Source organism: Carassius auratus, unplaced genomic scaffold (assembly GCF_003368295.1).
Source record: "Carassius auratus strain Wakin unplaced genomic scaffold, ASM336829v1 scaf_tig00214183_4049273_7079891, whole genome shotgun sequence".
Classification (NCBI taxonomy): Eukaryota; Metazoa; Chordata; class Actinopteri; order Cypriniformes; family Cyprinidae; genus Carassius; species Carassius auratus.
The window spans coordinates 1,638,543-1,698,548 of NW_020527547.1; the positions used below are offsets into that span (position 1 = coordinate 1,638,543).

Genomic DNA, 60,006 nt, shown 5'->3' on the forward strand with positions numbered 1-60,006 from the left:
ACAGACACACAATCCAAATCTGTCCAAGTCATAAGTATGGAATACAGAAGTAATTCAACATAATTCTGTCATGTACTCGCACACACGATTCTTTCAGACCCTCATTTGCAGGGCAAACAACACACACACAGTGGCGTTTTCACACAGACACGCAGATTAGGTCATTATATGATAGTAGATTGAGATCTGGCAGACAGGTAGATAAGGAGCAAATCACACGCATGCAGACACGCTTTATGACTCATGTTTCAGCGAGTTTTCATTGCTCCGGAAACACACACAGCCCTGCAGAGAAGACCTCCCACAAAGACTACACAACCAGACCCAACAAACAAACTGCACCACAGCGTCAACACAGTACCTAAGCAACACCGGGGACACGCTGGCTGTCATTTCAATACCTTTAAACTACTTGTTGACTTCCCTACTAATCCCCAAGATACTCAACATGCAAAAAAAAATGATTATGTAAAAATAAAAAAAGATAATAAGTTAAAGGCGCTTTAATGATCAGAAGCATACTTTATAACAGAAAAAATATGTCTGAAAATATTCAGTGTATAGCATAAATAAATAGAAATTTCTTAGGACTGAAAAGTGAAATAACAAACATTTCACGAGACATTTGTGACCCTGGTCTTGAGTCGCTAGGGTATATTTGTAGCAGTAGCCAAAAATACATTCTATGGGTCAAGATAATCATTTTTTTATGCCAAAAATCATTAGGATATTAAGTAAAGATCATATTCCATGAAGATATTTTGTACATTTCCTTTTTGACAAGTAAAATGCACTCCTAAAAACTAACTTTAAAGGTGATTTTCTCAGTATTTAGATTTTTTTGCACCCTCAGATTTCAGATGTTCAAATAGTTATATGTCGACCAAATATTGCCCTATCCCAACAAACAATGCATCAAAGGAAAGCTTATTTATTCAGCTTTCAGATGATGTATAAATCTCAATTTTGAAAAATTGATACTTTTTTGTCCAAACTTTAAGAGGTTTTGTGGTCCAGGGTCACATTTAATGATTCACAACCTCTTATCCAGGAGTGCATACACACATTTTGAAGTGTAAACCCAGAAAAGCAAAATTATATCTGAAGAAGTGACAGAAAGAAAGAGAAAAACAGAATCTGCATAAACAGTCAACAGTACGAAATAATATAAAGAGTAAAAAACTACTCTTCTCCCACCTAGTGGTGCTTTATTGCAACCTTCACAAGCTCATTTGAGCTAAATAACTACTGCCACACAGAGGCTGACTTGTGAATTGATGAGATGAAATGACGTGATAATTTAAGAAACAAAAATGTGCAAGATGGTTTGTAGTTAAATTTAATTAAATGAATAAAATATGGAATTGATCAAGCCATTATTTGATTGCCATTACCTCTTTTATTCAGCCTTGTCTTTCTTCTCTTGTCCATCTTTCTCACTGTTTGTCATGCATTTATTCCAGTACATCAGCACCCCACTGCAACAGCAATCCACCACATACACCTGAGTTAAGTGAGAAAGGCCTGTGTCCTACAATAAGAGCGAGAGAGAGAGAGAGAGAGAGAGAGAGAGAGAGATTATGCATGGAAAGAGGAATGTAAAATTAAATTAAATATGTGAATTTTGGTGGTCTTTTTTTTTTATTACGTAGATACAAAACTTTTTTGAATGTTTTAACTAATGACCTGTCATAACATGTCTTACTTTGTAAATTCTAACAAATCTGTCTCTAGTTGGACAGCAAAGAAAGCCTCACCAATAATGAGGCTTCTCAAGAGGGGCTTCTCTGGGTCACTGCAACAGAAGTCTTAAGATGTTTTCACCACTTCCCCATTTTTCTTAGAAGTGTTTTAATTAAGGTAAACGACTTTAAGTCAACGCATTTTCTGTTTACACAAATTAGACGTTTTTGGCATCAGTATGCCTGGCCACAAGGACCAATAGCATCTGTGGGAGCAGTGATACAATTGTGGAAAATGTGTTCCTTCAGGGGGCGCTCGAGGCTCATTCAGCCTATAGCACTCGTCAACGATATTTGTTAAAAAAAAAAATACATATTTATAAAAATACAAATTAATTATATTTTTAAAAACAGTTGGTCTCAAATTTATTTTATACATTCTGTAAAAAAAAAAAAAATACACAACTGGCCCACATGAGGTCATGTTAGCCTACGATGGCTCCTTTACATACGTTTTTTCACAATGCTATAATTACAGCTATATAAGCAAAAGTTTCTATGTATTCCCCTAACACTCATATTTCAGTATGTTTTAATTTATCAAAAGCACACTGTCTTTTGTATTTCACATGTGCACATTTGACTTGTGTTGTCTATCATATAAACTTTATAATGTTGTAAGGGACAAGATTTACAAATACAACATTCATTTTCGGGTGTATACACCAGATATAACCACCAGACACCTAGCAATAGAATATGAAAATCATTCAAGTCCATTTCCAACAACCTTTGCTCTGTAGTTCAACCTGTGCTTGAAATACAGCACTACAATGCTGGACCATATTTCACAACCATGGGGAATCTTAAAGTTATGATAGTTACATCCACCTTATATATTGAAAAATAGGTTATGTTTTCAAAAGAGGCTTTTAGACAATTCTAAGAACTAACAAGCTATTCATGCTTTGCACAGACCCATGATACACTTGACTACAACATGAACACAAGACTATTTTGCTCAACTAGAAAGAAGGCTTTTAGAATTGTTTTTACTTTCTATTAAAGGATAATTTTGAGGGCAAATGGAGGATGTCATTATCATGCTAATCTGATTTTTGTGAATAGTGTTTGTGACCCTAATGGAAGCATTTCATTTGACAAACACATGTTTTTTGTCCAAGGCTTGGCTGATAGGGAGTGTCAGTTGGAATGTTTTAGTATGCTGGGATAAGGGGCTAAAAGCAGACAGGAAAAGCCTTTAAAGGAGTCATGTTCTTGCAGTGTTTCCATTAACCATGACTGCACCTCTTCTCAAACATAAACTCCGGTGAACATCAAGAGCTAACTCATACTGTGTCACAAACATAACCTGTCTACTATCAGTCATTGCAAATTTGTTTAACTCCTTTAATGGAAATCTTAATAAATAAATTATTAGCAACTGTCACTGAATAATTCCTCTTTTATACTGACAAAAGAAATAGCAAATCGTTTTTTAGATAACACTATTTGCTTTGCCGTGTCACCTTCATGGTGTTTTTCTCTCACTACAGAGACAGTCCAAAGTCCCATGGTGCATTTGCTTTATAGCACCCTGTGCAAACATAATTTAGTGAAGTAAATACAACACATCCCACACACACACACACCTCTTCAAAACTGTACTGTTTACGAGTGTTATGGCAACCAGAGTGACAGATCCCTGTGAAAATTAATTAAATGAAATGCATAGAAATATTTGTAGATAGGGGTTATAAGCTGCAGTTTTTAATTTGTGATGACTGTTCTTTTAAAAGTCTTGATTTGTTTAATAAAATAGCCTGTGTGAATAACAGAGATTTCTGGGTTAAAAGGTTTATATGTACAAACAGTTAAAAAAGGTTAACAGTGTACATCACAAACACCTAAGAAACATGTATAAACAAATATAATTTTATATTGTTTGGTTTAGATATAGATTGTCTGAACAGGGTGTGGTTAGAGGAACTGGGTTCTATGGGCTGGTTTTATTTTCACTCAGTCATAAATGACTAGCAGTGCTTATAAAAACCTCTGCACTCAGGCAGGGTGTGTGTGGGGGACTCAGAGACGATAACCAAACTTGTCTAGTTATTTTTATCTTGCAGCTTTTTATATTAAATAGTGTAGAATTTACAGTTGTTCTCTGACTTCAGGATTAATACCCATATTGCAGCATGTGTACGGGAAAATGTGCATTTTGCGTTGGGACAAGTCTGTACCCATTTGCAGTCATCTCCATAATATGTAATATTATACTGTTTTTTCCTGGCTGGGATGTAAAGTACGCACAGAATGGACAAATTACTGAGGAGGTCAAATTCATGGGAGGACTGATTGGAGGGGGGATTCTGGTAAGTCTGATTTTTTTTCATTGCAATGTTGAACTATACGAAAATTCTAATTTTATTTATGCATCATAGTGAATAGCCTATATGATAATATATACTGTAGAAAAATTATTCTAGGTTTAGTTTAGGCTTGTCAGTCACAGGGTGACTACAAATAAGCTGCCTTTGTAAGAATATGTCAAGTCTTAATTTGATTTGGCAATCTACAAAAATATTTTAATTGTAATTTTTTTTGCCTTGTTTTATAAGAAACCATGATATTAAAAACAGTTCTGATGTTTCGTGGGTAACACCTATCTTTTTGAATCAAAGAGTGATTATCCAATAAGGTTTTATAATAATGTCACGCCAAATGGGAATCAAAGTGAATCCAATATGAACAGAGTTACCTTGAAACATAAATGAACATTTATTGTGTGTTAGAGTCAATCCAAATGACAAAGTGCTGAAAATCTAAAAGAATTCTGCTCTCTCTCCTCCAGGTGCTGATTCCAGCGTTTCACATTCACCTGACTGGAAAGCAGGGTTGTTGTGCTAATCGCTGTGGGGTGAGTTTGCTCCAATCCTGACATCAACAGACACTTTATTTGTGGTCTGAAATTTTATAAATATCCTTAAGAAATTCAGTTATTAGTTTTTTGTTTTTTTTTAAAGCCCAGGAAAAGAGATGCATTTGTCACTCTTAAAGAGCTTGAAACATACAAGTAAATCTGTTCAGGGAAAAAATAAAATAAAAAAAGTGTTCATATTCTGACTTTAGAAATGGAAGAGTAAGTGCACAGATTTTACTGAAAAATAAAATAAATAAATAGAAATGTATGTACATGCTCAAAAGTTAATAAATGAATACTAAATCTGTTTGTTTTTTTTGCGGGTGGGATGAATTAATGCACATTCACATTTAGTCTAGAACTACATCAATATTCACACAGTGCACACAACACCTCTGTACTTCTGATTTCTTCCAATATGGGGACAGGAGACTTGTCAGTCAATAAATAAAAAATACTTTTTTTTTTTATATTTTCTTGTAAATTTAAAAGTAATGCATTACTCTACTAGTTACTTGAAAAAAGGAATTACATAACTCGCGTTACTTCCAACACTGTTGGGCCGTGTGTGTGCTATGAGCAGTCTCAGAGTGGCCTGGCCCAGCCATTTCAGTCCCACGTTACCAAAATGTGTTTCTAGATCTGTTGTGATATCAATATTGTGTTGACAAATATTTTGTAACGATGCTGCATAAGGAAGAATTTTTGTTAAGTTGGATAACTGAATCTTCTCTTAACACACTAAGACAAATAAATGTATTTAGAATGTAACCGAGTACATGTGTTGTGAAGAACATATATGTCATGTCCCTGTTAGCGTGAAGCACAGACTTGTTTGAAAATACACAGCCGTTCATCTTTTTTGACTCATGAGTCTGACAAGTGGCTTGAAAAATGTGCAACCTATCAAGGAATCACTGGCTGACAAACACTGAACGGTGAACATTTTTCGGCCATGTTGTTGAGTGATTGGGAAATTGTTCTTAAGATGTCTTCTGCATGAACATGTGGAAAATTTAGACACATTAATTCTGAAAAATTGCATGATTGAATTAATTTCTTGCAAATTTGCATTTACATTTTTTTCAATTAAATCATTCTAATAAAGGATTTTCTATTTCAGATGTTCCTGTCCATTTTATTTGCAGCAGTGGGTGTAGTCGGCGCCCTTTATAGTTTCATAGTGGCGCTGATGGGTCTAATCAATGGGCCATACTGTAAATCTAACCTTATTTGGGGGACTCCCTTCAAAAACCTGTAAGAGACACACCTCAGTACTTTAGAGCATGTAATGGCAATTCTTAGTGTTTAAATATGTTTAAATGTGTTTTGTCTCTCAGAACTGAGAGTTACCTTAAGGACCGTAACACTTGGGAAACTTGCACAGAGCCAAACAATGTGGTGGAGTTTAATGTGGGTCTGTTCTCAACACTGCTGGTGACCAGTGCCCTGCAGCTCATCCTCTGTGCCACACAGATGATCAACGGCCTCTTCGGTTGCCTCTGTGGAACTTGCAAAGAGAAAGGGGTGAGACACTAACGTTAGTTGAGGAATAAGGAGAGTGGTGAATGAGGAATACAAGGAAAGCTCTAATACATCAGTGTTAAATATATATATTTTGAAAAACAGTCCAAAACATGTTTAAAAACAATCTATTAGCCGTGATTTAGCCATAACATTACATCAATTTTACTGAAAAATTAATAGTGAGGCCTTCTGACGTCACACTATACACAAATGAGACTCAGAAAGTGTCTTACGTGTTGTTTCAACACAACAAAAATATGCTAGTTAAGCATTCGATGAGCAAACTTTAAGCCTTGCCACCAGACGACAGTGAATATTGAAGAAATATCAGACTTATGAATATTGAGATTGTCCAATCAGAATTAAAACTGCAGTCCGTGACCATTGTCTCTCCATGGGTTAATAAACAGAACTGCGTGCTTTTCGCGGAAGAACATTGTAAGCCGGAGCTATTTTTGATTCTCTCTGCTTATGTCCATGACGAATCACGCAAGTACCGGGCTACTCCGCAGCGGTTCCACCAGAAACAGTCTAAAATAGTCCGAGTATAAACGCTTACTATATGTGTACCGTAGTGATTCAGGATAAAAAATAAAAATAAATAAAAACACGGTTTGGAAAATGGATTCATTGTGTACACGTTAATTATATAAATTGTATACATTTTGAACACAAAAAAGTCATGGACTGCAGCTTTAAGTATTACAGAGAGATGCCTTTTTAGTATTTTTGCAGCAATGTTTTTACTTTGTTATTCATTTTAATTTCCGTCAATGGCAGAACTCTCATCTGTAATTGAATTCAATAATAGGAGTATTTATTTGAATTTTCACACTTAAACAGAAATATTATTATAGGACAATTGTCTCCTACCGTCTCCATAACATGGCTAGCTTACATTTTGTTTTTGTCATTTTTTTTATTAAGTGTAGGCCTACTGGCAGTAGGTTATATACACCTCAGTAATGAAAAAAAGAGGAAAGAGTAAGAGCAATAGTAGAAATTCTAGGAATTGTCTTTAAAACTGATGAAAGTATTGTTATTTTGTAGCCGCTGTAACCACCTGACTGCTCCGGGTGCCAGAGTTTACATCCCTCTGATCTACCATCCAGCATCCTTAACCAGCGCCCTCTTGTGGAAGATGCTATCTGAACATTTTAATTAAGGTTTATTTGTACTTTCTTTGTGTACGTTTAATCTTCTTGTCTCTTACTGATGTTTATAAGTTACGTTTTGGATTAATACAGTTTTTTTTTTTGTAATGGCTTAAAGTGTGAATAATATTTTAAAGGAAAATGCCTTTAATTAATAGCATAACACTTGTTTTGTATCTGTTTTTTATAGCTTTGAAATTAAATAAAAATACTAAAATATAAATAAAATCCAAACTGTTAGACAGTGTGGTTTATATGTGTTTTGTTGGACTTTAATTCACATTTAATATCACACAATTTAACTCTACACAGAAATCTATGATTTATTATCAAGTTAATTCAAATCACTTTAACAACACTAAAATAAATCATATGCATAGTTAAAAAAATACATTCCTGGTTTTACAGAGTCTTTTTTTTTTATGAATAATTTAATAACATAAAATCCAAACAACAGAATACAAAACTTGCAGTTATATTGATCGAACAAATTTGGTGTATATCTAAAACTAGGTTTAGATAGACAGTTGGCAGTCGGGTCATTCAGGTTTAATCGCAAATGTTCCTTTTGTCTATAAGTGTTCAAGAAAACAGCATTCAAAACGTAATTGCATAGTTATAGTTCATTCCACATTGTTCACTGAAAATATATAGTTCATGGTTACAAATGTAAATTGTAGGCATGAGGGAGTGATGGGACTAGTGTTCATAACAACAATTACGAACAAATGAATTAACAATAGTATATTTGTACACCAACCTATATCAATAAATCCTTTAAGTACCATTGTTCACTGATAGTTAATAATACCTAATGCATTAACTAAAACTGTAAAGTGTTAAAGTGTATAAATAAAACTTAGCATTATTATATAAATGTGCGTTAGTGTGTGCAAACCATGGCATGTTGAATGAAATACTATAGACTGGCCATGGTGAATTCTAAGTAGTTCATTTAAAAATGATTTAAAAAAAACAACTAGAGAAAATAACGCTTGATGTTTAGGGGTTAGCTGTCAAATTGTGCCATCATGATTTTGCGGCTGGCTTCATAACCTAAGAACAGAGCACCGTTGGCCGGAAATGTGCGGATCATTGTGGGAGTCAGACCAGAATATAGAGCCCTCACACCTGAAAATGAGAGAAAAACAGAGCCAAATGTTGGTTTCATGTAACATATTTAAAATGTTCACATTTAAAAAGCTGTGATTTTATACATAGTACTGTTTAGTAGAGAAAAACAGATCCTTCACATATACCTTCTGTTCTGAAGATATGCATGAAAGTCTTGAAGAAGCCTGACTGCTTGCCTGTCATAGACATGACCTGTATCCTGGATTTAACACAGTCCATAGGGTAAACCACAAGCCAGAGACAAGCTCCCCCCAAACCTCCACTGAACACAGTAGAGGCTACACCTACAAAAGACAGACAACACAGACTCATCAGAGCTGACATTAATCAACCTGGACATCACATATCTGAGATTATACAGCAAGCACTTTACAAACATAAGCAAATAAAAATGCAAACAGGAGACTGGAGTGCTACTAGAAAAATACTAACACAAATACAGAATCTACACGACCATTCAAGTTTTTGAAAACATTCTGAAAAATGTTGCCTCTTATGCTGAGCAAGGCTGCATTTATAAGATCAATATGTGAGTAAGAGGTAATACAATGAAATATTATTACAGCTGTTAAATATTCTATGTTTTATATTTTTCTATATTTTAAAATATCATTTATACATGGAAAAGCTGATGAAAACTTTGATGAATAGGAAGTTCAAAAGTAGACCATTTATTGGAAATACATTTGTTGTAACAATATAAAGGCTCTTACTGTCAAATCTGATCAATTTAATGCGTTGTTAGAGAATAAAAGAGCTAAATTAGTATGAAATAAAATTTTCTGATGACCCAAACTTTTGATGGGTAAAATCTTAACTTTTAACCAGAAAGAAGGAACTTTTACAGCCTACAAGAGGTATGTGTCTTTCTCATTATACTATCTCTGTCACTATCAGCGTAAACAGAATGACCAGCTATATTTAAAACAAAGAGTTAATTGATTACTGACTGATTTTAATGTTTAAACTTAATGACTGACTCAGGTACGCCATTTCAATAAAAACACACCAAAAAATACTAGAACAATCAATAAAGGAGAAACAAAGCAGGCTGTTATCATTTAGTCATTTTAAAGTGTTAGAACCATAACTGTTTGCATACCTATGTCATCCTTGCCACAGTGCATGTACTCAGCAAAGAGAGAGCGACAGAGCTCATAAGCTCCAAAGAAACAGAAATATCCAGGCACCTCACGGGCAATTGTAGTGGTTAAACCCTGGAAGAACCCTGCTGGACCATCATTATGCATAATGGACTTTATCACTGACCAAACTGTGCTGAAAAACACAGACATAACTTAAGAAGAAAGGAGACAAATAATATCATGAGTAATCCTGCTCTTAAAAGTAAATCAAAAAAAGTACACAGTGTCCACAGAAAAGATGGCTCAATCTTTACTTCTGACTGTGGGTGATCTTGCCAGAAGTGGTCATCTCATGCATAGCCTGCAATCGGCACTTCACCAGCTCAGTGGGACACAAGACCAGAGAGGAGAAAACTGAGGCCACGGAGCCTGCGCACGCTTTCTGCACGTCACTGAACAGAAATAAACAATCACACACATGCAAAATAAGCCTAAAAAGAAGCAAAAATTTATGAAATGCATATACATTACTGTGCCAAAAGTTTCTGGTAAGATTTTTTTTTTTTTTTTATTAATACAAGGATACAAATTAATACAGATCAAATCAACAAAGATGCATTAAAGCTACCAAAAGTGAAAAGATTGAAAAAATAATTCATCAAAGAACCGTGAAAAATGTACTGGAGTTTCCACAAATATATTACGCTACACAACATTTTCCAACACTGATCATAGAAATGTTTCTTGAACACCAAATCAGCATATTCAAATGATTTCTGAAGGATGATGTGACACTGAAGACTGGAGTAATGGTTTCTGGAAATTCAGCTTTGCCCTCACAGGGATAAATTACACTTTAAAATATATTAAATAGAATTTTAAATTGTAATATTTCACATGATTTCTGGTTTTACTGTAAATCAATCAAATAAAGCATTCTCTGTGATCCGATAAGAGACTCAAAACTCTTAAAAATAAAAATAAAAAAAGTTTTCCCCCAAACAGCGTTGTGTACCACCATGCATTTGTTTTGGAGCCTCCAGTAAATACTAGATACTATTCCAACAGCAGAGCATGGTGGTAGCAAGTCCAAGGTCATGGCTTTGATTTCCAGGGAATGCATGAACGCATTAGGATAAAGCCACCTGCCAAAATGCATAAATGTACTATTCATAATACAAACTGAACTTGCCTGAGCACAGCCCCTTTCTCCTGACCAGAGACGAAGCGGACCACCTCTTGGCAAAAGCCATAGCACATGAAGAGCACTGAGTTCTCTGCAATGTTGGCCATGAGGGCCGGTGTGGTACCTTGATACAACCCTCGAAGGCCCACCTGTCTGTATGTAGACACAAAGCAGTGCACAAAGCCTCTGTATAAACTGGGGAACGTCTGCATTTTCACCTTAGCCGTGTCCAAAGGTTGACCACTAAATACACAAGCTGTGCCCCCTAAAGAGGAAAGAGAAGCATGAGAACAGAAAGAGAGATTACCTCTTGTTAATAAATCAAATGGAACGTAGGAGTGTAGTAATGTGGAATAATTCCCTTTCAATCATCATTATACACATACATTTGTCTGTGTTGCTCTTTCTTTTGTTACATACTTTAATTGGCTTGTATTTTGGTATAATAACTTAGATATGGTTTGAAATAACAATAAAATAAAGTTCCAATAAAGTTTTGTTTTAAGGGTTATGAAGCAACGATCCACAATCAGTATAACACACTACAAACGTCCTCACCTATTTATCATTATGATCTAAACCAGACAGAACAGGTCAGTGTGAGTGTGTGTGTGTGTGTGTGTATGTGTGTGTGTGTGTGAAGGGACTGCTGAAACAATGGTTCCAGACTGTGAAACCACAGGGGTAAGCAAAAACACTGCTCAAAGGTCAGATAAGAACTGACAAAAGAAAGGATTTAATACAGATGGTGCGAACTAAAGTGTGTCCCACTCTATCATCTTTGGGGCCAGGATAATGTTCCCCCAGAATGGCCCTGATGTTAGGTGAAGTTACCTATAGCCCCAGCAGAGAGGTCTATTATTGCCTGAACCACAGGATGTGGTGCCATGGTCAAATATGCCAAGCGCTCCAACAAAATCCTAAATCAAAGATCTGTGCAAAAGATGAAACAGAGAAAAGAAAATCAGTATGGTTAAAACCTTTAGTTTACCACTGTTAGATATATATATATATATATATATATATATATATATATATATATATATATATATATATATATATATTTTTTTTTTTTTTTAGAAAGTAAACCCAAAACAAACAAAAAAATGCTTACTAAAAAACAGACGGTCCTTAAAACTCAGAATTTGAAGTATTGCAGTATAACTATAACGTTTGAAGTATAATACATTGCACATAACTGTGTCAAGTAACACAAGCAGACAGAATGGAGCTGAATTTCAGGTTTCATGTAGTAACAAAGTTCGCCGACTAGAGAAAGTCAAAAGCTACAATAATTACAGTAAATGTGGCTTTGAAAAACTCACACAAAGCCAAGCTCTTCAACCACAGCGATTATTTTCCATAGAAACTCCTTTCTGGCTGTTTCTTTTGCCCTTATGTGGTTGTCTTTTATGTCATGCAAAATAAAGTAGCACCAAAATCTTCTGTTTATCGACAGACGTGCTCTGGCATCACCTGAACTGAACACTATGAACAGCGAGAACATCTAAAAAGAAAGTGTGCCAATGTAGATTTCTCAATAAGCGTCCATCAAGCATGCCTACCTTTTCCCAGGAAAGGGCTTACAGCGAAAATGTGTACGTAAGCGACATTGTTTTGTTCATGCTGGATCCTTACTGAACTGCTAGATTTGCGAACAGATGAACCATGACCTCTCGAAAAAGGATCCGTATGTAAGGAGGGATGTGGCAATGTCTGATTCGGAAACGAATCGTTCAAATGAGTCGGATCTTTTCAATTAATCGCTTGAATAAATCCTAAACGATTCGGTGAGAAAATAACCTGAATCAGTCCGATCCGTTCTCGATGAACCGTGGATGTAACTAATGCTGAAATCGGAACTGCATACTAGTGCTACCCCACTTTTTCTTTGTGCTTAGAACAGGTTTTATTTGGTTTTACTAATATCCCTTCAAATATAACCAAAGAACATTACATTATAATTTAATTTAATTTTTTGATAAATTTCATATTCCACAAGTGTAAGTACAGTAAAACCAATCCCTTGTTTTTGGTTCTTGAAAAGGAAATTCGAATTTATGTTAAGACGATTTTTTTATTCACATAATAAGAAAGTATTTAAGACAGTTTCCATCTGTAGATCCTTTAATATATTATGTAATGTTTAGGCCACCCCTTGGCTATATGTGTATTGTGAATGCATATTTTTCTCTATATTCTGTTTGTGTTTTATGTTTTCATGTGTATTATTGTAGATGTAACTGTACTTTGACTGTGTTTATTGAAGTTTAATAAAAATAAAATAAAAACTAGTCTTTCCATGGCAAACATAGTAACAGTAGTATGCTAGTAATTATAAGGTTACGAATTCAGATTCGTTTTGATTTGACAACTGAGCTAAAGTATATGAATTTGACTGATGGTGCAAAATAAAAGCTGGTTTTAATAAACGCTCACATCCAATTACAGTGAACAGCCTTAAAACAATAAAAAGGCATTATGGAAACGTTGTAAAGCATAATGTCATGATGTCAAGGACCACAGGATGATCTACTTACGTCGTGTAGTATAATATTCAATCAATCATTTTTTTTAAAGAACGAACGAAATTGCTCTAAAGAACCGAGTAAAAGATTCGGATTCCCGTCACTAGCAGGGATCCTGGACCAGTTTATGAACGGTTCCCATTTCCTGTTGCAAACCGATTTAATTATCCTTTAGCAGTGTATGTGATTCAGGCAGATTAAAACGAATAAAATCGCTGAATGTTTAAAAGCTCGTAAAAAAAGTGACGAATGAGACGTAAGTTATCTTTAGTCAATGCAGAAATGCAACCGGAACTGTTATACTTCTCATACGCCAGCCGGACAGTTGATTGTGCTGCGCAGGGAAACGTGCATGGACGACATTGAGGTCCTCTGAGAGGGGCAATCATGTACAGAAGATTGTTAATAAATATTAATCAGGTTCGAAATGGATTCATTCATACGCAAAATACGCGATTACCTTTACCTTCCACAAAATGTAAAGAGAAGGAGAATTTTGCCTCTGTTACCTGGTAAGTTATCTGATGCTGACAGAGTGACAGCTCTAATGAGATTGAATTTTGTTAATGTGTCAATTAAAATTCTCAGTCTGGAATTTAAGTATCTCAAATGGCAGAATAAAGTACCACTTGATCAACCTGCAGATTTTTCTATTTGCGTGTTGATTATTATGTGTTAGAAATGTATATTAAATATCTAAGTAAATATACCTTCCAGCCCGTATATTAATTATTGCTTTATAATTTGATTATAAATTATCCAAAAGTTTTTTTATTATTATTATTATGCGGACTGATTTTATCTGATTTCTTTATTTAAGGGCCCCATGTACAGCAAGGCCATTAGGAACCAGTAGCATCTCTTTTAGTGAAAATAAAGAGAGCTCCACATCCCTGTCAAAAGACAAAGGAAAGACGCCAGAAGAAAATGAGGTGAATGCAGAGGTTAACACTGATGGGCAGAGGAACACAGAAATGAATGAGGGCACTGAAATTTCAAATGCAACATTGACATCACAGTTAGAGACTGAACCAGTGGTTAAACCTGAGGACAGCAAACAGGTTGAAAAGACAAAAAGTGGGAAGGAGAGTCTTTTGGAGCTACTTGGGGCAATGAAGGTGGAGGTCACAACCGTACGTAAAATAAGGCCCTCAAAGACTCAAAGAATGAGTGAGAGGTCCGACCAAGAGCCCATGGAAAGCACACACAGCATGTTCCAGCGTGCCACAGCTGAGGGTTCACAACAGCAGTGAGTTATTCTTGCATACAAGCATAATTCCTTGACAAATTGGTAATGCTGACACTGAAATGCCTATGATAACAGAAATTCCAAATGTTTTTAATGCATAGCACTGCATCCACTCTGAAGAGAAAGTAGCAACCTTTTTGTGTATTTTCTGTACTTTAGTGGGACCTTGAATCCAGCACTGGCTGCTGCAGCCTCTGCCGCCGCATCCACCCTGCCGAACAGACATCAGGCAGAGTCAGAGCTCCTCAAGCAGCTGAGGAAACATGAAGCCATACCTGACGCCCAGAGGAGAGCAGACATAGGGTAGGGCTCATTTCAGATGTTGTGTGTATTAAAGTTGGCATGCAACTGAAATCTATTTCCTAAAATGCTTCTTATTAAACTCATTGCAAACGATACATCTATGTGTAAGTTACATAAAAAAAAATTAACTTGAGCTTGGTATTTTTTTTTTATCAGAATGACAAAGTTAGATTTTCCATTGAAACGGCAGACTTCTGTTGATGTGTGCTGGACTTCTCCATTCATTTAGTCTGCTTAAACCCTGCCTCTTTTATAACAGTCTACTACGACTTAAATTAATATCTGCCACCTTTCAGTCATCAACTGATGGATAAAACCAAGTCCGTTACCTGCTTTTCTTTCTCTTTTGATTGTCTGTTTCATTCTGATGTACAGTAGATCATGATAAGGAAGGAATAACCTGTTGCTACTAACATAAAAATGCATGTTGTGAAAGGGATGTTTTATTAGTGAATAAAAATATGGACCTTCCTGTGTAAATGTGGAAATAAAGTGTAACATTAGTACATGTGTTAAAAGAATTATTTGGTATCATCTAAAAACTTTCAGACACATAATTGCTGATATGAAAGTTGGAAAGAGGCCGAATGGCAGATCAAACGTCAGACCAACCAGTCAGATTCGTTTTGATGATGATGGAAAGGGATATACTCAAGACCGAGGCATTACCAGTGAACTTGATGGAGTCCGTAGAAGGTAAAACAAAAAACATCCCTGAGAAGTCCTTTTTAAATACGATACATTTTTTCGCTAACCTTGTGTCACTAACCTTTAATTTTTTTAAAGGAAGAGTCCTTTCACTAGTAAGAGGTTGAACCTCTTTGCTGCAGGAGCTGAGCAAGATGTATTGTCAGATTTGGGTAAAGGATAAGTTCAGTTTTATGGCATTAACAGTTTGCAGCTGACACTTTTAAATATGTCCGTGTGAAACAGTGTATTTACTTCGCCTGTCCTGTTTTCAGGCCCTACTCTTTGGGACATTGATCTAGCTAATCAAATTGTCCAGGCAACAAATCAGATGCCTCGGAATGGCTTTGAGGAGATGATCCAGTGGACCAAAGGGGGCAAACTTTGGCAATATCCAATCAACAATGAGGCTGGTGAGTTCCACTGTAAAAATAGGTTGCAAACATCTTTCTGTTTTTAATTCTGTACCTTATCCTAATCATGAAACTTTGTCAGGCCTGGAGGAGGAGGCGAGTGTGCCCTTCCACGAGCATGTGTTCCTGGAGAAGCACCTTGATGAATCATTCCCCCAGCAGGGCCCAGTCAGGCACTTCATGGAGCTTGTAATAACAGGCCTCACAAAGAATCACCATCTCACGGTTCAAGAGAAAAGGGAACATATTGACTGGTTCAGAGACTACTTCAAACAGAAAGAAGATGTCTTAAAAGAGGCTGAGGCATAACTTAATTAAGGAGCGGACAAAGATAGATGACTTCAACTGTACGTCATGCCCTAGAACCAGCTAGTTAAGATCCTAGCTACAGTGATAATTAGCAAAGCTTGGTTAAGCAACTGGAAGCAATAAATGCATCCATAGCCAAATTAGAAGACTGAATCATTGTCGTTGCATCTTAATGGTCAGCTGTGTTATAAAACCTCCTGAAAATTGTCTGATTGTGTGTCTGATTGTCTGACTTTTTCAATGGTTAATCATGAGTTTACTTGTGCAGCATTTTTCACAATGCATGTTCTAAAGCAGCATAAAGAATTGTAACTCCAACTTGAAATTATTATAAATATATCTAGCTTTATAAAGTGCTGTATATTACAGCAAATCTCAGCTGTTTGTGTGTTTCATTGCCCTGTTGCTAACTTTAAACAGCAAGGCATTAATGTATTATAAACATTAATATTATATGTGAAGGTGCTTTGAAACTATGTGTATTATAAAAAGCATTTTACAAGTGAAAATTGACTTATTGGGGTTCCCACTCTTTTGAACACCAGATTTCAGAATTTTAGAATATCAAGATCTTGAAAAGACTTGTATGTAGTGAAGGCCTCAACAACAATTAATGTGCAATTATAATTTGTTAAGATGTTCAGGTCAACAGAATGCTATAGATCATCCATGCACCTCCACCTCTAATAAAACACACCTGAACCAAATAAATAAGATCTTTAGAAAAACATCTGGTTTACTATGGGCCTGTTGGAGCAGGGTTGGACCTGAACTCAGCAAGAACTTAGTTCTCAAGGAACATGAATGGCCACCTCTGTATAATAGTGGTTCTCAACTCTGGCCCCTCGAGGTCCACTTTCCTGCAGAGATTTGGTCCAACCCTAATCAAACACTCCTGAACATGCTAATCAAGGTTTTCAGGATGGCTAGAGATTGTCTAATTATTGGGAGATGTACTTACCATTGGAAAAAGATTAATGGCTAACTTGGATCACGTCAGGTACCTCAGCCAATCATACAATGACCTCTGGTCTCCTGCCCTGTGTGTATCAGTGTTTGGATTTTTTTGGCTTAAGCTTACAGGCTTGCCTTCCAGTGGTATTAGCTATAAAGTTACAGCCATGTGAGATTGATTAAGGTCTATTTCAGACTGAGATACCGGAAAAACATAGGTTGGAAAAAATTCAACAGTAAACTGCTACGATTTCACACAACAGAAGACACCTGACAAATACAGTTTTATTCAAAGTGTCTGATTACAAAGAATGTACTTTTTTTATGAGCAACAAACAAAACTTTTCAGGGAAGTCATTTATCAACACATGGAGCTCAACTAATTAGGCTGGTTTGATCAAATGAAAGCTACTCATTATACAGCATTTGACAGGGACCACTTCACATGATATGAGTCTTTTAACAGTCACTTTCAAAAAGCATCTATTCAGACACTGATGTATAAACAAATTTGAAAGAACATTGAAAAAAAATCTAACCAGAGCTAAAAATCATAAGTCAAAAATGAGGTTTTGTGCTGGTTAAAGGTATATACAAAAATGTAATGCTAATCTGTGCTTTTGAAAATCCAAAGAGATAAATGCACAGAATTCAAGACTTTATCCCTAAAGCACATCAAAGGAAAAAAAAAAATGCTATAGAAGAAAAATAATACTTCAGTGATCTTTGCATTTATTTGTACTTTTTACAGAGATTAGTTCAAACTGTTGTACAGCAGGAGATGGGGGTAAGGGAGCTCCATAAAGAGGCTCTACAGTGGATGACTTGCCTCAGTATATGCGATCTACAAAAAAAAAAATATATATATGAAATGGATAATATAACAATTAAACTACTGAATATCCAACAGCAATGAACAAAAAAAAATTGGACTCACAATTTTGGGTTACCACCGGCGATAACTAGTGGCTTGACGCTGATGGGGCACTTTATGTCGCAACGTCTGCAAGTTCTTGTACTTTGACATGATACTTTGACTCTTTTTGAAGACAGGCTTCTGATTGAAGGGTGGTCTTGGAATTAAAGTACCCTAAGATGACAGAAAATATTATGGACATAAATGAACATGTTAAATATAAAGTATTCAGAACAGGTAAGTTGATATATTTGGAGTAAAGTTGAACTGCTGCATCAGTCATATAGCGCTCCGGACCGCACGCCTCATAATGATACAGAAGCACCACCACAGAAACAAGAATGAGATGCATTCTAACATAGTTGTGGCATTAAACTCAGTTAGTGAGGGCTCGTTTAAAATATTGCACATATATAGGCTGTCAGATTACTTATTAAAGTGCAATGAAATGTGGACAGAGACTTTGTAACACCCAAAACTATGTATTGTGCATGCATCACATTATAGTGTGGTGTAGCCCTTCTCTAGAAGACTGATCAGTCTTTAAGAGAAGGACTACGTGAGAATCACTATGCATAAGTTTGCTGTGCCTGGAAATGCTCTCTTAACTCTTTCTTGGCGTTAAGACTTTGTCTTTACTTTATTTGTAATGCAGTTAAGAGAGCATTTCCGTGTACTAGCCATTAAATGTGTGGGACACCAACTCCTCGTTTTCTATCTCTTTCATTTCATGGATTTAACGAGTAATCAGAGTCAAAGCATTACAACTCTTTCAGGGGCTAGGCTCTAAACCTCTTTTGCACGTGCGCTGTGTGTGTGTGTGTGAGAGAGAGAAATGCGGTGCTGAAGTGAAATAGCTGGGCAGCCGATTATAATAGACCGCCTAATAAAAATAATAAGTTATTATTATTATTTAATACATTAATAGGAGAATGAGCATAATATCGTCTTGACTATTGACAGAGAAATCTGCTTATGTCGATATCTCTGACTATCATCGATACTATCGTCTATCGACACAACCCTAATACCAACAAGCATCACTTACCATCAATGGTTTCCTTATAACTCCATCAGGGGCTGATCCCCTCTTCACTCCAGCAGTTGGCCGGAAATTAGGCCTCTATGTACAGAAGAACATATGTTTCACTACAAATCACTATAACAAAAATGTCTAACGCGTGTAAAAGCATAATATAAAATCACAAAAACAAGACAAGCTTTTACTTTTAAAGCACCCTCAATGAGTAAAAGACTTGGACATTTTAAGACTTTACCTGAAATGACTCCGGCTTCCTTTGGGTTTTTTCTGGACTTCCAGAAGACCTATAAAATTGTAAAGTATTGCATTCAGCCAAATTGTTAAGATTTAGCAGGAAGATTTAGGATTTAGCAGACCAAGAATACAGTTCCTCACTTACCGTCTTTCTTTCGGTTCCTGCGAAGAGCTAGTAGGACTTTGAAGCTTGGTGAAGCGTTCATTCAATGTTAAATTCCCATGAGCTTCTGATTCCTCTGTAAGATTGAGAAATTAAAAAAAAAAAAACATGAAAACATATAAACATGAAATCAAGCATATTACTACAGTGAATTATTTGCAAATCATTCAGACTTTTACCAGATTTGCTCTTGGGTGCCTTATTTCTCCAGGGTGCATTATTTTTAGGGCTAGTACTGGGTTTGTGCCCCGCCTCCCAATGGGAAACAACAACAAGATCACGTGAAAGTCGTCTGTCTATTGGTGAAGAGCTGAAAAGAAAGTCAACAAGGCATCTGAACAAGTGATCCACATCATCTGGGCTCTTAAGGAATAAATTCTAAACATGAAAAAGCAGAAGGCATGCACAAATGTTTTCAGAGTGAAATGAACTTGTGCGTTGTGAACTGAGCAGAGAAATGTTGCACTTCAAACTAAATTACTCAAACATTCAGTCCTCAAGAACCCAACTGTACTGTTGCAAATGCAGAAGGACCAATGATGGATAACTACATGGGTACTTACAGCAGAGCAAGCCCATCATCTCCATGCTTCAGTATGAATTGGCAGATAAATTTTCCCTGATTCACCTTGGCCTTTAGCAGCCTTCCTTTCACTAATGTGAATAACCAATATTGGCAGACTGAATGAGCGGACTGAAGAACGCTGTGCAGGAATCATGTAACGCTCCGAAAAAAGTGAACAGCACATCCTTTCTATCCAGACTTGACATGCCAGACACATTCTTCTCAACATATCCTCTCACGCTGGATTAGATGCGTTTGGAGACTGCAAATGCTTCTAGCTGGAACACGGATTTCATGGTATAAACTCTGGTCTGCAGCTCTGGATTCTGCTGTGGCACTGAGGTTTCGCTTAGAGGATCTTCCAAATACAGGATAGATTTCTCGAAATATTGTTGGCCAGTTCTCCTATTACAATCCAGAACCTTCAAACTGCATGGTTTGTGGGAAGACATTCAACATCTTTTCATAAATAGATCCATCTTCACTTAAAGGGTAGGCATTTGGAACTAAAATTGCTCAGAGAGTTCTTCAGTTGCAGAACTTCTATTGAGGGTGACTATAAATTAATGGTTGACAGATTGGCAAAACATGTTTCACAAGGCACAACTGGATCAGGCCTTATCTTCAGCACAGCTCCAACTTCCTGCCATTTCAGTCAATGGGTTGGTTGTAAAATAACATGATCCCTGCTTGCAATGCCCAGGACAAAAGGCATTTAAGAGCCTAAATCTTTCATAAAAACCACCCATGTGATGTCAAAGGCCTGTAGTTACAAAGAAGAGATGTGACAAATGAGAATGTCCATTTTGTTCCCATCCCTTTGATCTGTCGTAGAAGAAAGTGCATGCAAGTCTTCTTTCTCACAGTAGTTCTCACAAGATGAGGCCTCTTGTTGAGTGCAGTTTTGAGGCATTCCTGAGGTAACTGGACATGGAATTCAATTCTTTTAACCACAGTCATCTGGCAAGATTTGCTCACCATCTGATATTCTTCTATTAAGGAATGTTATATGGCGACTCATTCAAGAGAACTCCCTTCTTGCAAACAAATCTGTTTTCCACTGAAAAAGCAGTACAGCCCCAGAGTTGATGTTTCTTCATCCAGTCAATCATTTAAGTTCTTCAAAGGGAAAAATATCAAATTATAGTATCTTAATGTCATAAATGTTGAAATGGAATCTGGCTGTGAAGAAATCTTGTCCATTTTCTATGAAATCCATTCACATTTCCATTTTCTGAGACATCCTATCCTATGTCCTTAAGATGTAGCCACGACAGATTGGATTTTGCTCATGGTTAATGCAGTTAGTTGCATAATGAGGCAGAGTGTCCTTCTGCAAACACTTAAAATTAAGGTAAAAAAAAAAGTTTTCCCTCCCTGGAAGACATTTTAAACCACTTCTGGCTCAAAGTCAATCTGGATGCATCATTGTGGAAAAAAGTGGCATTTGACTTTTGGAACAAATAGGATTGTGAAACTTTTGCAAGACCACTTGCTCAGACTTATCTCTTATCATATTCTCTTGACAGAGGTATTTTGGACAATGACAGGATTAACATCATACTGTTGTCAATAATGAGGAGGAAAACAGGCATGATTTTCTTTTTTCTCTCCTCATCCATCTCATTTGACAAGGTGACACCCCTTTGATGAAAGTTGTGCCATTGAAAAACAGGAAGCTTGACCTTCTAAACATCACGCGCCCATTGCCACAGTGTGAGGGGTGATACCATACCTGTGTGCGCTCACAGAGCGACGGGATTCCACCTTTGATTCGGAGTCCCTCTCAGGCTCTGTAGTCTTGGAGTCTGTGTCTGGGGATGACTCTCTGGATGATGACATCTTTTTAAGTGATAACTTGCGTGGCGGGACTCCTGGGGAATCTTTGTCTTTCTGAGGCTTGGGCTTCTGGACTCTGTCTGAGATTCTTGGCCTTGGTGGAGGCACTTTGAACCGGGCCACTGACTCTGCTCTAAACTTCCGTGCCTTTAGCAGTCGACTCTTATCTTGAAGGGACAATCCACGACCTCGGAAGCCCCTGAGAGGAGCAGGTCTCACAGAAAATTCCCTGTGGAAGCGCTTTGGTGGCCCATGCTCCAAACCACTTAATGGCGGTGGCCGTCTGAAATCTTGACTGTTCCTCTTCATTGGCCGTCCAAAGGGCCTTTCCTGAGGTCGCAAAAGTGGATATGGTCTGAATGATGAGCCAAATGGGGGTGGGCCTGGCCTTCGTGCCGGTGATCTGTAAGGGGGCCGAGTATGTAGATTTCCCCTTCCTCTCTGAGCCCATTCCATGCCGAGGCGCCGGGACTCCCTTCCAACTTCTCCATGCGGTGCACGCTGATCTCTCTCTGCAGACCACCTACATATCCATTACAAACAATACAAACATGTTGGTTATAATGCCAGTTTTGTGCTGCTTGAGAAAGCTCGTGGAAGCTCTTAACTTCTATGAATTTAGATCCAGCCCCAGGCTGCTGAATGCCTTATCACTTCTGTGCCAGTATAACTTTAAGGGGAAAAAGCCTCAAATGGTTTTAAATTTTTTCCTTATAGGCTTTATCATTAGATCCTGTGGTACTTTACACTGACAGAATGCTGAAGGAAGCTGGGATTTACCCTCATCACCCTGCAGTGTACTGGACTTTTGCATTCTAATACATAACTGTATATTTACTTTACCCAGCCTGCACAGCTTTATTCCTGTACCTCTCTGGATATGAACTCCTTCCATGAAACTCTCTGGGTTTTCTATGGGGTGGGCTGGAGAGCCTCGAATCCCCACCGGGGGGGTGAGGGTAACGTCCTGGGCCATTCCAGTGGTGCCCGCCAAGTGTTGGTCGGCCAAAGGGCCTCTCCCGAGGTGTTGGGCACCAGCTCCTGTCATGCTCCTGAGGGCTTGGGCGTCGCTGCGGACCCCTGAAGGAACTATGTGGCGAAGGGACCCGCCTATCTGATGGAGGGCCATGGAAATGGCGAGATGGAGATGTGTGGCTAAGGTGGTTATTGTGGAAAAGTGGTGCTCTGGGGCTAGGCGGTCCATGTATAGGACCATGTAGGGACTGCCTGTGCTGGACTGGGGGAGGGCGGCTTGTGCGGGGTGGAGAAGGCCTCCTGCGGCCACGCTGTGAATCCTGTGAGCTGGAATATGGATGGAAGTTATCCTGGTTCCGCATCCACTGTCCATGTGGTCTCTCTCTGCGTTCACCCATGAGCGAGGGCCTCTTGGGGTATGGCTGGGGTCCACTGCTGTTGTTATCTCTCCAACTTGGTGGGGCTTTTCCAGGAGGTCCTCTGAAACCTCTCTGGCTTCTTGAAGGGGGGCCAAATCGCCCTTCATGATTCATACTGCTGTAGCCGTCCGAGAAAGGCCTGTATAAAAAACCAATGTCAATTTTGAACCACTGTTATATTGATCATTATGTACATACGATACATCAGAATTAAATATTATATCTACAGCATTGTATTACCTGTGTTTGGAACGAGGAGATCCAGAGTGTTGTCTCACCATTTTTCAGCTTTTAAAACTATCTTTAAGTGAAAAAAAAAAATTATAATAAAAATTAAATATTACTCTTCCATGTCAATTACAGTAATGACAGAACAGGACTGACATAAAAACAGCAAAAATAAAGAGATACATTCTGAAAGTGAAAGTAAGATTAGCAGTGCAATGCCAATAGGTTTCAGTATTATTCGGTGCATAACAAATCTAGAAAATACAAAAAAAAAAGGAAGCCAAGTCATCCTTTTCAGCATGTGTAATACATGCCAATGTTAAATAATGATCTAAAAATACATGCTACACTCTGTACCAGAGCCATTTTGAACGCGTTTTGTTAAAATAATCATTTTAAACGCAAAATATAATTTTAAAAAACCTTTTAGCAAATACATGTAAAGCTTGTGTCTTTCTAAACTGATCAACCCGTTTATGTCGATATTATCACACACCACACAACAAGAAATCGATATAAATCCACTGAATGCATTTTAGTCCGATGATACTTTGCCCCCATCAGTCGTGTAATAATCAAAGGAGAATATAAAATTTAATGTTTTAATTGTTTAACATAACATGCTAAAATAAAGCATCGTGCTTTATTTAATTAATTAGAAATTAAGTGAATTAAAACGAGGTCGACGACACCACATTCCTGGCCTAACGTTACATGAACGCGTGTCTCGGGGCCGACAAGGCCCGAGTTTCATATTCAGGGTAATTCGAAACAAACGTAACCACACGTTTCGTTGGCAATACTAACGGTACATTTGTAATATACAACAAAAGAAAAAAATTCAAATTTAAGTTGAATACAAAAAAACAAAGTAAACGGCGTCTTCCGCTTTCAACGTCAACGCGAAACTACGACGAAGAGAAAAGAATATCAGCTAACGTTACAGTTTAAATAACATCATGCAACAGTATTGGTTAGCGCATTTTCACATTTTAAATGTCTAACGTAGATTTTTGTTTTTACATACCCAAGGTTGTCCGACACGAAAACAGATACCCAAATCTAGTTCATCAGCAAACGCTTAGCCGTGATAGCTAACAAACGTCTCCCTTTAAAAGACGCTCCACATCCGATCGAAGATTAATCGTGTATGCTTTTAAATTAACAAAAATACGTCGCTTTCGTAGTTACATCGAAGTCGTTCCGTCGAAAAAAACGAGTTGACTGTTCAGACGAGCCGAGCAGCTGCGCCGTGACGTCAGCAGAGGGGGGCGCGTTCACGACGGGACAGAAACTGACTGGATTAATCCTTGACTGAGCCCATGTTGTTGCTTTCCTTCGTTAGTGTTTTTTTTAATCATTTTGTAAACCTAATATGTCTTATATTCATTCATTATCATGAAAATTTGTGGTTTCGCGGGTAAAATGATAAAACTAACTTATTAGAGTTGAAACAGTAAAGACATGGAGATCATGAGGCATGAGACAGTTGTCTCAGTGTTATGATCACTCATTGTTCAAGCCTGAAACCTCTTGTGTTTGTCAATGACATATAAGAGAGAGCCATTTGCCAAGTGAGTTTAATTCAAGTTTTGTGAAGAGATCAGTTATACCATGAATAAAATGAATAATTATGCAAGGAACTAAACAAGTGGTGTATAGCTGTGAAATACTATGTTGTCATCATATCCAGTGATCTTCTGCAACTGTTCGTTCTGGACAAAAATATCTCAATGTTGTTTTTATGTTTATTAATGTTTGTTCATACAGTGCAGGGATTCCCAAATGATTTTGTCAGCCAATGCACTTAAAATAAAATATTTACTTTATCTATAAGGAAGTTAATATTTCAAATAATTAAAAAATTAGCTTGTTTACAATTCTCTGATGTCGGTCATTGATCACATTGACTTGCAGGTAAACAATTTTTTTTAGTTTTAATTGTATTTTTTTGTGTTTTAAGTTTTTTTTTATATATATATATATATATATATATATATATATATATATATATATATATATATATATATATATATATATATGATTTAATTAATTATTAGCTTTTATTAAACTTACAAACCCACTACACAGTTTATAAATTAAAGCCAGTTTGTAAACCCCTGGTGTAATGTAATGTGTAATGCATTTTATGAAGTTAATATCAAAATGTTGTATTTTCTTTCTCTTTTTTTTTTTTTTTTTTTTTTTACATTTTTTAAATCAATATTTTACATTTAATGGTTACCAAAAAAAATTCATCCTAAAATTCTAAAAAGTATTTATACTAACTACAGTTTTCCTCATGTAATCTGTAATCAGTAACAGAGTGAGCAGACAAACTAGTTTGACCAACTAGCAGTTAGCCAAGGGGTAATCAGTCTTATTTTTTGAATTCACATTAGACCAATCTTAAAGGAAATAAATAAGATGACTAAGGTTTTAAGACTAGTCTAACAGGTTTATGCAACCTGCCCCAGGTCCTGTTCATCAAACATGTCTTACTTACTGTAGGTAACTGAATTACATTCAGGATAATTTTTCTTTTTTTTCTGTGGATCTAGAACCCAGGTCCAGATAATTGCAGATTACCATAGAGAAATAAATCCTAAACTAGTGATCTCTGGTGGTTCGTTGGGTTGCAACCTTCTTTCACTGAGTGGTCTCTTACGCACCTTCTTTCTCACAGTAAATGCCATACAACAGTATTATTTTTGCTATAGGCAGGTAAAAATAGATCTGCCAAAACTCTCGCTACAAGACCCATCCAACAAACAACAATGAATAACGTTGTAAACTACCCCCATATAAATGAGAATTCAGACTTTCATCCTCACTTGGCATTGCCACATGTTATGCTGATAGATCTCAGATATGAATCCTAAGCCTTTGATCTTTAGTACATAACAGCTCACATGGCATTTGTGGATGAAGTGAACTATAAAAATACTGAAGTTCTTGATAAAAATACAAATAAGCTTCAGTTCATTGGGTTACATTTTCAGACGCTGGTCTTTTGACTTTGTCTTTCGACTTTTCACCTTTTATCTCTCAATCTTTCCATAACTGACACAAGAACAGCATCTGTTAAAGGATGTGTTGCTTGTGTAGTCAAAAAGACTAGAAAGAGGTTTTCATGCAGTGTGTTTGCAACAGATGTGAAATGCTGATGATCAGACTCCCTGCGGCAAATCATTTGATTAACAAGCTTTTGTCTTCTAACCAAGAGCTCCATACAGTCAATGCCTCAATAAATTTGCCTGGCCTTTGTAAGTTATGAGGGGAGATGGCAGGAAGTCATGAAGTCAGTCAGTCAACTGTACATGCTGTAGAGACGATTGTTCAGGCAACTTTTAAAATTAAGAACTGTCTGGAGCTTTACTGACATCAACAAAGTCTATCGAATTAAGGTAGGAAATTGACAGATAATACTATTTTATGCTGTCGTTCATTAAAACATAACTTCAAAATTATACTATATATATATATAGAGAGAGAGAGAGAGTTATATTTATATATTATTATTATATACTTATGTATTAATATAAATAATATTCAATATTTGTTTTATTACTTTTACAAAAAAAAGAAGAGATTACACTGTTTCTTTTAGTGCTTGAATTCTTTTTAAAACTTGTCTTCAGTACCTATATGATCATTTTAAACTTATTTTATAATTATTAGATTATTTATTCTCAAATCTCGATTCTGTGTTGTTGTTGTTTTTTAATAAATTAAGGAAATTAACTGATTTAAAAAAAATGGCACTAGTGAAGTTTAAAAAAAGTCATTTTGGTTGCAATTTCATAGAATTCTGTTTTATAAATTATTCTATGTTTGAAAGTTATAGGGAAATAAAAAAAGGACTAGTCAGAAGAAAGTGAGTGTGCAAACGCTTCACCATCTGCTCCGACATCACACAAGCTCAAATTTACAATCATAATCATGCAAGAGGAAACATAAATTGTCATCTTATTCTCAAGATGGTTGATGAGGAGATGGTGATTGTGTAAACATTCAGATATTTTAACATTGATCATGTGCGACCAGTCACTGGACAACATGTCATTCTCATGTAGTTTCTGATGCAACATCTGATCGCTTAATGCAATTAAGTAATCACTGTAAACGCAGTGACTAGGGGAGAACTTGTTCTGTTGATCTGTCTATCTGTCTTTGGTGAGCGTGGCTGGGTGTATGTAAGCCGTGTGTCTTGTATGGCTGTGCAACAGTTGGCCTTATGAATTATTTGTGTGGCACAATTGCATCTCATTTTACCGCTCTATTATATGTGATCTCTCTGCTCTCACCTCCCAGCAGCCTTCCCATTGTGCATCTCTAATGGAGCATGCAATCCTGTGCTCTGCTTCCATATCTAACCCCTGACCTTCAGAGTCCCCACCTCTAAGGTCTAGATCAGGCTAACTCCATCAAACCTGCTCGATCTCACTATCTGCTGCTCTTTCTCTCCCATCACTTCCCATATTTCCACTTTCTGTTTCCTTCATTCCCATTTCCTCCTTCCCTAAACAATTCATCTTGCTTTCCATGTCTCACATTTCCTCCGTCCTGTATTTAAATATGCCATAATTCTCTGTTCAAATTGCATTGCTTCTACAATATCCATAATACTTCACTGTAATACTTGATTTTCCCTTTTTTTTCTGCTTGCTCTCCCTGTTTTTCTCTTTCTTTGTACATACACACTGTTCTTTCTCTCTCTCTCTCTCTCTCTCTCTCTCTCTCTCTCTCTCTCCTCGCTTCATTCCCCCTTTTCTTATCTCACCTCCTCCTCTCTTCACTTGTAGACTTTCTCATAACGCAGCCCCCAACCTCTACGTGCACACACACACACACATTCCTTACTCTTTCTCTCCACCTTAGCAGGATGCTTAATCTGCGGGCAGCGCAGAGCCAGTTTACCCATGAAGTGCGAGAGCCCGGGCTGTGGGTCTGGAGGGTTGAGAAGATGAGGGCTGTGCTCCTTGACCCATCACAGAGGGGAATCTTCTACAATGGAGATGCATATATTGTGCTCAGCAACCGTGGAAAGAATGGAAGTGACCTGCACATGTGGATGGGTGTGTAGTGTGTTTTTGTATGTATGTATATGTAATTAAGGATGGGAAAAAATCTTAAAAATCAGTTCCTGTAGATTTTGCATTATTGGCTTTCTTCCCTGATAAAGGTGAGGAGTCGTCCCGGGATGAGCAGGGTGCCTGTGCCATGCTTGCCACTCAACTGGACAGCTTCTTGGGAGGAGACCCAGTACAACATCGAGAGGTGCAAGGATACGAGTCACCTGAGTTCATGGGTCTCTTCCCTAAAGGAGTCAGTTACAAGGTGAGAGGAAGGGGCCAGCAAAAGAACAAAAACAACAAATCAGAAAGATTTTTTTTTAAATTATTGAACAGTATTGAACTATTCAGCAAGGAACCCTGAAAAAAATGCTTCCACAAAAATATTAAGCAGCACAAATGATTTCAAAATTGATGATGATACAAAATGTTTCTTGGAGGATCATGTGACCTGGAGTAATAATGCTGAAAATTCAGCTTTGCCATCACAGGAATAAATTATATTTTAGTTTGTGTATGGCAAAAAAAAATGCACTACTCGTTTCTCGTCTCAGGAAGGCGGGGTGGAGTCTGGATTCAAGAGTGCCAGGTCCAGGACTGGCCCAGTTACACATCTGTACCAAGTCAAAGGAAAGAAAAACATCCGTGCAAGAGAGGTGGAGCTCGGCTGGGGGAGCTTCAACAAGGGTGATTGTTTTATACTGGACCTTGGAGAGGTGTGTATGTTTTATTTAAAAGTTACTTTTTTTGTCTGTCATTTTGCTGCTGTGGTATTTTAGTTGGATAAACATGGCCAGTCATTTAGTTGGTGTTATCATGCAAATGCATGTGTGTTTATGTTCAGACTATAGTCGCATGGAGCGGATCCAAAGCCAATATGTTTGAGAGACAGAAGGTGCGTGAGATAGCAATGCTGATCAGAGACACTGAAAGGAATGGGAAAGCTCGCATCATCGATGTGTCAGAGGGAGAGGAAACACTGGAGATGGTTCAGGTTACAAACACTTTTGAATATTTGAATCATGCTGGATAACGTGATCATCAGATTCAAGTTCATGCAGCTGACGTGAAAAAAAAATTCACTTTAACAAGAAATCCTAAAATTCACTTGAATGTATTGTCACTGGTGAATGTATATATACATAGTTAGCACTATCTCTATTTTTATTTAAAAGGCACTTGGTCCAATCCCAGCTCTGAAGGAGAGTTCAGCAGAGGCAGACGCTGAAGCAGACATCACTAATTCTGCTTCCCTTTACAAGGTCAGCTCTTTTTACGGTGTAATGTTCTTTATCTCACCTTTTTTTTTTTGTCAAACAAATGGTTTGTCTGTTGCAAAACCTGTTGCTGTTTGAAGGCTAATAATGTTAGGAAAAAAATTATTCACATTAGGGATAAATCTCTGAATATTTCTCTCTCTCAGGTGTCTAATGCAACAGGCCAAATGACCTTGACAAAACTGTGTGACAAAGGCCTTTTCAGTCAAGAGATGCTGGAGAAAGATGACTGCTTCATATTGGACAATGGATCTAATGGGAAGATCTATGTTTGGAAAGGTGTTTGTCTATATTTGTTCATGTTTGTGTGAATAGTAAATCATACTTTATTCACTCATTATTGACTTTCTTCACTGATGCACAGGTAATGGAGCCAATGCAGAGGAGAAGAGAGTCGCCCTGAAGGTGGCAGATGAGTTTATTACAAAAATGAACTATCCCAGGATGAGAACACAGGTATAATATCTGGCAGCTCACTGTTTCAATTTTTTCTGTGCAGAACTGTGACTTTTTCTTTGTGTCCTTAGGTGGAAATTCTCCCCCAGGGCCGTGAGTCTGTCCTCTTTAAACAGTTCTTCGAGTGTTGGAGATAAACACACACCAATATATAAGATCTGTGTAGAAACTGATGCTCATTTTGTATAATCACACAGCATACTAGCGAAGCTTACCTGTTGCAACTTTTTGCTGTTAGCCAAAACATTGCTTGTTTGATCCCAGGTATGGTAGTACAGAGTCCAGGATGGCTGTCATTTTTAAGCAGGAACTGCCTATTAAAATAAAAAAAATAAAAAAATGCATATACTGTATATTATGCATGACAGAAAATGTATTAACAATCCACATGGATATATATATATCAATCCATATGGATTGTTAATAAATTTTCTGTCATGGATAATCTTTTGCATTAATCTAAAATACTTGTTGTGTTCAAATACTCATGCAATGACATGATGTCTGTTAACCTTTGTTATATTGTATGTTGAGCCTCAAATTGTACTGATATCAAATATGGGCACAAACAGATACCACATAAAGTCTCAATGCTTATGCAACCACCACCGCACATGACACAGCCACTGCCTTCAATGTGATCATCTTTTATCTTGGATATATGCACCAAGATAGAGGATGAACCTGTACATTAATCTAAAACTAAAGCTCCACAACCAACCAAAATCAATGTGAAGGACAGATGGATGAGTTCTCACCTGTGAATATGGAGCAAAAAACACATTGAATACATAAACAATTAGGACTTAATAATAAAAGTAGCATAATTAAGGCCTATTGACATTCTTAATGAGTCATTCTTCCATCATAACTCTTAAATTAAGTTTAAAAACAGGTCTACTGAAAGGAGCATTATGGACTCCCTAAAGAATCAATGAGCAAATTAATCTATTCCTTAACTGTTCTTACTGTAAAACTTTTATTTTACAGACATGTTTTACTGTAAATGATTTTGGCAATAGATCTACTGTAGGACAAGCTGATCATATCATTTTACTGCCTAAATCTTAAATTAAGAATTACAAGATATACCCTTTGAGTCATTTAATAACTTACCATATAATGAGGGTGGTTTCATTTCTTGCAGATGATACATGCAGTTATCTTGAAATGACAATCATTTGGGTGTGGTGAGAAAGGTGAACAATACATATTTCATTATGTCTGTTGCTGTCCCAGTTGTTTAATTGTGTTTTAGTTTTGTTAAATATAGAAATGCATATTCAGCATGTATTTATTTATCAGTTTACTTCATTATTTATTATTTCAAGTAAAATTGCACTTGCTTACAGGAAGTGAACAGTTTCACATGATTCATTTCTGGTCTTGGCCTTTGAATAAACTTCACAGTACATTTAAATATATTGACAGAGATATTGAATTTATTTTTATTTATTTCATTTTTAGTAGATAAAAAACTCAATAAAGAAGCTGAAAAAAAATTGTGTGCCTTTATTTCTTTTAAGTCAGTTTGCTAAACACACAGCAATGCTTGTATGTTTCCTCTTTATTATTATTTATTTATTATAAGTAACTTTGACTTTGAAATTAAATGGGTCATATAATGTTGCTAATATGAATTATTTGATGTATTTTGTGCAATGAAATCTGTTTATGCAGTTTAAGATTGAAAAAACACATTATTTTCCACATAATGTACATTATTGTTTCTCCTATGCCCTGTGCAACTTCTGTCTCTTTGAATGGTGAAACATCAAATTCTCCAAAACTCTTCACTAATCTTAGGATTCAATTTCAGATTTGAACTCACCAAAGAAATCAGACAGCAAGTGTGTCATAAATGTTGTTACTTTTGCTCAAATAGCATTATAAAAAGCTTATTTCTCAGGCTAGATCAGCCAGTGGACATGTGCAGTCCTAAGTGCGATTGGCTCTTTCATTCAGAAGACGGGGCTTCCTGCGTTGCATTTTTCCCCATTCAAAACTATACAAGGGACATATTCTATAGTCTTTGGTTACGCCTTCTTTCTTTGCATGAAGATTTTGCCGGTGTTATATAAATCTTCCCACACAATGACCTAGACATGTGGGGGCGTGTTAAAACAAGCCATTTTAGATAGAAGTGGTTGACTCTTAACTTTTATAAAGAATATCTCTTTGGATTTGAGACTTAGTCTTTGCAACTTTACAGATCTTCTTTATGCACCAAGAGCTTGTAACACTCCAAAGAGAAAGGAAAACTTGAAATCGCAACATTTGACTTTTAAAGATTAGACCTTGTCATAGCACTACAATACTTTTCAGCCCATGATTACATAAGCTCATAATGGCATAGCCCTCCTCTCTGCTTTTCCTTTAGTTAACAGAAGTTCACATGATTTAATAGGTGAGATACCACGTGTCAATGACTAGGGTGGTTTGAGGAGACAAAGTTCATTGTGTAGACAATTCAGATGACATAATACTACAGGAGAGTAACTGGGTCCTTGTGCTCTGATTCTGCCAGCGTGCAACTTAAAGCTCTGAGCTGGTCTGCTCCTGCAGTACTGAAGGTGAGGGTTGTAAACTTTATTCTATTTGATTTAAATATAATGTTTTAATATTTAAAAAAGGCGGAAAGAGATCCCCCCATCCCTCAGTTCAGTTAACCTTTAAATCAGTAAGTAAAAGCTTATATGTACTTTACCTTCATTTGGGATATATTTGTGTTGACTTTTAAATCCTTAATCTTCCCAGTCATTTGTAGCAGTAAGTAGAATTTTAGATATATGAAATCTTTTTAATTTAATTAATATATGTAAGCTATAATTTTATATTTATTTCAACAAGTGTATTTATAGTATAATAATAATATAATATTAAATTATATAATAAATTACATTTATTAAATGTATAATTATTACTTAGTACTGGGAATTTTTTAAGCTTTTGATGAGCTAATAGTTTGTGTTCTGCTTAAGATCAAGGTAATCAAAACAAAAAGGGATAAACCAGCCAACATGAAGAGTATCTTGAAGGGCAAAAGTAAGTTTATAGACTATGATTTTAGCAATAATGCACATTTTAAAATGTCGAAATTAAAGATGTTTGTGTGTGTGTCACAGAAGACGAAGCGCCTGAAGCTGATCTGAGTGTAACTACCGGAGCTGTACGCTGGAATATTCCTGATGAAGATCTTCAGGTTCACAAGTCAGTTCCCAGCAAGATCAGTCAGAGTCCTAGACAAGAGGTAAACCGACAGATGGGTTAGTTTAATAATTAAATAATCAATGACAGACATAAAAAAAAGATGAATCTAAAAAGGTAAAATGATTCAATGACTTCTATAGAGAAATTTGATTATTTACATGTTTAATGGCCTATATTTTAATGGACAATGTGTCATAATAGCAATACTATGAATCCATATTTAATGATTTCAAATAAGTAGGCTGTAATGAAAGCAAAGATGTCTGAATTGAACATCTAATCCATGGAAATTTTAAATACTAACCTTATTAATTACAATTAGTATTACATTTTAAAATAATAAGTAACAAAATGCCACTTGGGTTCTTTTGTGCCATTTCTAAGGGGGGCACCTTACCTTATTTGATCTTTTTACTTAATAAAATACATAACTTTTCCATCACAAAAAAAAAAAAAAAAAAACCTTGATGTGTCCACAAACCCCTCGTTAATAAATAAACACAAAAAAAAGTTTATACATATTTTTTAACCATTCAACATAATATTATGATATATCACCTAACCTCGACACTGTTGATATTCAGATTAATAATAGCATAGCCTTTCATCAAAGGCGGTGAGGTGAGATTTTGAGCCATTTGCTTAAGAAGAAAAAAATCAAGGCAGGGGGATTTTGCCCCATCTCTACTATTTACAGAGGTTTGTTTTCTTTTCTGGTTTTGAAGTTCAATTTTTCCTAATTACAAATAAATTACACCTCACCTTTCTATTGTTATACAGGACTTGAAGGATCTCCGCAGCCTGCAGGAAAGCATTAAGTTTATCACACAGTGGAAACAGCAGGTGGAACATGTCTGCAGGGTAATATGTGATGCTTTTTATAGCTTAAAAATTATAGATTTTTCACTCAAAAGGAGTCATTTGTTGCCACCTACTGAGCAACAATAAAACCCATGAAGCTAGTCACAGAAAAACCCCACCAAAAATGAGCCATGCAGACTTTGAACAACTTTTTCTCAATGTTCTGTCAAAGTTATGAAGGAGCGTTCTTCCAATAATATAAAATGATCTGTAATCATTTTCTTAAAACATCAGCACAATTTCTAAAATTGTATTTCTAAAACGTTTTGGTTGGAGAATATTCTAAAGTTCGGTAAAACAAAATTATAAAATGTTACCTTTACAATTTTAGAAAATAATCTTTTTAAAAATGAATGTTACATTCAATGCTTTCATTACTTAATGAGAACACTTTTAAAACATAAGAGCATTTTTTATCAGTTGGGAAGGCTTTTCATTTTAATGTTATAAAGGTTGCTTGGTAATGGTTATCACTTTTATAGAAGCCTCATATTCATGTATCATAAAGCTACTGATAAGACAGAATTATCCCCATCTCACCCTGTCATTACGGTTGCATTGTCCTGTTGCTGAAATTTACCATGGAAGGGTTAGGTAGGGTTTCAGTGTCAATAAATTAAATGCACACACTTTAACACCCTTTGGGGGTCTGAAGAGTGGGAATAAGGACTGTGGGATGCTGATGCAGACAGTAATGGGTGTGTTTTTGTCTACACTTAATGTCTAAATATTAAGTGTGTGTGTGTGTGTGTGTGTGTGTGTTTTAGCCTGGCTCCAGTTCAGATGAAGGCCCAATTATCAGTGTGCATGCAGAGCCGCATAGTATGGAGCAATGCCGCAAACTCATTCTTGAGTGGGCAAAGGAGCTCAAGAAAGTTGACGATGTGAGTTCATAGATAAAAGATACATTTATAAACATCATACATTATTTTCTTTAAGATCATTGCTAAGATTTTATCTGTTTATATTCTCCTAACAGTTGTTCAGTGAGGCCACATGGCGAAAAGAAAGACATGCACTGTTGGAGCAGGAAGAGAACAAGGTGGATTCTGCCAAGCAGATGGAGCAGATGATCATGGAATGGGCTAAAGAGCTGCAGACTGTGTGGGAGGTTTGACCCCATCAGACAGATGTAGTAATGTGCCAAATCTATATACAGTATATTATGAGCACATGTAATTGTTTCTTTTTTTTACTTATGTACAGCGGTTAGGTGTGATGAGACAAGAATTAGCCCAGTTTCTCAAGCAGCTGGAACTGAAGAAGAAGAAAATCTTGACTCTGTTGCCTTTTTTGGAGTTCATAACTTGGTCTCTACTGAAACAGGACAGCCAGGTACAAGATTAAGATAAGAGATCAATAAACAGGAAAAATGTAACTAGAGTCCATAGTGTACACCCATAAACTAGACAAACATTCATGATCAAGAGATACTGCTTATGTAAACAGTTTGAAACATTTTAGAGACAGGTACGATCAGCCCCAATGTATTTTGAAGATCTAGACAGAAATTTAGTTTCAGCATTATTACAAATGCAGATGTTTATTATTATGTTGATAATTTATTTAGATATTATTTATAGTTTATATATTTATTTGTAATTAATATATTTTTATACATTCAGCTTAATCATTTTTTATTGACAGTTATAAATTAGGGATAAAATATTATCTCCTATATATTATACTATGTATAATAATGTCATTCAATAATATAAGCAGTTTATTTTTAGGGTGTTGTTCCACAGCTGTGGCTCCTCAACAAACAACGTACCTGGAAAACAGGTGAACCTTCAACTTAAATCCTTCAGTAGACTAAACGCTGATTTGGTTAATTATATTAAATGTATTTTTAGGAAAAAGTGATGTTTTTGACGTGCTCATACTTTACAATTCATCGTGTACATTTTGTTTTGACAGAGACACCAAAGTACATTCCAAACTCAGGTACTGATTTATGTATTTATCTTGTTTGGTGCACAGTTAAATGTGAGAAACTTTAATCATATCACTGTTGTAGTAATGTTCATCATTTTTTTCCCATAGTGTGGAGATGGATCCACAGTGCTTCAGGTATCACTGATTCAGCAGTTTATGATTCATCTGCAAATGAAGTTCATTTTGGCTTAAGAAAGGTTTTCTCTGCACCTGTTTTGCACCTGTTTAGTGGACATCACACTGGACCCCATGACTAACCACCCATGGCTGCAGCTCTCAGATGACAAAAAGAAAGTACAGGAAGCTCTGAATGAAGCTGAAGTGTCGTACAGTACCCAGCGCTTTGACAGCTGGCCGTGTGTCCTGGGCTGTGAAGGGCTCACTTTCGGTCGGTACTATTGGGAAGTTGATATTGCCAATGATGGCTACTGGCGTGTTGGAGTGACCACCGAATCCTCCAAAAGGCAAGGCCGGTGTCCCATGAACCCCTCTGAGGGCTTCTGGACAATATGGAGAAGTACACGGCAGTTTTTTGCATGTACCAAACCAGAGATTGAGCTACCTTTGTCCCTTGTGCCCAAAAAGCTGGGAGTCTACCTGGACTATGAAGAAGGACAGTTGTCTTTCTATAACATAGAGACACGCACACATATCTTTACGTTCATCGCAAATTTCAGAGAAAAGTTGTACCCGCTTTTCGCACCACTGGATGGACGCACGCTGATCACACTGTCCTCCACAGAAGTCAAGCCAGAGGCATCCTCCCAAGAAAATCTACACTACTTTTAACTTGACATAATAGATCTAAAGGATGAGATCCATTTAAAACTGTTGAGATGTTTTGATTGGAAAATGATGAAGTTTGACAGATCCTCAGATCAATTTGGTGTTGGTGTGTTCAAAGTTTTGTGAATTTTAAACACTGTACTCACAATGTACAGGTTAATTTGTCCTTGTGGTGCATGACTAACAATTTGATTATTCTGTATTCTTTCAATCATTTTTGTGAGGTTTGCTTCTAAATGATATTCTCCATTTCATCCAAATCAAAAATGCCTAGGAGTACAGTGAATGATTTTTAGAAAATGTCTATGTAAGCCAAAGAGGCAGTTGTGTGGCAAAAGGTTGCAGGTTCAAGTCTCAGAGCAGGCAGGAATTGTAGGTGGGGGGAGTGAATGAACAGAGCTCTCTTCCTTCAACAGCCACGACCTTGAGTAAGGCACAAAACCCCAACTGCTCTCCAAGCACTGCAACAAATGGTTGCACACTGCTCTGGGTTTGTTTGCATTTGGATGGGTTTAATGCAGAGCACAGATTCAGAGTATGGGGTACCACACTTGGCCACACGTCACATCACTAGCACTAAAAACATTTGATTCTAGCCCATGATTGTTATTAAAAATAATGTTAATGTGCTTACTTGCCATCTAGTGTTGAAAGAATGTGTTTACATTTAGTGGGTGGGATTTGGAACCATCCTAATAAATTTTTAGGTTTTGTGGTTTCAGAAGCTCTGCTGCTTAAAACCAACAATTGTTGCTTGCTGCCAACAATATTTGGAGAGATTCAATAAAAATTCTATACAAGGCACAATGTCATTGTCTAAAATCTCAAAACTGATCACTATAACACACGACACAATACCGTTGTTATTTTTATGTTAATGTTCACACTATGTAGTTACTTTATTATGAATCTTACATGCATGCAATTTCTTACCTTCATTATTTAAAATTGTACAAACATTGCTTTAATACTGGAGCCAAAAAAGAAATCAAGACACAATTTTTTTTAATAATGTATTTAAAAAAAAAAAAAACATCCCCTGCTACAAATGCTTAAAGCATAAAAGTGTATACAGTAACAAACAGGAAAAAAGCAGCATAAAATATAGATCAAATTGGAACAGTCAAATAGTTTTCTCAAGATTAACAGGAAGGACTCAAACGTGCCCTGAGTTCTTGTCGATTTCATTTACTTATGAATATCAACGGACATTAACCTAATAAAAAGGGATTCCAAATACAAAACAGAGTGTTACTATCATTTTGTTTCAAGAACTTTACAATAGTTATTTGGCTTGTAAACATTTCTGCTGGTTTAATCTAATTAGTAATAGCCTTCTTAAAAAAAACCTGGTTACACAAAAGGTTACAAAATACTGGCATTAATACATTTTCAACAGAGTGGACATCCAGTAAGTCAGTGACAAATTTACAGTCTAATCAGTGAGCAGAAACTACATGTTGACCATGTGACCTACAACAGGAAAAACCCAACATTGTTAAAAATAACTGCTGGACATTCACTTATCGGGTTAGCAAAATGATGGGTCAGTATTGCTCCTCCAGTGCGATTAAGTACGAACCCTACAACACCCTGCCATTACTCATTCTGGATCAGCTGACTTATAAAAGGTCCCGGTGGAGTGAAGAAGATAAAAAAAATAAAATAAAAAAAATGACATACTGGACTGAGGGATCATTGATCCACAGTTCATCAAAAGCTCCCAATGACAAGCTGCTTTGTTCAAAGGCAAAAGAAAGGCAGTCAAAAAAGATGTAACTATTGATTTCTTTTTTTGTTTAGCATCCCACCATCCTAATCAGAATCACTTTTCGCATCCTTAACAATTAGTTTTTTGCCTCTTTTAGGCTCAGGTGTTTGGCCATCCTTCTTGGCCTTGGTGGATCTATAAAAAAAAAAAAAAAAGGTGTCAAATAAGCCCTGTTGACAGATGCTGTAACATTTTTGATTTTGAGAAAAAAGTGCTGTAGTTGTGGCATGATATAATCACTTACAATTTTTGAAGGTATTTGTCCACATCAGCTGGAGGTACCATGTCGCTCAATTCCAAACCGTTATTAATCTTTTTCAGCATTTCGTATCTTTCTTTTCCCCTAACCTGCATGAAGAGAAAGATCATCTTAAAAGCCATGAAAACACAGACTATACTCCTTTTTAGTTAAAGGTCTTAGCCAAACATCTCTAGTACACAAAACCATTTAAAAAGCACAAGCTAGATTAGGACAATCACTAGGCATGGCAAGGTATGTTTATTTACAAAGCACCTGTCATAAAGTGGAAATTTAAAGTGTTTTATATAAAACTTATTAAAAAAGGAGGTAATCATAAAAAGGTTCATAATAAATGTAACCAAATCAACTTTGTTATTTATGTGAGAAATATCACTGTTCAATATTATTGGCCCTGTGCAAAATGTATATTTTGTGCAATATTATTTATGTACAGTTAAGATTGTGCAATACAACTAATTTGACTTTTTTTTTCCCCTTTCTCTTGCCCCCTTTTTTTGAGAATGTTTACTGCTACATGTATGTGTGCAAATTGCAATACATTTCAAATTCAAAAGATGTTAATAATTTTTACTAATTAAAACAATTAAAAAGAAATAAAGTTATAATATAAGATTATATTATATATTAGTTATAATATAAAGTTATAATATAGATAATATAGAGACCTAAAAGGACAAGAGGCTGCCAGAGGTAGCAATCATAGTCAGTGCCTTTTCAACAAAGCTTAATTTACTACCTACTATCATTATGTGGCACAACCATTTAGCAGGTAATTTAGTTTTTTTAATTAGTTAATGTGTCCCTCAATAAAACTCATTACAATTTCCACGAAACTTCAAGGAGGAAGAGAGAGGAAGGTGCATGATCACCGGCAGGTAATAGATCTCATCATCACTGCTCGCGCTCAGTTTGGCCTTCTTACTGCCCTCAGATCGCGGTGTGGATGAAGAGGATTCTTTAGTCATGCCTGTCAGATTAAATTCACATTACTATAACATTCTGAAGAAATTAATGCTTTTGAGCAGTGCAGGTGCAGTTAAATTGAATTTATTTCATACACGCATGCAAAACTTACTGCGTTTGGTGGTAGAAGGGGTCTTGCCCAAGGTTTTGGTCTCCTGGTCTTTCCCGAAGTTGCTCTCCTCAGTTTTCCTGTCTCTGCCTGGGCACGCACACACACGCACCTCGAAAGACCTGCGGCCCAGCAACTGACCTCTGAAAGACAAGAGTTAAAGCAGATTTGATTATCCTTGGTATCCACATAGGAATACAATTCACTAAAAGAGGAATCAAAGATGGACTACTTACTCATGAGTCTCCAGAGTGATGATCGTGAGGATGGGTCGGCGGTTCATGCCACCCATGCAACTGCTATTGCACATGAAATTGTACAAAACAGTTGTCCATTCTGCTCCCAGCTGCAAAAAAAAAAAAAAAAAAAAAAAGCACAGGAAGAGTGACATTACAACTATGAAACTTATAGCAGTGTTGCAGGCAAAGATGAATACATTTACAATTTTTGTCATTTCCTCTTGCTGTCTAATGTTATTACAGATCAAAATACTGAGACTGACTTGAGGAGCTTCATAGGGAACCGCCACACTGTGCCTGTGGGTTATGTCGTCCTCTCTGTAAACAGCAAGTGAGTTTCCTTCCACTCGGATAAGGTGAGCAGGAGGAGCCAATACTGAACAGGGAGAAAACAGATCTGTTAATTGCTTTTATTGGAACTTGTATCAGTACGGCTGGTGTTTTCCTGTGAGGCAAGACTGGAGAGAAACAGCATGTCTATACCATCGCCATCTGGGGTTCTCTCATGGTGGGGACATCGACGGACCACCTCAGCCACATGTTCGGACTTCTTATATATAGCTGTGGCTCTGATCACCGAGCCCTGGGGAGGGGCAACATCCACCAGCATCTGAACTGGACACGTTTTCGCCAGTTGACAAAAGAGCTTATTCAGGTCAGACGAGTACTGAAATCAAAGAAAAGGAAAAGATCATCAGATTCATATAAACAAAAAAGTCACCGTGGAAAAAAAAATTATAAAATCAATACGTCATAGTCATTAGTATTTGTAGTAATCACACAAGTTAATAGAGGATTCAAAGCATTTAAGTTACAGTTCCTGAGAATGCTGATTAAAATAAAAGATAGGTTAAAGATGGCCAACTAGCTTTCCAATAATCAACTACTAGTTGATCAGTGAGTTGATCTAGTTGATCGTGTATTTTTTTTTCATTTACATATTAAATATGTATACATTATTCAAAATAATGATATACAAACATATCCATTTTATCTAACCAAAAACTAGTACATTAAAAAGGACAGGAAAAAATAGCAAGCATCACAAAAAAAAAAAAAACCTTCAACAAAAAAAGGATTAAAAAATAAATTAAAAAAACCCCACAAAAACAAACACATTCAAGCTTTTAAAATGGTATTTTCCTCTTACCATCCAGATCATGTGTGGTCCTGTAGTTTATCACTGGATCTGAAAGACACCAGTTTGACTTGCACTATAACAAACTTAAACTCTGCTCTCTTTTCTAAAACTCCATTTCACAGGAAGAAACTAACCACACGGGTAAGCTGAACAATTTTGAATGCTAAATGTCCCTGCTTTGAGTCTTGAAGCCTGCAGTTTCTGTAGAACTGACACCCCTCCCCCTCCCCCCACTGCTCTATGAGGACATGTTCAGACAAGTTCAGACATGTTCAAACTCAGATACAGGCTTTCTAATTAAAACATTGCTGCTCAGAAAAAAATAAGACAAAAAAGAAGTGGAAATTAAATTACCAAGGAGACTTCACTACTTATAAGACTAAATAAAATACAAGTACTGTCAGATTAAATTATTTTAGAGGACTAAACACAGAGACCAAGCTAGAAAAATGACTCATTACTAACATGAATGGTTTTGTACACGGAGCAGTGTGTGAAAGCTTCTTTGACCAACAACAAATACAGTCATCTTATCTTTTGTCATGTAGCCATCTTAGAGCAACACCCATTTCTACATACCAGAGAGTCAAGAGAGTGTGTGTATAAAACTATATCTGCTAAAATACACAGACAAATTAAATGAGCTATAGCTTTCTCCTAATTTAACCTTATAAGAAACATAATTGTACATAATGAAGGTTACTGGCTGTGTGAGGAATTATTTTCCTCTATTTCAAGTAGATTTGCCCCTACTAAATGCGTAAGTGTAAATGTACACCAATCACACAGCCATTTCTTTATGCAACCTCTTGAAATAAATACATGATGAACTTCTAATAACTTTATGCCATTTCAATCGACATGTTTCAATCCATTCTCCAAACCACTTATATAGGGTTGTGTGACATAATAGCTTATAGTCTAAATAGGATATGAAAGGTCTAAACCAAAAAAAGCACAACAGATGAGAGATTTAGTGGGGAGTGGGTTGGGTGCTGCAGGCAATTAAAAAAAAAAAACAACGCTACTGGAGAACTGTTTTGTTCACTCCAGATGTTAGATTGCCATGCTGAATGACCACAACAGCTCTCTAAACCTGAGTGGCAAATACACAGAAGATGGGTATGGTCGGGACCTGGGACAAGGAACGAAGGAGGTGATGGAGAATGAATGAAGTCTGGTGATATCCTGGCAACGTTCCATATAATGTGAGATGAGAGGAACTATAGGAGTGATCGAGGACACTCAAATGTCTTTTTTTTATGTGAGTTGAGTACTGTTTGCGTGGATGTATGTGTGCATATGTATTTTTAACTTACCGTGCAGGTGACAGACTTGGCGGTGCCAGATTGCGGGAAGCCCAATTTGAAGCCATGTTCCCCAGGATAATCAGTGGCAACAGGAACAGAGGCGGTCGGAGGGGAGGTGGAGGACTGTGGCTGTTCATTCACCACATCTCCAAATATATTCAGGTCGAAAGAGCCTGAAAGAAACTGCTGAAGCACATAAAAGTCCAGAATTGAATGTGAGTATGGTATGTGTGTGCATATACATGCTTTATTTATTTTTTTGATACCTCATCATTGATTAAGTCCCAGCCAGTGCCTCCATCCGGAGAGGAACTGAAACACAAATTGGAAGAAAGAGAATTCCTAGCTTATCAGTATTATTACCTACAATACACACTGCAGAGTACTGACGCACAATGACAAGTTCAATGGATCTTGACCAACAAAAAATAAATAAATACTCAGATATGATTCCAGAAACCTGAAATAATATAGCCTGCAACCAGCATAAAACTTACATGAGGTTTCGCTGCCACAGTTCAGCAAATTCTTGACTTTCTTCCATGGCCTGTATTAGACTCGCGGATATACTACAGATAACAAAACTTTCAGTCAGCTCAGCGCTTCAGGGAAAATATTATATATATATATATATATATATATATATATATATAAATACAACACCTCACAATCGCACGATATTATTAAAACGGTTCAGCCGGCAATGTTGTCTTTTTGCGAAGTGCGATAATTTTCATAGTAAACAACCAAATCACGTTTGGAAATATTTGAAGTTCTAAGGGCGATTTTAGGCTCAGAAAAAAAAACTCAGAAAGGAACCTCTGAGAGCCAAGTTGCAAAAACATCACTTGGCCAACTAAGTTACGTTAACGTCTGCCAATTTGCTTCTAAAACTAAACGCGCATTTGTAGATACTGTTAAAGGGGGAAAATACTTGGATATTAAATACAAAGTTCCAAAAGACAGTAACAGTAAAAGCACATTTTAAAAATGTCGACTGTTTGCTAGCTAACTAGCTAGTTTCTATAACGTCTAAAGAGGCGACTGGCCTCTGAGTTTCAGTTCATGTTAATTCATTAGTTTTGTTTTTAAAATTAACCAATTTTGATCGCACCAACGTCAGCTAGTTAAAATAATATCTGCACGCATTCAGTAATATTGTATTACGTTAAAATCCTGATTTTAATGCACTTCAAACACTTGACGGAGAAAGAATTTATGTTCTAACATTAGGAATCCGCATAATGGTTTCTCTTTTACCTTGCAAAAATTCACTTCACCGACCTCCTTTCCCCAAACAGTTTTTCGTTGCTCTTGTAAGAGTCTTGCCGTGAGGAGTTGCGAGTGTCTCGCACAAAACCCAAATCAAACCAAAACAACGCGCGCACCCACAAACTGGCTTCAAACTAAAAACTCCAGCGTGGAGCTTGCTATGAGGGGATTCCCCTGCAGGAGGAGTCTGCTGACGTCAGCGTCACCTGACTGATTGAGTCCTTCCATAGAGAAGGAATTAAATTGAAAAATGAAATAAAAAACCTGCAGAAAATTACCGTTTCTATTAGAAAACTAGACAAAAGGCGCGGAATCTGCATAATGAGGAAGTTTGAAATATCCAGTCTGTCTTTATTACACTACGTTCCAAGTACGAACGATTTTAATTATATTTGATATATATTTATATATACATATATATTTATAACTATAGGGCATGAAGTATTTTGCAAAGCCTGTCGATGAATAAGCAGAGTTTGATAACGCAGAGACAGCTGGGCCATTGATTCTAATAGTTTTGAAAAACTCGTGAGTTCATCTTCAGGATATGGAGCGGTAAGTGTCACATCAAAACTATAAAATCCTAACAGAGGGATTAAACCGAAAGTCACTCATTTTTTGCAGACATATATAATGTTATATGTAAGTGGCTGCAGGAATGTCACCAAATAATTAACACCGGAGGCCTACCAAAACCCACATCACAGAGAATTCTTGCGTTTGCTACCCGTGAGTTATAAAATCACACTTGAAACTTTTGACCAGTCAGTTGAGTCCCCACATCACTTATATAATAGAAAATGAGGTCTTTCATAATCGATTCACCACTCAGAACGAAAGAGGTATGATGAATACAATTTCAAAAGTTTTATTTACATATAAGCTAGGCTATGTCACCCACTTTTTACATATTTAAATTTTCAGTTCACATTCTACAGAATGCATGCATTTATGAGGGCATGTTATGATAAAAAAAAAATGCTTGTACATATTTTACAAAGTTAATGGAGCTTAGAGACAGTTTTTGGTCTGTAACAGAAACTGATCCAGCAACCTGTGATATAAAGAATATGAGTCAACATTAACGTCATTCTCTGTTTTGCATTTTGTAATAACAAACAAGAACTAAATCCATCAGAAAAAGTTAGCTTAGAACTATAATTTTTAATTTATACTCCCATACGAAATTACTGATTACACTTCTGCATCTTCATTGTTCTCAGCGATGACAAAAAAATGACAAATCAATCACAATTCAAATCACTTATGTATTTTCTCAAAATAATCTAATATTCTCAAGCAACACCAATTAATTTGTTAATGTGATTAATTCACAGACTGTGTTTCATTTTGAAATGTGTTAGAATAAAAATAAAAGAGTAAAAAAAAAACACAAAAGTCGAATCCCACACATATATTTTGTATTGCATAGTTAACATTACAAAGTGCAGTGGTATAATTCACATATTTCAGAGAAAGGAAAAAAAAACGTACTTTGTATAATATTTTATAGACCCATTACAGTATAAAAGACATAATGAAACTTTGTTACTAATTATTGTATTTCCTTTGCTATGTGCACACTTAATTGCTGATGATTTGTTGTATTAAATTTTGAGAAATTAATTATTATGATGTCAAAGTCTATCTTTGCCTATACATCACTTAGTACATCATTCCAAATGACATAGCTAAGGTTTTACACAACTTCATGTTTTGTTATTAATTTTTCACCAAAAAAGGAAAAATTATGACGATCGACTGTATAAATCTAGTTGTGAAAAAAAAATGTAAACATTAAATGAGTACCTTTTTTTCTGATGATGCTTCAAAGAAAGGCAAGCTTACTGGTGTGCACGTGTTTGTGTGTAAGGGAACATTCGAGAAAATCTCTAAGACGTCAGCTAAAAATCGCCTGATTTTGATGTTTTGGAATTTCTCTCTGTTAAAAGAAAAATCTGATAATTATACAAAATTCACTTTATTTTGTTTATAGTGTGTGCCCTTTATTCAAGCAAACAGAAATAACCTGTAAACTCTTACATTTATGTAACCTCAATAGGCACTTTTTCCCAACCTTTGAAAAGACACTCAGAAATATCATTGTACAGTAAATTGAATTTTTTTGTGTGTGTAAATGTTGTGTAATTTTATTTCTAGCATATATTTTCATTAATAGCATTGACTTTGTATGTTTGTTTAAAGTATATTTAGAAAAAATGAATTCTAGCTTATCAGTATTTTTACTGTAATAGAATCGATTTGTCAAAATGTTCAAAACTTGAAATTAAATAAATTCTAGTGATAGTTACAATAAATTATAAACCCTATGTCACATCACATTTTCTCTCCAAAAAAAAGTAATTCTGACAAGCAGTTAACATAATAGCATAAAATTTACCAAAGAAAAGCTTGAATGACTGCATAACATAAGAAAAAAATTATTAATCTCATAATATGTTTAAATCGAAAGGAAATGAGGAAATGTATAAAAGAAAAACTCTCCATATCACAAAATGGCTGACGCATTTTCAACTGCACAACATTAATTTTCTATTATGCAAATAAAATCATAAATCTATAACAATCCGAAATAAATAATCACTAAAAATCATAATTCGGAGATAATAGTAAGATTCAACATCGTTTTTCCTTGTGTCTCATCACAGGTCTTATCAAGCACATGTCACTTAGCAGTTAGCAATCAGGAACCTCTGCCCAAACCAAGGATAAAAATATTAAAACCAGGATGAAATATCTCCAAAATTGAATAAATAAATGTCAAAGCGAACAATATTAAATCAGATTTGCTGATAAACAAAAACATTTATGCAAAGCTCATATACAGGTCAGCTACTGTGCCCACCTGTTAATGTTTGGAGCTTCAGTCCTACAACTCGAAATAAAGTTCTCAAATCCCGAAGATGAAGTCGAAGGATATGCGTAATCCATCTCGTAAATTAATTGCATTTAACGGAGCGCGAATATTGATAATATTCATCTGTTTGAGACAGAAAGGTGGCTATGTGGGTTTATGAAGAGAAATTGACAAATAAGAGCAAAAAACGTCATGAAGGGGGGTCAAGGGACAACCAATAGTTTTTCGTACGCCTTTTTAAATATATGGATGAACCGCATACGCTCGAGAATACCCGGGAATATATTTTCGCCCTATAACATAAATGACTACAACTTTGAAACATGTCAACAACTAAATCCAAAACACTGGCAAAATACGACATTGAGTAAAATGTAAAGACAAAAATATTTGTACTCGAATACTGTCACTTACTTGATTTATAGGAAGACAGAACTCGAAAAAAAAAAAAAACACAAACAAACCATAACCTTCGGTACCAAATGATGCGGTGTTTTCCTACCAAGAGACGAAGATTCAGACTCATTCAATGGTTACCAATGCACTTTCATTTTGACCCATCTCGTTTAAAAAAAACAAACTGTTATAATTAGTAATACACCAAGAATTCCATTTCTTTTGCTGTCGATACATTTATTTCTGTTGTTTTTCTAAAGGAGCCCATCTTCCTTGAGTCAGTAGAGGTTTCTCTCTCTCTCTCTCACTCACTCACACTCCCTCCCTTCTTGCTCTCTCATACCGGCTGAAACTGCTTTGTCAACTTCCGCCCTGCTGTCTTACCAGTGGACGCTGGCCTGCATACAAAACCTCCCAGCCATTTCAATGTCCTATACATTCTGCATTTTCCTTCTCATTCAAAAATCATGCTTACAGTCAAATGTTCTCTTCTTCTAACGTCTTGTTTGTACTCGGATCTCACATTTTGCAGCTCTCTCATTCTCTTCCGATGAGCTGAATCTTCCCGCCCGTTTGGTCACATGTGGTCTCCCACGTCACTGTCCTGATTTGACTAACTGACCCAGCATCACACTAAATTAAACACACACAGAACAAACACAACACTGTGAGAGATGTGATGAACAAATGGCTTTCGTTTGAGTCTGATATAACAGCTGAAGAAGTGTTGAGCAGTTTCACTTTTGATTTTTTTTGCTTTTCAAAGAGTTGACCAATGTGCTGCACTAAATGAACTCTTGAGGTTTGGTTTTTTCGGGACAGATTCAAAAGGAAACTGTGACTGTACAGCTGTTTCAGAGACATGATCATCTCGGATTATCGCATACGAGCTCACAACGAAATGTGATCATTGTTATTCACTGAGCCTTTATTTCTTCAAGAAGCTTGGTTTATGTCATCTTGAAGGTAAATAGGTCAGAGTCACATAATTCTCATTCTCACTTTGACTTACTCTTTTGATAGTTTGAGACAGAGGGCAGTTTGAGACAGAAAACAGCTGAGGCCAACAGTAAGTGGGCGGGCCGGAGGTGAATCAGCAGCTAAATTTGTATTTGCTCTCTTTCACACAATCACATCTCTTAATTCCCACTCTTTTTCTGCATGCATATACGGACACATTTTTTTTTATGGCAGATACTCAATTAATTCATACTTACACATAATCACAAACATTCAAGACAAAAAAAATAGTTTTCTCTTTAACTTAATCTCATCTTTGAAATGCAACCACAATAAGCTGTCTCTCAGACCCTTTAGAAAATGCCATTACTGTAAAAGCAGTGGTTCAGAAAGGAAGGCAGACCAGTCCCAACCAACATGACTTCCTTCATTACTTCCTGCCAAGTTTTTAGCGGTTTTTGAGAGGACTATTTGGAAAGCCTCTGATGGCTAACCACACACTAACTTCCATGGCATTTTATTAAACAGTACTCTTTTCAGGTGACCTCATAACTTGACAAAACTACGGTTTACCCAGAAATAAACATTGTCATTATTTTCTTACCCTCATTTCATTCCAAACATTTTTCTTCTATGAAACAAAAGATCTGTGTTCCATAAAACAAGGTCACGTTTTGAGAACACGAGGGTAAGTGATGAGTTTTTTATTAATCCCTTGGACAATTAAAAAAAAAGTGATTTACTTCTAATGGCTTCAGAATACGAGAGATTCATGAGTTATGAATATGGGAAAGCTGTAAATTTATCTATCTATCTAAAAAAAAAAAAGTCCTTCAGCTTACAATAGTCTATTCCTAATGTCTTAAACTGAAGGGAAATGTAGGAAAGGACAGACTTAAAAGTTTATCATGCTTTCAAGATGTCGAAGTGCTATGTGGTCAACAGTACTGGGGATTTCCACAGTATTTAGGAGAAACAGCCTAAAAAAAAACCCCCAACAGATTATTGAATTTAGATTAACTAAATTGTTAAGAGAGTGGTGAATTAATTTAGGTATTTACATAAGCCAATATCAAAACACACTCCCACCCAACCACATAATTCATTGACACTAAAAAGAATAATAAACACCAAAGAAAAATATAAATAAAAAGATGACAAGTCAAAAATATTTTTTTTTCCCACACAGCTTTTTATTTAGGATTTTAACAAGTTCTTTTAAACAGATTATTAATAATATTCATATTTTTAAGTGCAGTTTTGTGAAATTCAGTCGGTTGGCTAAAAACGTCACATTTGCAATTTAAAATCATATGAAAATATTATTTTCCAGCTCTTTGAAGTTGGGAAAAGGTGTATTCATCAAATGTTAATGCAAGTTATAGAGAGCACAGAGTGGGAGATCTGTTACAGAACATGGAAATACAATTTAGTCTGTTCCTATATTGTTTAGTTAGTTTTAAAACCAGATTTAATTTTAGTTGTGCCATTTAGTGGTAGTATTATAATGTTACTAATGTTGGCACAGCTGAAGAAACTTTCAGACACATCCCACTGTAATAATGAAATATGGCATACCCTGTTGCAAAGGGAAGTCTAACAGCTTAAGAATAACAGAGAAAATGGCCTAATACAGTCATGTGTTCTATATCGTAACACTAATGATGCCAAGTGTTGTGCGCTATGTAGCTTTAATCCAAAAGGCTCCAAAGTGTTAGTGGCAAATCTTATCTTCACAGCCTTACATTCTGCATTAGACTGAAATTAAAATCTATTTGCTATGGTGGTAAAACCTCTGCCCTGACTGGCTGTGAGAAAGGTAGGTGTGGCGAGGACTTGGTTGAGAAGAGCTTTGAAATGTAGCCTGTACAACAAAAGGAGAAACAAAACAGAATGTCAATTTCCTTATACAGATCTTCATCAAACACTAAATCATGGTTTCTACATGGTTTAAACAATATCCTATACCAAAAAAAAGCACTGCTTCACTGAAATTTCTGGTGGTGTAAAATTTATTCTGAAGCAATATTTTATCTGTTCTACTAGCTTTTACATTCATCTGCATATTTTTATACTAACCTCAGGTTGTTATTTACCTTTACAAAAGCCATTTTTTAAACCTTATTAAAATGTATGCATCATATGTCATGTCAAATTCTTACAATTGATCAATAGATTAAATTTACATTAAGGCTCTACACCAAACAAATTAAATAATTTACATTGCACAATTACAACTGCAAGGAATGATGTTATGAGATTAAGGTTTTAAATACAATAATGAATATTCAAATTAGAAATGCTGGAGGGGGGGGGGGTACATACTTTTAAACATAGAAAATGCGGCAGTAGGTGGTGGTGTCAAATCACATAATGAGTGAGTCATTGAGTCATTCAGTTACCTGACTTGTTCAAAACACTGAATCATTCAATAATAAAACACCGCTGCCTGCTTGGAGATTGCGCAATACTTCTGCTGTGATCTCGGTTTGGACGTTGGAACTATTTTAGTTGGTGAAATGTCTGTTATGTTGAATGCATTTAAAATAAGAACAATCATTTTTCTGTTTCGATGCTTCACTGGTTATTTTTTGTCGCTTAAGTTTTAATCAGGCAATTTGTCCTGAAACATTTGTCCTTTGAAACTTTTATCTAGCTAGGAGGCTGAACAGCTAACTGTAGCATGCAGTAACTACACAGAGCCATTGTTCACTGACAACCTGCGCAAAAACAAGATCATATTTTACGCAGCTTATGGGGTCAGAAATCTGAAATCATTTGAAATACTATACACACACACACACACACACACACACACACACACACACATTACCATTCAAAATTTGAGGTTGGAAAGATTTATTTTTTTTACTTGTTTTTTTAAAAAGAAGTCTTTCATGCTAGCCAAAGCTGCATTTATTTGATCAAAAATACAGTAATGCTTTGAAATATAATAATGAAAAATTACCGTTTTCTACTTTAATATAATTTATTCTTCTGATGGAAAAGCTTAATTTTCAGCAGCCATCACAGCCAAACAGTCGGGCTGCTTAGTATTTCTGTAGAAACTGTGATCTTATATAACATACATATGTTATACATTATGTGATATACACACAAATGTTTCCAGGATTCTTTAATGAATATAAAGTCCAAAAAAACAGTATTTATATATTAAGGAAATGTACATACATGCTATATATAAAAAGGTATACTTGGTTTGGACAGAACTCACCGCATGTGCTTGTTGTGAGGGCGTTCCATGTGTGAACGCACCTGGAGAAGCTGGTCTTGGTGGATGAGCATACGGCAAGCCAGACTGTCCAAAAAAAATAATAATAAAAAAAATAAGACATCAATCCCCAAAACATAACAAGTAATCATGCTATTTAAGGCTAAAAATCAATTAATTGCAAATTAATGCAGCAGGAAGACTAAGTTAATACAGATTTGATTAATTGGCTTGGCTCTGACCTTGCCAGGAGGGATCTGGACAGCAATAGAAGCAGTAGGCAGCAAACCTGCAGCGCTTACATGCAGAGCCTGTGGATGCATGGGCCTCAATGGACTCTGAAAACACAAATATGGTAATGTTTACACAAACATATGGATCCAGTGACACTCTGCGCTCAGCTGTCCTTTCTTTGTTCCCAGTCTACATCCTGACCAGCCCTACTTACAGAGTCTGTGAAGCCCGACTGCTGGTTAGCATGCTCCAACTGTTTCTGCAGGGGAATCCCAGCGCTGGGGATATAACCTGGAATGAAAGTAGTAATACAGAAGGATTGTGAAGGTGTCTGCAAAAAGACGAAGGGGAAAACAATTATGGGGGGCAGGCCCTGTTAAAAAGCTTACTGAGCTGCCTTGCCTTCAATCTGATCACAAAATACAAACAATAAAAGTTCTGCTCTTTCATGTGGTGTGAGATCACTATATTCAGTTCAAGAGGCACGTGAATCAATCATCTATTTTTTCTATAGGTTCCAGCACAAGATAGACATGAATGAATATAAGTAGACATGTTGAAAAGAAAAAAAAAACAGGGCCAAAATTAAATGAACGTCTCTTGAAGGCTGGAAGTGCGATCCAATGCAGTGTGCATGAAGCACAGACTTTTTTTAAAGCCACAGAAAGACAGACATTTTGCTGAAAATTTAAACAGCCTAGGATGAACTCATTATGTACATTAACAATAATTTGGGATAAACATAATGGAATTTAATGGAAAAGATGAGAGTGGTGCTCCGTGGCACGGCAGCATTTTGAACAGCACTGAGTCGCAGCTGGGATCCGTGGACAGTCGCTGGTGGTGCCGCTGAGTGTGTACACTCACACAAATCAATGTGTTCGAATTTTAAAACTGTGGTGTAGCGCTTCTCATCCAGTGAGTGAGATGACTAAGACTGGATTAGCCTCTTGTTTCAAAGGTGCAATTGTCAAAGATGACTTTTAGAAGAAGACACCGCAAGCTACACTGGTAGTTTGTTCTTTATCACTGACGAGGGAAGGGGAGAGGGCCTAGGTTCAAGAGTCAAGGTTCACTACTGACAAAGACACATTACACACACCTGGCTGAGAGGTGAAGTGACTGTGGACCGCATAACCTTGCTGTTGATGGGGCAAGTACTGCATGGTCTGGAATGCTGATGCACCTGGAAACAGAAAAACAACACACCACAAATGTACACCCTGTTCAAGAATACAACAAGAAAATGAACATAAGAACCTTTTGAGTCTTACAAGCAAACAATAACACATATCCACATCTAATCATAAGAACTGAGGGACAGTACAAACAAGGTACCTCTAAGTTGTGAACCACTGGCATAATTGGCTGGCACCGGCTGACTGGAGGCAAAAGGTGATGTATGCTGCGACTGGGTGACTCCATAGGGGCTATGACTCGGCTGGGCTCCAGAGTACTGGCCATGCTCTGTTCCAGCTGCACTGAATCCTGGCTGAGACTGGAAATGACGCGTCTGAAAAGGTGGCAAGCAACCAATATTTTTTTAATGTACAAGCACACACACACACCAAAAAATATCCAATCTGTGAGTGGTAGTTGAACTGGGTGTCCCTCATTGTAAAAAAAAGTTTTGTTCGTTTCAGGTATAAACAGATTGATTTACATTAAAATATCACACTCACAGGAATGACTGGAGACTGGAAGAGCTGTTTACTGCGTTCCCCAAGAAGAGCACCAGGACGCCCATGACTAGACTGCCCTGCTATGTGAAAACAAGTGGTGGAGCAAAATGAAGTCATTATTGAAGGGCAACTCTAGTAGAGTCTAAATGACAGTTACAGCTTTATACTTCTTTGACAGACCACTGAAGAAGCCAAATAGCGGTCACCTTGCATGCTGAGAAGGTGCGGCCCACTGTGGATGGCCATGTTTGGCTGGTATGTTGCCGAGGTCAGAGTTGTCATGTCACTGTTAATATATTAAACATGATAAACTGATTAGCAAACATGTCATTTTCAAAATCTGACAGCTTTGGATAATAATCCCCCCTCCCCCTTTTGGGTGAAGTCGCAGTATTTAATTTTGGAATCTTTTGTAATATTATATATAATATTTTCTGTGCATCACTGCTGAATAAAAGCATTTAAAGAAAAAAAAAACTACTGAATAGTGGGGTGTGTGTATATTATATATATTATACACAAAGCCATTGTTCTCTGACAAGATAGGCGTAATCAATTAATCTGTGATTATGAACGTGATATTGGCTAATTTTCAGTGAACTTTGGCTCTGTGAAGTGAATGACGCTCAATCTGAAAGCAGGTGATGGTGATTTACTACTAATCACAGCAGCAGCTTTACTGACAATCGTATGTGATAAATTGCACAGCCCTACTAGACGATCTGTACAGACCAGATCCCACAGTTCGGCACACATGTGATTCGCGGAATAACTGTTAACCATCACAGAGTGGAAGTTTATCATTTGCATGTGTTTTGTCTTGACACTTTACACATGAAAGCAAATTTTATCTATTCAAGTGGAAGAGAGAGACCTCGAATCGGAACTCACGCATTGTTTTCTGTGCACAGATCCAAAGCACTCGCACACACACACACACACAGAGAGGATGCAATTCAGACGAGAACACCAAATTGATTCCTCTTTCACATCTCTTTTTGCTTGAACGAACACATACACACAAAGCTGTTAAAATACCCATTTTAGCAAGTATTCAGGTAAACACGTCTGCTGTGTCTTAAGGGACTGTAAACAACTGAGAAAGAAGTCGGATGTGTATCAGTATTAGGTCCATGCATTTGGTCTTAAAGAGACAGCAACCCATAAATAGCTGCTTCTGTCTGCTAATCAAACAACACCACAGTTTTAACAAAGCTTCCTCTGTATTTAAGTTGTGCAGTGAGCACTATTGTGTTATTTTACACTTATTTTTCTGCACCTGAATACTACTGTTACTGGCTTTATTTGTAACTGTGTTATGTTGTATGCATCAATGCTTGTAATTTGTGTAATTGTTATGGTTTTGTTACTGACTTTTATTAGTTAAGCGGGAAGTTTTTGCAGTGGTATAGAAGTACTTAAACTAAGCTTTTAGTAATAAGTATTAATAAACGAAAAACAAACTTTTTTTTAGCTGATGTGAAAAATGATCTGATCTGACACTCAAAATCCATAAAATGATCAGAACCGTGAGTTTTGTGATCCATTGCACTACTAGTTAAATCTATTTGTGACCGGTTCATTAGGTAGTCAAATATAGCTCCATAGAACTGTGAAGGACTTATATCTAGGGTATAACTATATCAAGTAGATATTCATTTTACTTGTAGACAGTGCTGGCAGTATTTTTTTTTTTTTATCTGTTTTATTTTTGTGCTGTTGTTTTGAAAATCTAATAAAAAGAAGAAAAAAAAAGAGAGCAGGTTTTGGGTATCAGACAACGGTGCTGATTAGACAAATTGGATAGTATCAGGTCTCTAGGGATGGATAAACTTATGCTTGGAGACTTAATTTTTCCATCTGACCATGTCAGGTTTCTTTTCCATACCTCTGTTCCTTCCGACGTCTTTTCTCCTCCTCATGTAGGACTTTCTTCAGCTGCAGAAAAAGCTGGTGCTTCTCCTCTTGAAGACCCTGCAGCTTCACTCCCATCTTCATAATCTAAAGAGAGAGAAATATAGGGCTGGTCAGGAGTCCTGAGACATAATCTTACATCACTTGTAAATAATCCAAGTATTAGAATGAAGCAATTATACAGATGCACCTGCTCTTTTGTTTCCTCTAAGGACATTCTCTCCTCCATCTCTTTCTTCCTCTTCCTCTCTTCTTCTTCTTTTAGTTTCTGCTCCATCATTTTGTCCACCTCTTCCTCCTCTGAGAAAAACAATTGATAACTGATCACAAAGTGCACACAATCAACAACCCTATAATTCAAACAAAGCAACGGAGAGCAACATGAGCATGGACATTTTTTTATTTAATGTAGTAAAAAATAATAAACAGTGGATCCCTGGACTCACCTTGTCTCTTCCGCTCCCTCTCTCTCATAATGTGCTTATGTAAGGCACGTGCCATAGCATTGGACAGTTTGGGCCTCTCCAGAAGAGCCGGCATGATAGTAGGGATCGGTGGTGCCAGCTGTAGTCAAGATGTTAGGAAAATATGTTACAACAAAGATCACCATCTACATGTTTAGTCTCTAATGAGTCCGCTGAGATTGAATATAGATTTTAGTGGACTTTTACCACAACTAACATCAGAATAGTCAGTGAGAAACAATTCAAGTCTCGAAATCATTTAACCTTGTAGAATGGCAATGTTAAAAACATTACTGGACCAATAACATTCTTAGTATTGCTGTACAGCACAATTTAGACATTTGACAGGTTCAGAATGACACACCACAAACACAAACTAAAGCAGCTGTCAAAAAGTTGACGAGCCTTGCTAACGTTGTTTAAACCAACTTACCATATCAATTCTAAAAACCAAAGACTACGAGTTAGAGCAAAATATTATTTAGAAGAAAGAGATGTGGTAATCTGAGAAGCAATACAAAGCAACGTTAGCTCTATGAGGACTTCACAAGCTAGCTGACTATGCCTGCAGTAACCAAATTGCTTCGTCAGTTGATTCAGTTAATCTGTTCAAGAAAAATCATCTTTCATACGCATGAATTAATAAAACAAAGTAATTTCAGTAATTTCTATCTGCAGTAAGTTGCATTAACACCCGACCATTAGGCTAGCAGGCTAACGGCTCAAGTGACAGTTTAGTCAGCTAGCTTGCAAAATCTGCGAACTAAATAAAACTCTTGCAGTGACATTCATGGAATCTTCATGTAACGCACTTTTGTCCGTTTCTGAGATTAAAAGAACGCTGAGCTTGTCTGAAGGCTTTCCTTAAGGAAAAATGAACAAGCGTATCAGTAATCAACCAAAATGAAAACGACAGGAAACCCAGTATGACGCACTTCCGCTGTTGTCGTACCTTGATGACGACACGTGTCAATGAGCCCAAAAATGATTCGCTTTTTCCACATATGACAAGTATTATAAGGAATATCATTAAAATAGTCTACTATTATCTAAATAAAAGGTCTATTAGTTAAATTTAGCCTAAGTAAATGTAAATATGTGCCTGTTTTTAAATTGGAAGGCAAAAGTTCAGCGACGCCTAAAACAATACTGAGTTCGAAAAATAAGAAAGCTGTTAAATGCGCTACTATTTGTAAACATTTTAGTGTTTTACTCAAACTTTATTTCTATCTTTTGAGTTTATTTTTCTGTTTTTATACCCCCGACAAATATGTAAATCTTACTTCAGATATTAATTATAAGCATTATTATGAAATTAAACATGCTCAAAATTAAAATATACTTTAACCCATTGTTGTACCCCAAACAATTGTCTAAATCTTATCTATCTATGTCATCAAAAGTTTATTTATTTCTCTAATTCCATTCAAAAGTGAAACATGTATATTATATTAATTCATTACACACAGACTGGTATATTTCAAATGTTTATTTCTTTTAATTTTGATGATTATAACTGATAACTAAGGAAAATCCCGAATTCATTATCTCAGAAAATTAGAATATTGTGAAATGATTCAATATTGAAGACACCTGGTGCCACACTCTAATCAGCTTATTAACTCAAAACTCCTGCAAAGGCCTTTAAATGGTCTCTCAGTCTAGTTCGGTGGGCTACACAATCATGGTTAAGACTGCTGACTTGACCAAAAGATGACCATTCACACCTTGCACAAGGAGGGCAAGACATAAAAGGTCATTGCAAAAGAGGCTGGCTGTTCACAGAGCTCTGCATCCAAGCACATTAATAGAGAGGCGAAGAGAAGGAAAAGATGTGGTAGAGAAAAAGTGTACAAGCAATAGGGATAACCACGCCCTGGAGAGGATTGTGAAACAAAACCCATTCAAAAATGTGGGGGAGATTCACAAAGAGTGGACTGCAGCTGTAGTCACTGCTTCAAGAACCACTACGCAGAGACGTATGCATGACATGGGTTTCAGCTGTCACATTCCTTGTGTCAAGTCACTTTTGAACAACAGACAGCGTCAGAAGCGTCTCACTTCAAAAAGGACTGAACTGCTGCTGAGTGGTCCAAAGTTATGCTCTCAGATGAATGTAAATTTTGCATTTCCTTTAGAAATCAGGGTCCCAGAGTCTGGAGGAAGAGAAGAGAGGCACACAATCCATGTTGCTTGAGGTCCAGTGTAAAGTTTCCACAGTCAGTGATGGTTTGGGTTGCCATGTCATCTGCTGGTGTTGGTCCACTGTGTTTTCTGAGATCAACACAGCCTTATACCGGGAAGTTTTAGAGCACTTTGTAGCAGAAATGAGTCAAATCAGACAAATCAAAGAGTCTATCAGAGCTGTGTGCACTGAAACATGAGCTGAATTCCTCAGGAAGTCATAAATCAGTTCTAGTGCCACAGAAACGAAGCAAGATAACCAACCAACCAACTTGTTCACACAACAGCTTTCAACATTAACACCAATAGAACAATTATTAACAATTTTAATTCGAAGAAGAGATTGTCAAATTTATTGTTCTTGATTGAAATGCAACGCTGGACATCACATGTAAACCCAGGAGATCAAGTTAAATACTTGCATTGACTTCCCCCCCCAGCCAGTGAAACCAGACTGAAATTCCTAAGGGGGAAGGGCTTTGAACCTTTGTCTTCACAGAAAAGTCCTTTGCCAGAGAATGGCAAAGAAACCCTTTTTATACATTATATATGGACCAGAATGAACTCAAAAAAGACTTATGAATGAATCATTCCATTGCTTAACTCCATATTCATTTATGTGTAACCCACACATTTGACTATCATGTATAATCACTTATTGTGTATGTCTTTTGATAACTATAGGATACCTAGTCATGTCTAGTATTCAAATAATCGCATTTTCTTGCTTGATATTGTCCTGACAATCATTTATTTGTAAAATATATCATAATCATGTTATAGGAATCATGTCCAAAATTAGACCCTGTGAGGCAAGAACCACATGCTTGGTAAGATAAACAAATGATTTATGATACCCAAGACTCAAGAACATATCTGATTGGTCAAGGCAACATTTGAGGGGTGGCCAACAGGAAGTTTTAAATACTTTGGACACGATGTAATTTTGCTTTTTAGTCATGCCTTGCTTTTAGTCTCCCTGCTGCTATTAGCCATGTCGGCTTTTAGTCGGCTTTTAGTTCTAGTCTAGCTGCTGCTATCAGTCATGCCTGCTCTTAGCTTTTAGCTTGTAGCTTTGCTACCTAGCTTTAGCTATAAGCATCTAGCCATGCGGTTAGTCGTCATTGTTCTTTGAGCGCGGTTCCAGCGTGCCTGCCTACTGCTGCTACTATGAGAAGGAACACAACCTAGTCTCGTCAAACTTTATTTCTTTTCTTTTCCGTTTGAGAGTTTCGTGTTCTGAGTTAAGTTTTGTAACGTCGAGTCTCCAACGCCTGACCTCGGATGCCCGTTCAACTTCGACCAGCGCACACGACTCTGCACTGTCAGCCAACGCCCAACAACCACGGGCTTCCCAAGACGTCACTTCACTACTGAACTTCCAGCCAATCAGCGACACCGGGATACCCCTTTCAACGGGAGTCCCTTTCACAGGAAACTAAGGCAACGTATCCCCAGATATTTGTTGTACTGGTGTATCTAATATAATTTTAGTCACATTGAGGAACTCAATGCAAAGGCTAATTACGTGATTGATGGTTGTTCATGTCTATGCAATTTAACGTATTGCTGTAAACTTGGGATTACATATTTCCATTCTCTTAAACTCATCTTTCCCTAACTTTCGACCTTCCTGCAACTTGTGTGAATGTGTGTGTGCGTGCGTTTATGTGTTAGATTAGTTTACATGTCTTAGATTTATCTAATAAAGCCTTATTCATATTGAAAAGAGAAGTATCTTGTGTTTTGTGCTTACAAGTTAATGTCTTAAACTGCCGATCTTGTTACTGTGCTAATTGATAGTGTTTTCACTATAGTTTGGATATTAGTATCCAGCGCAGATTTGATGTTAAACGGCTCGTTCACTGAATCGCAGG

The 60,006-nt window shown here is 36.6% G+C and overlaps 8 protein-coding genes across 20 annotated transcripts; 4 read left to right on the plus strand and 4 right to left on the minus strand.

Annotated features, from left to right (window-relative positions):
• The first annotated feature begins 3,722 nt into the window (after window positions 1-3,722).
• Window positions 3,723-7,512, plus strand: LOC113091295 (transmembrane 4 L6 family member 4-like). The gene is made up of 5 exons (XM_026256718.1): window positions 3,723-4,057; window positions 4,537-4,602; window positions 5,729-5,862; window positions 5,946-6,132; window positions 7,183-7,512. Exons 1-5 carry the CDS (start codon window positions 3,881-3,883, stop codon window positions 7,189-7,191), a joined length of 573 nt encoding a protein of 190 aa, XP_026112503.1. The 5' UTR covers window positions 3,723-3,880; the 3' UTR covers window positions 7,192-7,512.
• Window positions 7,513-7,698: 186 nt separating this feature from the next.
• LOC113091290 (mitochondrial ornithine transporter 1-like) lies at window positions 7,699-12,422 on the minus strand. 2 transcript variants are annotated; one of them, XM_026256713.1, is made up of 7 exons: window positions 12,257-12,422; window positions 11,526-11,624; window positions 10,698-10,956; window positions 9,820-9,957; window positions 9,523-9,698; window positions 8,546-8,704; window positions 7,699-8,417 (listed from the first exon to the last, which is right to left on the minus strand). In XM_026256713.1, exons 2-7 carry the CDS (start codon window positions 11,578-11,580, stop codon window positions 8,296-8,298), a joined length of 909 nt encoding a protein of 302 aa, XP_026112498.1. In that variant the 5' UTR covers window positions 11,581-11,624; window positions 12,257-12,422; the 3' UTR covers window positions 7,699-8,295. The 2 variants fall into 2 exon arrangements, with proteins under 2 accessions (XP_026112498.1, XP_026112499.1); XM_026256714.1 differs by lacking the exon at window positions 12,257-12,422 and adding an exon at window positions 12,017-12,212.
• A 1,115-nt stretch (window positions 12,423-13,537) lies between these two features.
• On the plus strand, window positions 13,538-16,558 carry LOC113091284 (28S ribosomal protein S31, mitochondrial-like). The gene is made up of 7 exons (XM_026256698.1): window positions 13,538-13,731; window positions 14,040-14,468; window positions 14,628-14,771; window positions 15,321-15,467; window positions 15,558-15,631; window positions 15,734-15,871; window positions 15,954-16,558. The coding sequence occupies exons 1-7, from the start codon at window positions 13,607-13,609 to the stop codon at window positions 16,178-16,180; spliced, it is 1,284 nt and encodes a 427-aa protein (XP_026112483.1). The 5' UTR covers window positions 13,538-13,606; the 3' UTR covers window positions 16,181-16,558.
• Window positions 16,559-17,401: 843 nt separating this feature from the next.
• LOC113091282 (serine/arginine repetitive matrix protein 1-like) lies at window positions 17,402-24,782 on the minus strand. The gene is made up of 10 exons (XM_026256696.1): window positions 24,543-24,782; window positions 23,528-23,588; window positions 22,764-23,426; window positions 21,790-22,416; window positions 19,669-19,799; window positions 19,472-19,565; window positions 19,328-19,376; window positions 19,099-19,173; window positions 18,072-18,224; window positions 17,402-17,978 (listed from the first exon to the last, which is right to left on the minus strand). Exons 2-9 carry the CDS (start codon window positions 23,566-23,568, stop codon window positions 18,081-18,083), a joined length of 1,824 nt encoding a protein of 607 aa, XP_026112481.1. The 5' UTR covers window positions 23,569-23,588; window positions 24,543-24,782; the 3' UTR covers window positions 17,402-17,978; window positions 18,072-18,080.
• Window positions 24,783-26,801: 2,019 nt separating this feature from the next.
• On the plus strand, window positions 26,802-31,750 carry LOC113091289 (macrophage-capping protein-like). 2 transcript variants are annotated; one of them, XM_026256710.1, is made up of 9 exons: window positions 26,802-26,922; window positions 28,397-28,593; window positions 28,701-28,855; window positions 29,145-29,306; window positions 29,435-29,584; window positions 29,766-29,852; window positions 30,014-30,146; window positions 30,232-30,323; window positions 30,395-31,750. In XM_026256710.1, the coding sequence occupies exons 2-9, from the start codon at window positions 28,401-28,403 to the stop codon at window positions 30,458-30,460; spliced, it is 1,038 nt and encodes a 345-aa protein (XP_026112495.1). In that variant the 5' UTR covers window positions 26,802-26,922; window positions 28,397-28,400; the 3' UTR covers window positions 30,461-31,750. The 2 variants fall into 2 exon arrangements, with proteins under 2 accessions (XP_026112495.1, XP_026112496.1); XM_026256711.1 differs by lacking the exon at window positions 26,802-26,922 and having other exon boundaries at window positions 28,258-28,593.
• Window positions 31,751-32,789: 1,039 nt separating this feature from the next.
• On the plus strand, window positions 32,790-37,921 carry LOC113091286 (E3 ubiquitin-protein ligase TRIM69-like). 2 transcript variants are annotated; one of them, XM_026256699.1, is made up of 11 exons: window positions 32,790-32,896; window positions 33,305-33,368; window positions 33,449-33,573; window positions 34,314-34,394; window positions 35,162-35,278; window positions 35,374-35,505; window positions 35,601-35,729; window positions 36,128-36,179; window positions 36,315-36,341; window positions 36,441-36,467; window positions 36,562-37,921. In XM_026256699.1, the coding sequence occupies exons 2-11, from the start codon at window positions 33,344-33,346 to the stop codon at window positions 37,119-37,121; spliced, it is 1,275 nt and encodes a 424-aa protein (XP_026112484.1). In that variant the 5' UTR covers window positions 32,790-32,896; window positions 33,305-33,343; the 3' UTR covers window positions 37,122-37,921. The 2 variants fall into 2 exon arrangements, with proteins under 2 accessions (XP_026112484.1, XP_026112485.1); XM_026256700.1 differs by lacking the exon at window positions 32,790-32,896 and adding an exon at window positions 32,911-33,003.
• Window positions 37,922-38,117: 196 nt separating this feature from the next.
• Window positions 38,118-47,496, minus strand: LOC113091288 (cellular tumor antigen p53-like). Of its 6 annotated transcripts, none has more exons than XM_026256707.1 (11): window positions 47,478-47,496; window positions 43,411-43,482; window positions 43,180-43,225; window positions 42,923-43,096; window positions 40,946-41,129; window positions 40,726-40,838; window positions 40,460-40,569; window positions 40,227-40,366; window positions 40,021-40,118; window positions 39,134-39,237; window positions 38,118-39,024 (listed from the first exon to the last, which is right to left on the minus strand). In XM_026256707.1, the coding sequence occupies exons 2-11, from the start codon at window positions 43,455-43,457 to the stop codon at window positions 38,934-38,936; spliced, it is 1,107 nt and encodes a 368-aa protein (XP_026112492.1). In that variant the 5' UTR covers window positions 43,458-43,482; window positions 47,478-47,496; the 3' UTR covers window positions 38,118-38,933. The 6 variants fall into 6 exon arrangements, with proteins under 6 accessions (XP_026112492.1, XP_026112490.1, XP_026112491.1 ...); XM_026256705.1 differs by having other exon boundaries at window positions 42,923-43,099; XM_026256706.1 differs by lacking the exon at window positions 47,478-47,496 and adding an exon at window positions 44,174-44,368.
• A 2,094-nt stretch (window positions 47,497-49,590) lies between these two features.
• On the minus strand, window positions 49,591-56,909 carry LOC113091321 (G protein pathway suppressor 2-like). 5 transcript variants are annotated; one of them, XM_026256758.1, is made up of 13 exons: window positions 56,758-56,882; window positions 56,379-56,402; window positions 55,928-56,045; window positions 55,672-55,781; window positions 55,456-55,568; window positions 53,774-53,853; window positions 53,568-53,647; window positions 53,224-53,398; window positions 52,988-53,071; window positions 52,100-52,176; window positions 51,894-51,989; window positions 51,655-51,738; window positions 49,591-50,283 (listed from the first exon to the last, which is right to left on the minus strand). In XM_026256758.1, exons 2-13 carry the CDS (start codon window positions 56,379-56,381, stop codon window positions 50,191-50,193), a joined length of 1,113 nt encoding a protein of 370 aa, XP_026112543.1. In that variant the 5' UTR covers window positions 56,382-56,402; window positions 56,758-56,882; the 3' UTR covers window positions 49,591-50,190. The 5 variants fall into 5 exon arrangements, with proteins under 5 accessions (XP_026112543.1, XP_026112542.1, XP_026112546.1 ...); XM_026256757.1 differs by having other exon boundaries at window positions 56,379-56,449; XM_026256761.1 differs by lacking the exon at window positions 56,379-56,402 and having other exon boundaries at window positions 53,568-53,644; window positions 56,758-56,909.
• Between the last annotated feature and the right edge of the window lie 3,097 nt (window positions 56,910-60,006).

Excerpts from the sequence above, each read along its gene's own strand:
- LOC113091289 (XM_026256710.1), top strand. The coding sequence starts at position 28,401 with ATGCTTAATCTGCGGGCAGCGCAGAGCCAGTTTACCCATGAAGTGCGA. Across the intron at positions 29,853-30,013 it reads ATTCTGCTTCCCTTTACAAG|GTGTCTAATGCAACAGGCCA; the intron begins GTCAGCTCTTTT and ends TCTCTCTCTCAG. Across the intron at positions 30,324-30,394 it reads ATCCCAGGATGAGAACACAG|GTGGAAATTCTCCCCCAGGG; the intron begins GTATAATATCTG and ends TTGTGTCCTTAG.
- LOC113091282 (XM_026256696.1), bottom strand. The coding sequence starts at position 23,568 with ATGGTGAGACAACACTCTGGATCTCCTCGTTCCAAACACAG. Across the intron at positions 19,800-21,789 it reads CGCTCTGTGAGCGCACACAG|CTCTTCACCAATAGACAGAC; the intron begins GTATGGTATCAC and ends CTTTCTTTTCAG. Across the intron at positions 19,174-19,327 it reads GGAAGCCGGAGTCATTTCAG|AGGCCTAATTTCCGGCCAAC; the intron begins GTAAAGTCTTAA and ends TTCTGTACATAG.
- LOC113091295 (XM_026256718.1), top strand. The coding sequence starts at position 3,881 with ATGTGTACGGGAAAATGTGCATTTTGCGTTGGGACAAGTCTGTACCCA. Across the intron at positions 4,603-5,728 it reads GTTGTGCTAATCGCTGTGGG|ATGTTCCTGTCCATTTTATT; the intron begins GTGAGTTTGCTC and ends TTTCTATTTCAG. Across the intron at positions 5,863-5,945 it reads GGGACTCCCTTCAAAAACCT|AACTGAGAGTTACCTTAAGG; the intron begins GTAAGAGACACA and ends TTTGTCTCTCAG.
- LOC113091290 (XM_026256713.1), bottom strand. The coding sequence starts at position 11,580 with ATGGCACCACATCCTGTGGTTCAGGCAATAATAGACCTCTCTGCTGGG. Across the intron at positions 10,957-11,525 it reads CCTCTCTGCTGGGGCTATAG|GGGGCACAGCTTGTGTATTT; the intron begins GTAACTTCACCT and ends TTTCCTCTTTAG. Across the intron at positions 8,705-9,522 it reads CTGTGGCAAGGATGACATAG|GTGTAGCCTCTACTGTGTTC; the intron begins GTATGCAAACAG and ends TGTCTTTTGTAG.
- LOC113091286 (XM_026256699.1), top strand. The coding sequence starts at position 33,344 with ATGAAGAGTATCTTGAAGGGCAAAA. Across the intron at positions 36,180-36,314 it reads ACAACGTACCTGGAAAACAG|AGACACCAAAGTACATTCCA; the intron begins GTGAACCTTCAA and ends TTGTTTTGACAG. Across the intron at positions 36,468-36,561 it reads ATGGATCCACAGTGCTTCAG|TGGACATCACACTGGACCCC; the intron begins GTATCACTGATT and ends GCACCTGTTTAG.
- LOC113091321 (XM_026256758.1), bottom strand. Across the intron at positions 53,399-53,567 it reads TCCAGTCTCCAGTCATTCCT|ACGCGTCATTTCCAGTCTCA; the intron begins GTGAGTGTGATA and ends CCACCTTTTCAG. Across the intron at positions 52,177-52,987 it reads TCACTTCACCTCTCAGCCAG|GTTATATCCCCAGCGCTGGG; the intron begins GTGTGTGTAATG and ends CTTTCATTCCAG.
- LOC113091284 (XM_026256698.1), top strand. The coding sequence starts at position 13,607 with ATGTACAGAAGATTGTTAATAAATATTAATCAGGTTCGAAATGGATTC. Across the intron at positions 13,732-14,039 it reads AATTTTGCCTCTGTTACCTG|GGCCCCATGTACAGCAAGGC; the intron begins GTAAGTTATCTG and ends TCTTTATTTAAG. Across the intron at positions 15,872-15,953 it reads TCCAATCAACAATGAGGCTG|GCCTGGAGGAGGAGGCGAGT; the intron begins GTGAGTTCCACT and ends AAACTTTGTCAG.
- LOC113091288 (XM_026256705.1), bottom strand. The coding sequence starts at position 43,457 with ATGGAAGAAAGTCAAGAATTTGCTGAACTGTGGCAGCGAAACCTCAT. Across the intron at positions 41,130-42,922 it reads CCAAGTCTGTCACCTGCACG|TACTCGTCTGACCTGAATAA; the intron begins GTAAGTTAAAAA and ends CTTTGATTTCAG. Across the intron at positions 40,367-40,459 it reads ATCACTCTGGAGACTCATGA|AGGTCAGTTGCTGGGCCGCA; the intron begins GTAAGTAGTCCA and ends CTTGTCTTTCAG.